Genomic DNA, 72,089 nt, shown 5'->3' on the forward strand with positions numbered 1-72,089 from the left:
ACTCGTCTTTATCTTTAGGTCATGTTCCTAGAACATTTAAACTGGCAGTTATAAAACCTCTCATTAAGAAACCACAATTAGATCTTAATAATCTAGCAAATTATAGACCCATTTCAAATCTTCCATTTATGTCTAAAATATTAGAAAAAGTGGTGTCCGCTCAACTGGGCTCTTTCTTACAAGAAAATGATATCTATGAAAAGTTTCAGTCTGGATTCAGACCGCATCACAGCACTGAAACTGCGCTCGTTAAAATCACAAATGATTTACTTTTAGCTTCTGACCAAGGCTGTTTCTCAATACTAGTTTTACTTGATCTAAGTGCTGCGTTCGATACTATAGATCACACAATACTCTTAGATCGACTACAAAATTATACTGGTGTTCAAGGACAAGCATTAAGCTGGTTCAAATCATACCTATCTGACCGCTACCATTTTGTCTCTTTAAATGGAGAAAAATCGATCATAACTCCAGTAAACTATGGAGTGCCGCAGGGATCTGTGTTAGGCCCTCTGTTATTCTCAATATATATGCTGCCACTTGGAAATATTATAAGGAAACATGGAATTAGTTTCCATTGTTATGCTGATGACACTCAAATATATATTTCATCACGGCCGAATGAAAACGCTAAATTATCCAAATTGACAGAATGTGTTAAAGATATCAAAGATTGGATGACGCACAATTTTCTTTTATTAAATCCAGACAAGACAGAGGTAATACTTATCGGTTCAAAAAACCGCCCACAAAACCTCTCACAATACAATTTTAACATCGTAGGATGTCCTGTTACTTTATCCACTACAGTAAAAGACCTGGGTGTTATACTCGATTGCAACCTGTCTTTTGAAAATCATATTTCATATGTTACAAGAACAGCCTTTTTCCACCTTAGAAACATTGCTAAGCTACGTAATATGCTATCAGTTTCCGATGCAGAAAAGTTAGTTCATGCATTCATGACCTCGAGACTAGATTACTGTAATGCTTTATTAGCTGGTTGTCCTGCATCCTCAATAAACAAGCTACAGTTAGTCCAAAATGCAGCCGCTAGAGTTCTTACTAGATCAAGAAAATATGATCATATAACACCGATTTTATCATCACTGCATTGGTTACCTATAAAGTTCCGTATCAATTACAAGGTATTGCTACTGACTTATAAAGCCCTAAACGGCTTAGCTCCAGTCTATTTAACGGATCTTCTATCGCCCTATAATCCATCGCGCTCTTTAAGATCACTAAATTCGAGGCTTTTGGTCATACCTAGGATATCCAGATCCACCAAAGGAGGGAGAGCATTTTCACATTTAGCTCCGAAACTCTGGAATAGCCTTCCTGATACTGTTCGTTGCTCAGACTCGCTCTCCCAGTTTAAAACTAGATTAAAGACGCATCTCTTCAGCCAGGCATTCATATAACATTTTAAATCTTACTGTTCAAACTACAATCTGGCCTATAGTTCATAAATGCCAGAGGAGAACTGGCCCCTGACTGAGCCTGGGTTCTCCCAAGGTTTTTTTTCTCCATTGGGTCACCTGATGGAGTTTTAGGACACCATTAGGTCACTTGATGGAGTTTTCGGTTCCTTGCCACTGTTGCCTTTGGCTTGCTCAGTTGGGGATATTTTGGGGATATTAATTTAATTTTATCAATCAATAAATTTACACTAGAAACAACCTTGTTGTGTTATTTTGGTTTAATGCTGTGAAGCTGCTTTGATGCAATCTGTATTGTGAAAAGCGCTATATAAATACACTTGACTTGACTTGACTTATAACACAGAATATTTCTCAGCTTTTATTGTCCCCAAACAACCCTCTTCTGTTTTTAAATGTAAGATTGTCATCTAGAGTTTGGCGCCACACACTCATTGACATCAGGCTGAGAAACACACTGAACCACAATGGAACTTTGTGGGATACTGCAAAGTCTGCAACCGCAGCAGAACATGAAAATCAGAAAAACCTGAAGATGATGAGCCTCCTCATTTTTCCTCATGGACCTGTGAAAACGCCCTCTCACTGTCACCTCATCGACAACTACATTCGAAACTATTCCAATGCAATGTTTTGGTGAAAGGGCACAACATTAACCATGAATGCGTTACTGACTTTTATCTAACAATACACAATCTACAGCTAAGTAATAATATCAGTAATAAACATGATTGCAACAAGAGTTTGCATGTCTGTATTACAGTAAATTAATCAAGAATATGGACTTTCACTGCAGAAGAGAAAGCTAACAACTAGCAGCTACCGTTATCCTAACTCAGGGCTGCCAACTCTCACGCATTGAGCGTGAGACTCACGCAATTGACACTTTTCACACGCTCTCACGCCACACATCCATTTTCTCACGCACAGAAAAATTGTGGAGCAAAGAGGTACTTTTAATATTAAACTAATTCTCAGCTCTTATATTCCGTCAATTTTATTACGAAATTCAGACAAAAATACGTTTGGCGCTTGTAAATGTGACGTGACAGATCGCTGAGCGCCTCAGTTCAAGTGCACGTGAACCGATCATCTGTTACTTTTTTTATTTAAAGATGCAGTACAACTTACCTAAAGTATACATAATATCGACCAATTAGTGTTTTTCAACCACGGAAAGAGGTCAATATAACAGCAGGAGAACAATTATGTCACATAACGTTACATTTACCTCAGGAAAGCCATTTAACGACCAAAGCATGTTAATTGAATAGAAAAAAATAGCTAGAGAGGAGATTTTGCTGAGCACTATTACATATTTATTATATTTTTACTTATGTCATTAAATAATTGTTATTATAACAAAAACCGCATTATATTTAATTTAATGTTATTTTTAACCTTTAATAATACCAGCAGATTGGGCCCTCTATGTTTACAGCTTTAGGTGAGATTATTTTTTAAAATAAAATTTAAAATAAACATGTATCCAAATTAGTCAATATTGAATCAAAATCGGAATCAAATCACAAGAATGGAATTGAAATCTTGAAATTTGTGTCAAGCAATAATAAAAACTGTATCCTACCAGTCATTGTAACATGTTGTCACTAAACTTCATACAATTCTATTTAGGTACCAAATGTTTTGACAATCACAATTACACTTATTGTGATGCAATATTTGTTTTTACATCCCTGTTTTGTACATTGTACAAAAAATCTCACTCCAAGCTAAACTCAAAAGTTGGCAGCCCTGTCCTAACTCCTCCGCTACCGTAAGTTGGGCGGGACAATACAAAATGCTTACCTTCATACGCAAACAGATACTGCTCAATGAAGAATTTGTATCGTGTGGTGAGTGAAAATTTGTCTGCAAGTCGATGTACATCATCCAGATGTATTTCTGGCAGGTGTTGAAGGGACTGGGTAAACTTCATAGCGTTACACTATGCTGGCGGCGGAAGTAACCATACACTGCTTTAAGTCATAATGGAAGTTGCGTGACGTCATGTGAAAAGGGCCTATTCTAAATGAATGTAAATGCTGTGTGACTTCTATGTGTTTTAATGGGCGCGCTTGCTGAAAATTCAAGCCGCATCTGAACTGGAGTGGAGGGTGTAATCATGGAAACGGGGTGGCAGCTCAACTGATAAGCTGCAAAACTCAGTCTCTCACTGTTGTTTTAACTACTTTCAGGTAAGTTTAGTCCCTAAAATTACACAACTAGTACATAAAAATGTTTCTGACACTTTCTTTAATGTAAATGATTCGCTTCCGTTGAATATTTATTTTATATGTGGCAAAGCGGGGGACAGTGGCGACTCCAGCGGAGACGCCAATAACGGCAACAATGGTCGACTACGCCACCCCAGAATACTGGGGAATAACAGCCCTTAAGGGCGCACAGGTTCGTTGATCAAGAGGATGGGTAAAGAGATGTGAGTCATATAGAGAAAAAGATGTACACTTTTATTTTCATCAATATTGAAAATATAAATATTTAAAACATCACAGCAAGATTCTTAGAATCAATTTTACAGTAACGTGCACAACCTGTACCAGACACACATAACCACAAACCTATATTTAAGTTGAGCTAGTTGACCAGCAGCGGAGGTACCTGGAGACACGGGCTAGCTGCCTCAATTAGAAGAACCCCAGTAACCCAAACACATGTCCGCACACACACGTGAGGATTGGATGCAAGAAAACACACGGCACTAGGTGTAATCACCACACACCATACGATAACAGCTAGCCTCCCCACTCCAGAAACCCCCAGCTCCTGCAAAAAAAATAAATAAATACAAACCCAACAAACTTATAAAAGACAATAAGTATAACACAGCAAAAGAAAACAAACACAAAATACAAATAACTTATCTTAAGAGAAAACAAATTAAAAGCACACACTTCACTCAGACTCTCAGCAGTTATACATTACAATGCCCAGAGTGAATTATGAACCATAACGAAAAAAAAATAAACATTCATAAAACTAGACTCAAGATACTGGTGCACAATCAAAGGATCAAGCAGGTAGCAGCTGGTGAAGACGAACCAGCCAGCATGCCGCACCAGCCCCGATCAAGGCGCGTACCGACACCGCAACGTGCGCACAGTTACTATAAACTAGACGAAGAGACAAAACAGCAACGTAGTCACAATTAGACGCTTCACGATTCAATATTGACGCTCAATCCCATTGAGTAGGCCGGGAGGACCCTCAGATCTGCAGAGCATAACAACAATATGTAAAAGAGATTACTAAACAACAAAGCTATAATTATACATACCGCGGGATGGTCAATGTAAACAAACCATTCATGGTCGCGCACCATGCGGGAATACAGCCGCTCGATCCGAAACATACCGCTGTAAATAACATGCTATAAATATTTACTAGAAATAGAACAGATAGCAGCTTAACACGGTCAACACTTGTTTATAATAAGGCTGAACATACCTGTGATAAGTAGACAGCGAGCGCACAGCAGACAGGAAGACAAGAACAGTCTAAACCAGGGATAGGCAACTCCGGTCCTGGAGGGCCACTGTCCTGCAGAGTTTAGCTTTAGCCCTGATAAAAACTCACCTGCCTGTATCTATCTAGTAATCCTGAAAAGACTGATTGCCTTGTTCAGGTGTGTTTAATTAGGGTTGGAGCTAAACTCTGCAGGACAGTGGCCCTCCAGGACCGGAGTTGCCTATCCCTGGTCTAAACCTTCGGCGGCAACAGATAACCTGACATCACGGCAATACCAAGACGCATATCCGGTCGCCCAAACCCACTTCTTTTATACTCCATACAAGGGCAGACAATAAGCCACACGCATGCGCACGCTCTCCCAATAGGTGGAGTTACTCCACCCTGCTACATATAGAAATGGTTTAGTGTCTTTGAAAAAGTCCGTTAGCATCTAGGCTAACTAGAGGTAAGTTAGCTGTAAGACTTGAGTTGTAAGTTTGGGCTTTAATCACATTCTATGTGTAGATAATAAACGGAGCAATTCCAAGAGGGTCCTCACACCGTAGATGAGAGATTTTGATAGTTTTGTAAAGGTTTTGCTGGCAATTGGTCAATGGATGAACGGAAGAAAGCTAATTTATTTAACCTACAAGTATGGTTAATTCATAGTTTTCACGTGACGTCACTGTCACGGTTCACGAATTCATTGTTTCCTTCTCGTCTCGTGTCATTGTTGTTATGTATGTGTGTGTGTGTGTGTGTGGGCATGACCGGGGGCCTGTACCATGAAGCCGGATTAGGTGGCTAGCCAGCTATGTTTCAGCTTAGTTTCCGCCAACCCTGGGTTTTAGGTACTATGAAAGTAGCTTGGCTTTAATCGGTGTTCGTTGCCATGGTATCTTACGCGGCACGGCTAACCTGCTCCGGGGCAGTTTATGTTCTGGATTCAAGATCTCAGACTGAAGTTTGACCAATCAGCTGAGAGCAAAGAAACATATAGGTGACGTAACTTATTCCCAGTGTCTGTTACAATGACTTCACCTTTTCTTCCAAATCCGGTGGACATCTCAGCGCAAATTGTTAGACGAGCACTTCGTAGAGAAAGAGTTTTTAGCCAGACAAAATCCCCTTGCCTTAACTGATAGTTACTTGTATGAAAGATACAGATTTTCCGCGGAAGGAATGTCTTATCTTTGCGAACTTCTTGAGCCGCACATAAAGAATTTAACACGTCGAATTCATGCACTTACTGTACCACAAATGGTATTGCGTTGCGTTTTTTTTTGCAAGTGGTACATACTTGCACGGTGGGTGACGCACAGAAGCTAGGGGAAAACATATGTTTGTTGAACCATTCGCAAGGTGGTCCTCGCTCTGCAGGAGCACATGAACAGTTTCATTAATAGTGTTCCCCGGTCATTTATCGACCATGTCCATAAAAGAGGGCTTTTATAAAATTGCCAGTAAGATATATAGGGTGACATCACATGAACACTTTTAAAAAAAAAAAGAAGCAAATTTCACAAATGTACTATACAAAATAATACATGTTAAGAATTATTTTGAATCTTTTTTATTATTCTTCTGTTAATCTTATGATAGGATTCCCAAGTCATTGCAACATGTATGCAGTCTATTGCTCCAATCTCCACTGCTCTAGGGGAACATGAGGCAGATTATGTTAATAGGAAGTCCTATCACAGCCATAATGTTCAGGTAGAGATGATGTGAATATGTGAGATGATTATTTTCTGTGAGATGAATCTTTAAATTAATAGTAACTTTAACAGATATAACAATGATCTACTCAACATTTCATCTGCAGACGACTTGTGGTCATGAACATATGATCAAGTTTGGATGCCAAATGGCCTGGCTCCAGTGCTTGTCTTACAAATTTTCCATGAGTCTGTGTTGTGTCAGCACTTTGAGGAAAGCAAGTTAAATTTGGTACAGTACAAAACACTGTTAATTTGAACTGAGCTAGAAAAACCTACACAATAACCCCATCATGACCCTCAGACAGGGCCACAGCACTGCTTCAATGTGGCCCTCAGTAAAACCAGAGTGAAGATAGAGATGACCTTTGGCTTCCTAAAGGCACATTTCAACTGTGTTCGGCGCTTCAGAGTCACCAGAGCGGGCATCACAGATAGTGGCTGCATGTGCCATTCTGCACAATATAGCCACCAGTAGAAAGGAGCGAGAAACACCACAAAACCAGCTTCTCCCCGATGAAACTGACCCGATCACACTTGACCACCCAGCTGGTGCAGATGTAGATGCAATCACCATACAATATTACACTTAATAAAAGCACATTGAAACTGCAGATATGTCTCAAACTGTTTTATTGGTTTTGTGGGATGGGAGGGAGAAAGAGAGCAAGAGAAAGTTGCATTAATAAATATTCATACTAAAGTGTTACTTGGTTAAATAAGTTATACTAATATATATATATATATATATATATATATATATATATATATATATATATATATATATACACTGAGATCAGTTTTATCCAGCTGTTTGATTTTGTTTGGAGCCTCCTCAGCTCACAGTCAGCTCATTTAGTGTGCAGTCTAGTTCAAGTCTCCTTTAGTGTGCAGTCTAGACTCCTTTTGTACAGGGCCCTGACTGAGTCTGTTTCCACCTGAAACATAATTCCACCACAAACATGATCATTACAAGTTTTCTGGAGGCTCATCAAATCACAAAAAGTTCCTTGACTTCCTACAAACACAGGACTGACTGCAATTTATGTCAAGGGTTTTAAATCCTTCCACATTTCTTCTGAAGCCCATTGAGGTAGAGGCCTCAGTTTCTGGGGCAGGTTGTGAAAAATCCTACAATAAAAGAGATGTGTAAGGGCCAGTCCCTTTTTTATGCCACACATTCAAATGTTTGCCATAATAAAAAGCCCAGTGCATTCACATCAGCAACTGTCTGAGAACACACAGACAGAGTGTCTTCATTTCCTCCACCCTAATAAATAAAATAGGCCAATGTAAAGCATAACTGTTGTAAAGCAGGTTAGTTTGGTGTTCTGTCTGCTGCATACTGACCTCTGTGTGGGAGATTGTGTGTATGTGTGCTGGCTTCAACAGAGACATTGTATTTCCCTCTACTGCAGAACATAGTCAGCTATATTTAAAACTTAAAAGTAGTAATGGATTGCACACGTACCCAGTGTTACTTGCTTAGAGGAGCCAGCACCAGGGTCAGATTGTACAGCACCTGTAATCCATATTCATCCATCCCTTATTGCCTACTCAGAGCCAACTCCTCCGCCACAGTGTATTCTGGTTTTCTGAATTTAATTCTTTATTTCTGTTTGCTGCAAACAAGTGTTTGTGATAAAATGTTCACAAATGTAATAAAAGGTTGTGGTAAATACTCACCACTTTGAATTATATTTTTATATTTTGTCTTTATCTGCTGCCAAGAATATTTGGAGTTGGAGTTGGGGTTGCATCTAAAAATCTAAAAATCAATGAATATGAATCTTTCTTAGTACATACATGCACATTTTTTATATATTATAAAAATAGGCTATAGGCTATATTACACATAGGCTACACATACATATACATCATTTTACATAAATATAGAACGTATTTGTTTAACTTACGCATTAACAATCAGCAATCTTTCTCCAACAGTCTTCTCTTGCTTTGGCAGCAGAGAACGTATTGTTTCAAGCTTGAAATACATATTTAAATTCATCGTAATTCTGAATAATTATCTCTTGCTTCTCCGCGGAAAAATATAACGCTCTCGCTCTACTACCCGCGATTGGCTGTTCAGTGTCGACGTCACTCTTTTATGTGCACGCGCGCGTGGAGTAATCATAGCTTGAGGATCAAAGCCTGAGTTGACAGAGAAAGTTGATGAGCTGCATCATGGTACCAATAAAGCCTGATTGCATCGGTTTGGTTTTGTCAATTCAAAACTAATCCTGTAACCCCGAGTTTGTTCAGCTACCTTCATGGTACAGGCCCCGGGCCATTACCTCTGATCAGCGACACAGCTTATTCTCACTAGCGACGCCAGCTGCAGCTCATCAACAGCTCATCAACACACCTTCAAATACTCACCGTTTTCTCCTCTCCGTTGTCAGATCGTTTGTTGATGTCTCCGCGTGCTGTCTCTTGTTTCCTGTTCCTGGTCCTTGCTGCTGTCTGGTGTTCGTGAGTCGGTGTCTCCGTTCGGTGTTGCTGTGTTCCTCATTCTGTGTCTGGATTTTTTCACCCATTCACCAGCGGACTTCATAACCTCACCACCATTCATCTATGTTGTCCGTCGAGGTCCCTGCGCCACTCATCGCCACTGTGTTGCTGATTATATCTTCACTCATTGATTTCTATCAATAAAGAGACTGTTCACTCACAGTTTTGCTTCCTCGCATTTCATCATGACAGTCACTCAATCAAGCAAACATTTAGCCTACAATTTATCTATGACTGAAATCTTGCACATATATGTAGGCCTAGAGGGAAAACTCCAGTGTGTACTTCACATTTTGGACAACCATTGTTTTTTTACATTTACATTTTGGTTCTTGTTTTCTTTCTCACTTTAGATGCTGGAGAAAAAACAGCCAGGCTAAAGCATTCAAAGTGGAAATTTCTGTCGTGGCTCAACAATCCTTGCGAGCCATGGTTAACTCTTTCACTTAAATAATTCATGATTGGCGCCCACTTGCCTATAGCCCAAGCTCACATTTCAATCATTAATTTCAAGATTCGAATGTTGGCCGTTCCTAATCAGTAACTGAATGTACGAGCTGTGATTTTTTTTTTTATAGTACGAGAGCTTTAGAGAATCAAGATTTGTTTGTTAATAACGTTGCGTTTGTGTGCTTAGTGAATGAGACCAAAATGCTGCTTAATCTAGCAAGACTATTTATTTAACAGTCTACAATAATCATGACAATTTTTTTTATTCTTCTTTGACAGACCCAAATTGGACGTGTACTTTTTTTATGTTGTTTCACAAATTAATTGTTTCACTAAGGTGACGAAGTGATAACTGGTATTAGACGCAAACAACTGATTTAATTGCAAGGAGACATTTTAATTGTTTATTAATAAGTGTTTTCTGTCAGTGTCGGAGGCAAAGATGAAGTTGACGATGCTGACTGGTGATCTTCGCAGTTGTGAACGCGCCAGAGAGAAATGCACATTTCATACGGATTACATAAGCAGAGAGCAGTCTGTTTTCTTTCATTTTGAATTGTTCTGTTTAAAAGTAGACATTTCAATATAGATATATTTCTCAGGTCTGTGAGGCAAGTGCTACCTTATAAGCTGAGTTTCGGTTCATTTATGAGAAGAGCTCATGTTCAGGCGCCGGCGCCTCCGTGTCTTGATTATCTCTTGTCTGCTGTATTTACTTATTTATTAAATCCAGGTAATTGGTTGATGAAACATTGATTAAAATTAAGATACAATTCTTACAAAACGAAATTCACTTTAAAGATTTTGGTTTCATTTCGCGTACAACATTGTATTTTTAGTTTTGTTTTTTTGTTCATATATCAATACTTTTAGCATTATTTATTACAGTTGTGTATCTGTATGTTCTTTGTATAGTTGGTTTTGTCAACATGATTGGGAATTAACTTTTGTTATACAATGTATTTTCTTTGTTGATTAAATTTATTTTGCTTTATTGGTTATAATATATAATATAATAAAAGTTATAATATATTTAATATTGCTATATTGGTTTATTTTTTTGTATTAATAAATTAAAAAAAAAATTGTGATCAATATTTTTATTTTAAGTTATCATACCAGAAACATATCAAAGCTCACTGAACTATATACAGACAGATGCCATGAAAACTGTCCATATATAAACAGAAAAATAAAAAATAAAATAAATAAAATTAAATAAAAAATAATAAGATTACAGAGAGAGGGAGATGTAAGATGTCAAAATCTCAGTTTATCTAACAGAATGTCCGCGATTTTTGTCCAGCTCTGAATAGTATTGTCCTTTGCGCCATTGACCCTGGCAGTGGTACCTTCCAGCAATACAATGTCTCTGAAATAAGATAGCCAAATGAAAGTTGTTGGTATGGATGGCTCTATCCATAGCTTTAAAATAGTCTTTTTGGCAGCAGTACTTGCTGTCAGTAAGGTCCTTTTTTGATGAGCATTCAACTGAAGAAGTAGCAATGGGTCTTGGGGTATATCCACATGTAGGATTTCCGAAAGAACAGTACTTACAAAGGTCCAAAAAGGAACCACCGTTGGGCATTCCCAAAACATGTGCAAATAAGAACCTACTGTAGATGTGTTGCATAGATGACAGTATGGATCAGATCTAACCTTAATCCTATATAATACACTGGGAGTAATATAAGCCTTATTAATACATTTATAATGGATCATCTGGTGAGCCAGGTTCTTAGATGCAGTGAAACATCTGGCCCATACCACATCCCAGTCAGGTTTATCTAAACCATCCCTTTCCCAGGAGTGGACAGCTGGAATATATGAGTATTGCAATACAAGAATTGAATTATAGATCTTAGAAACTAAGCCACTAGAGGAAGTTCTAGGGTCCAGCCATTTCCACAATGGATGTGGTAAAATGTTAGTGGTCCAAGGACACAAGAACATATGCTTTCAGGGCTGACCTCAGTCTTAAATATAAAAAAAAGGAAAAACCAGGTAAAGAAAATTCTGAGCTTAATTCCTGAAACGATTTGATGCCTTTTTTACAGAAAATGTCCTTCAAGGTATAAATACCAGCATCAGACCAAGCCTTGAAGACAAATAAATTATTTTTTGTGAGATATGAGTTCTTTTCTTTTTTGAGTAGCCTACACTTTTGTTTTTTGGACACCTTTGCTTGAAGGAAAAGTTGGGTAGTTACATAATGTTGAATTAATAAATCAATCCATAACTTTTAATGTAAGAAGTTAAGTAAAATCAGTTCCTAAGAATTAACTTACCTCTATATTTCTTGTCCACTGACGTTTCAATGTTTTTAACGGGTCGACTACGCTTCACAATGGAATCTCAAAAGACCGATGTAGAACACATGCAGTGTGTGAGGAACACTTCAAGGTAATTTACATCCAAAGCACAACCTGGAAACCTCGTTTTGGTGATTTCGGGTGAATGTGTTATAACCAAGTCGATGTCCAGAAAGTAAGACGTGATATTTACGTTTTAAGAACGTTGCATTAAAAACATAAAAAAAAACGTATTTAAAAAAAACCCCTGACATCTCTCGTATTAAATACAATGACTAAAAACGTTATTACAACCTTTTTACGACGTGAAAAAAATGTTTTTAAAACGTTTTTGTGTTTGCTGGGGTGTTGTGGTGGAAATAACACCAATACTGTGGGACAGCTATATTTTGTATAAAAAGTAATATTGATAGTGGTCTCACATTAAATACTATAATGTATTTTAATTATTTTACTAGTGCTTAATTTAGGTATATTAATATTTACCAGATAAGTCATATTTTTAACTGTATTTTCATTGTTGAAGTTAAAAAGCCTGGGTGTGGGACAAGGAGAAAACAGTGATTTTGACATCTATAAGGAGGTTGAAAAGTATGAAAAAATAATAATAAAAAGGTAGTAAAAAGTTTTTAAGGAGGTTTTATTGTTAGTTTGAAAAAGAAAGAGGAATTTGTCCAAAATTATATGTATTTTTAAAAATATGACCAAAGTACATAAAAGTGCCCATAGTCTAAGAATCACCTATACAGATAATATGGCCGTGTGTCCACCAAAGCGTTTTTTCACGTGGCTGGCGTGTTTTTTCAATTGTTTTCAATGGGAGCGCCGCGTTTTTAAAAAGCCATGAGCGTAGGGAGAAGCATGTTAGTGTTTTCACACTGAAGCGCTCTGCGTTTTTTACAGGGAGAAGCGTGTCAGTGTTTTCACACTGAAGCGCTGAGCGCTCTGCGTTTTTTACAGGTCGCCGAGAGTTGAAGAATGTTCAACTTTGGGTAAAACGCTGCACTCATCACTGTCACTTTTTACCCAACCGACCAATCACAGTGGAGGAGGGGCGGGACTAATACCACACCGACCAACCGTCACATTCTGCTTGTACAACGTCAACAGATGACAACAACAAGCATAATAACGGAACAAAATCATTTAAAACAAGAGCCAGAGAAAATACATTACATTGTATCGACATTTTAATATAGAATCAACACAGAAACAAAATATGTCTGAAATGAGATACTAGTAACACTTTCGCGGATATTCCGTATCATAACAAGCAACGTGTCTCAACTGAAAGAAAACGCGACGCTGCCAAAACGCTCTCAAGCGCTCACAGCTAGGCGTTTTCAGCAGAGCGGCTAGCGTTTTCAGCTGGCTAAAAACGCTTTGGTGGACACACGGCCTATATGTTGTACCTAAACAATCAAACAATGGAATATTGACATACCTAAGCATATATGTTCACATCGCTGTAAAGATTGAAACCTTTGTATATTGTAAGCTTTGTAGAGAAAACTGAGTTCTGATTGCAATTTAAAACCATGCAGGCTCACTGAAAAGGTTGCACATCATTAGACAGGGTGTATTTAAATATGCATTTCTCCAAGGAATCAAATATGAATACCATATTTATTTCTTATTATTTTACTGTGTGTGTGTTTTTTTGCATGTAAACGTATATGCCCGTTTGTGATTATTGCAGCGTGTGAATGGGACTTGTTTTTTTATTTTTTATTTATTGAATTCAAATTTACAGACAAAATAGGTATTGAACAAACAATATTAACTTACAATTTTCAAAGGCAGACATAATTACAAATTATAATAAGTAACAGCAACAAAGTCTCAAATCAAAAATACAATCAAGAAAGACAATAAAAAAATAAGTAAATAAAATAATGATAAAAAATAATAATAATAAAATAAATAATAAATAAATAATAAATAAATGAATAACATTTATGTGAAAGTCAGTCCTTGCAAAGGGGTTGTGAATGGGACTTGTATTTAGGTGTGAGAGACGACGTGAGGTCATAAGTCTGCGCCGCGACCCCCTGTCTGTTGTGATTCGGCTTAAGAAGGTTTGTTATTTTAAGCATTTATAGTGTTTAAATCAATACATATCTTTAAGTCAATTATAGTTTTTAGAGTCGATCTAAAAAAATATTGATCACTGAATGAACAAATGTAGGCATATTGCTTAATCTAACATTAATTAACGTTATTTTTGTATGTAAAGTGTATCCACACATGAGTAACAGAAAAGGTGCTGATTCTTCCAATATGGGGAATCAGTTTATTGTAAACACGAATTCGGTTACTGGAAAAAGTTAAGATGGCAGAAACGGAGTTTTTTAATAGCTTACTCCGAGTCAATTGAATCAAATACTTCGCAAATGATTCAGTGATTCAAAGAGCTCGATGCATCACACACTGACGAGACATGCTGTTCAAAACAGTGTAAAGGCAACAGAAACACAAACGTGTGAAATTATTTATTTTTTTATAAACCAACTGCAAATATATATTTTTTATTAAAGTGGAATCTGTTAAATCTATTTAATATCATTAAATAATTATAAACTCGTAACTAAGTAGTGTATGTATAATTTGTGTTCTTTTAATAATTTTTCCTGCTAGTTGAGTTAGTTTTTTTTAGCTGATCAGGTCATCCAGATCCAGGTAAGTCCATTAACTTTAACTCTGACTGACTCACTGAACTACTGAACTAGAGCTGATTGAGATGCACCCAGAGATTTAGTTTGGATTTATTTTTCTTTCTGTTAATTATTCTCATCTTAATCATGACTGTGTCCAAACTCGCAGAAAAACTCCTGTTTGAAGTGACTGAGATCCACTTGACACTATTATGAAGATGGCGTTTATTAAAGTAGAGAATGAAGACATGAAGGTTGAAGAAACATTCAGAGTAAAACAAGAAGATACTGAGGAACAAACAGGTTGGTTTCATTCTCAAATCTGAACTCAGTCATTTTATCCTTATTGAAAATTAATATTTTCTTAAGAATGTCATATGAAGTGTCCTAATAAAAGTGCTATTATTTGACATGGAGCGGGTCACCTCATTTGGACAGACATGTTGAGATCACATTGTCCAGATGATAACACTGCCTTTTAAGTGGAAATATAGCAGTCAGTCAAGTTAACATTATATAATAAATGGATTTCTAGTCTAATCAAAAAACATATAACAAAAATGCTGTGGAAATAACCAGTGTTTATCGTCTGCAAGAGGGGTTTCAGCTCTTTGCATTTACCAGTGGTTTTAACACTGTCAATGTATTCCCTCATGCCTCTCTGAATTTCCTTGCTATTGTGAAGCTGGAAAAGGGAGCCAGCTTGGGAGTTCTTGTACCATCCAGCTTTGATGGTTCTTTAACTAAAGGCTATCCATCTAGTGCCAATAATCCTCCCTATATTCAGACACTGGCTGCATCTGAAACCGCATAGTTTGTATTATCTGTTGAACTTCATTTCAATGAGTACTTAACAAGCGCTAAAAACACTATATCGGTACTATATAGCCTGATCATGTTAAGTATCAATGCGATCCGGACATCATCCGCCATGTTGACGTTATCATGTGACCTACAACGTTATCACAAGGGCAAAAACTAGTTTGAGCTGCAGGTGCACTAGCCCCTGATTTCATCAGTAACTCGACAACCATACCTATTACAGTTTTCTTCAACATCAGCAAAGTGTTTGCAATGTCTGAACAGTTTGGACAAAGGAGATGTCGGGCAGCTGTTTGAAGATCTCGCCATAGGAGAAGACTATTGATTTCATACTCTAAATATGTATATACAAATTCTTAAAAATTAACATTAGCCCAGAATGACTTGCATTGCTAGCTCACCCCAACACTTATGCACTATAATAATGATACATGCTGACCAATACTTAATTTTCGGTAAGAAAATATGTAATATAATTATCTATTGTAGTAAAACAAGCAAACTGTAATTTAAGTGTATTGTCATATGACATTAGCTATGCATGAATACACACCAGACAAATGCAGCTGATGTGAATACATTAATTTTCTGTCAAGAAATGAATTAATGCATGAATTAATGAAATTATTATATTTTACTGACAACAATAGGAAACATGAACAAAAATGAGCAAACAAATGAATAAAATGAACCATCACAATAAATAAATACAAGTCAACAACACTTGAAACAAAGCTTTATTCAAATGTATTGGTGTAACAAACTATATATATATATATATATATATATATATATATATATATATATACACACTCACCTAAAGGTTTATTAGGAACACCATACTAATACTGTGTTTGACCCCCTTTCGCCTTCAGAACTGCCTTAATTCTACGTGGCATTGATTCAACAAGGTGCTGAATGCATTCTTTAGAAATGTTGGCCCATATTGATAGGATAGCATCTTGCAGTTGATGGAGATTTGTGGGATGCACATCCAGGGCACGAAGCTCCCGTTCCACCACATCCCAAAGATGCTCTATTGGGTTGAGATCTGGTGACTGTGGGGGCCATTTTAGTACAGTGAACTCATTGTCATGTTCAAGAAACCAATTTGAAATGATTCGAGCTTTGTGACATGGTGCATTATCCTGCTGGAAGTAGCCATCAGAGGATGGATACATGGTGGTCATAAAGGGATGGACATGGTCAGAAACAATGCTCAGGTAGGCCGTGGCATTTAAACGATGCCCAATTGGCACTAAGGGGCCTAAAGTGTGCCAAGAAAACATCCCCCACACCATTACACCACCACCACCAGCCTGCACAGTGGTAACAAGGCATGATGGATCCATGTTCTCATTCTGTTTACGCCAAATTCTGACTCTACCATCTGAATGTCTCAACAGAAATCGAGACTCATCAGACCAGGCAACATTTTTCCAGTCTTCAACTGTCCAATTTTGGTGAGCTCGTGCAAATTGTAGCCTCTTTTTCCTATTTGTAGTGGAGATGAGTGGTACCCGTTGGGGTCTTCTGCTATTGTAGCCCATCCGGGTGATTCTCACGAAATCCAGATTTAGAAGGTGTCCAGCATCAGAATTTTTAAAATGCCCTTGAAGCCAATTTTCTTTTTGCACATATAAGATTAAAGTCTGAACTTACTATAACCATTATTTTTAGAAGATTTTTTTTTTTTTAATTCCTATATAATTATTTACATTTTTTAGATGAAGTCCATAAAAAATTATCATTACCACAACATGACATGACCCAACGGGTACCACTCATCTCCACTACAAATAGGAAAATGTGTATTTTTGGCTAATGTTAAAGTAGACTCTTATTACTCATGCTCAAAGCTATGTAAAACTCTGGAGAGATTACTTTTTCATATTTATTATTTTTTGTAATTTCTTTATTTTCTCTCATTACCGAAACATACGTGATGATTTACAGTTTCTTTTATTTAATTGTTTTACTAAAAGATAACATACACATTTGTCATGTAGCAGCCCTTAAATAAGTAGTGTTGTATAATATGTATACTTTAAAAGAAAATATGATTATCTAATTATTACTTAATTTGTAAAAAGATACATGTTGCGGTAATGAAAATGCCGTTTCGGTAATGAGGATCAATGTTTCGGAAATGAGATTTAGCTCACACATTCACTGTTGGCAAAGGGGTTTGATGCCTAACCCTATTTTACATATTTAAAACACAAACAATTTTTAAAAGAATATTTATTTCATAAACAGTTTCATTTTCTCATTTATCTTAATCATCACAGTACCATGCCTTGTGTTAACAAGTGTTGTGTATACAAGTTACAAACTTATGCTCATAAAGAATCATGTCATGTAGCCTACACTGTAGTACTAACAAATATACAACCATTAGTTTAAGTATTATCATTGTAGTATAACATACAATCATGTATTAATGAGAACGTTTTAAATGTAACATACCATAATTTGGTCCTGAGAAACATTTAAATGTAACAGCATCATGTGCTCTTGTAAAAAGATTTTAGTTTAGCTAAAACACTTTGGTCCTGACATTCAACCACACAACCTTTTTCTGAGAATAATTTCATGTGAAGAACTTGAATGGCAGCAACTCGGTTTATGATTGGTCAAACAACTAAAACAAACAACTGGAACGACTGCTTTATACCAATCACGTTTTCCCCCAACTGTAACTCATTCATGAGCGTTTTTTGTGTTTTGCCCATATGTCAGGTAAAATGCAGAAATGTCTAGCAGAGGAGGTGACAGGAAGTGGTTCTGGGATTATGTCCCGTATGTCCTGACGATAGTACCAGACCCTTTCTCCTGGAAATCTGATGCTCGGTACATAGAAGCGGTTCTCCCCAGCACAATTCATGGTGTCGACTTCATATTGCCATTCAGCAATCTGTTTTAAGAAACATTTTTATAGTCTCTACACATTTTGGCTGGACAGCATGTACTATAATGTAACTGGAGAAATATTCACATATTAACAGAAATCTTGAAATTAAATTCACCTGTGTGACTGTACCAGGGAACAAGTCACCATCGTATTCAACCAGGACCCACTGTCCAACCTCGATGGTGGCCTCTGTTCTGTCAGGGTCCTTATCTCTTCCCTCAGAGAACATGTGGCAATTTGCAGAAAAGCATTGGCAATTTTTTCCACAAAAGCATGACACCTCCCATGTGTTTATGACTCCCGGTTTTGTGGATGTCAGCTGTTAGGGTGGAATTCAAAAAGACAAGATGAATTGGAGTATCACACATTGACTCAGTTCAGACATTTCATCGCAGCCTGCTTCAGAGCTAAGGCGGGGCTACAGATTAGGTGTTCCTAAAGAACCCGCGTATCTAACAGTAGTTCCGCATTACATTAATTAATTTGCACGCGAGTTTTATTTATTTTTATACCGTGTATTCTCCGTGTAAATTTATGCACCAAACCGTGACCGTTTTTTTCCCTATTATCACCCTATCTCCTGACCTCTCTCTCTCCTAGAACCTAAATGTGTGCCTAGAAATAATATACAAAAGCTTATTAAACGTGTGTGGTTTTTTAGATAATGTTTATTAATCTGTTTAATTAGTTACTTTGTGACTAAAGTGGGGGGGGGGGGGGGGGGGGTTGTAATAGCTATTTTGTTTACGCAATCTGTTCAAGAAGTGTTAAGGCAAATATCAAGTTATATTGAAATGAGCAAGAGTTATAGTGCATGTCCCTCCTTCATAAGTCTGTTTCTCATTACCGAAACATTGAGTATCTCCACCACAACAGGCCTTCAATTGTTGCGGTGAATGATAATGGTGTTGCGGAGGATGAGTGACCTTACACATTCTTGCTAACTGTGAAGGCTAAATGAGGGTTAGCTAAACTTTCCCTCTCTTTTTATATTTAGACCATAATGGGGTATATAGTAATCAAAAAAGTAAAACGGCAACATTTTTTAAAACTTCACAAACTCATGTTTTGGTAATGAGAACTAAAAAGTCGTGTAGGTACTATGACAAACAAAATTTTTACTTTTATCTGGAGAGAAAAAATAACAACTGCTTACCTGGTAGCCATCTTGAGTGTCACAGTCAATTATGTCCCTTCCAACAAAATTCCTTGAAAATGTTAGTTCCCAGAGGACTTAAACAGTGATTGAAAATTCCAAAAATCAAGAAAGAAAAAGGAACTCCAAGGCACTCTCAATTGCAAAAGTTAAAAAGCCTTTATTATTATGGCTTGGTCACATTAACCCACTAAAAAACTCCAACGCGTTTCGGCTACATGCCTTCTTCTGGGAGTTAAACAGATCTCAAACAAACAAAGTTTCTTATGAACTAACAGTCCACCAATCAGAAGTCTCCATCTGTCAACTGTGGTGCTAAGGTTACAATTGTTAGTACACACAAGAGACAGCAGATGTCATCATTTCCACTTCTTACCAAATCAATTAAGTACACACAAAAACTGACTTCATGAAAGGAACATACCAGTACCCAATACGGTGACCCATACAAGTTAAAATACAAGCATAGTATACAAATTTCAAACCACCATAGGACAACAGAACATCAAAGATATACACTAAGGTCAAGTTCCTCATTCAAGCCTGGATATTTAGTAGCCTGCAGGCGATATATCCAGAAAGCTTCCCGTTGATTCAGCTGCCTTTGCCTATTGCCTTTTCTTAAGGACAAAGGGATGTGGTCAATCCCACAGACCTGTAAGGTGGATTGGTCACTATTGTGATGTTCCATATAGTGTCTTGCCATGGGATAGTTGGTGTTACCTGTGCGAATTGCGTATTTGTGTTCAGCCAGTCTGTCCAATAAACGCCGCTTAGTTCTTCCTACATAAAAGACTTCACACACAGGACATTCCAATCTATAAATGACAAAGGTAGTTTGGCAGTTTATAAAATGGTTAATAGTGAATTCCTTTTGAGAACCAACATCATGGAAATTTTTGGTTTGTCTTACATTAGCACAATGGTTGCAGTGATGGCATTTGTAAGAACCTATGGGCCTAGGGCCTAACCATGTTTGTTTTACTTCTGGTTTAAGATAACTGTGAACCAGTCTATCTTGTAGGGTGGGACATCTTCTAAAACTAATGAGAGGTGGTTCAGGAAAGACCTGACTTAATACCTCATCACTTTCAATAATTCCCCAGTTTTTTTGTATGATTTGCCTTATCTGTTCAGCCTCTGTACTGTATGTAGTGACAAAAACAGACCTCTCTTTTGTTAGTTTCGGTGTATTCCTTTGTAGTAATGATGCCCTATCTACATGTTTGGCTCTGGTGTAAGCTTTTTGGAGAGTAGAGCTTCTATATCCCCTTTCCTTAAATCGTGACATCATCTCTAGTGATTTACTTTCAAAAACATGATCTTGGTCACAGATCCTCTTCACTCTCTGAAACTGCCCATATGGGACATTCTCTTTAAGCCAATTTGGATGGAAACTCTTGGCATGTAAAATTGTGTTTCTGTCTGTCGGTTTTCTATACACTGATGTATGCAAGGTTCCTTGGTTATCTTTTGAAATTGTCAAATCAAGAAAATTAATACACACTTTGCTATATTCTAAATACAACTTGATGTTTGGATTAATGCTATTCAGATAACCATGAAATTCAATCAACTCTGTTTCCGAGCCAGACCAAAAAAGACATATATCATCAATATAGCGCCCCCACCAGATGATAAACTTGTGAAACACATTATTTTCTTGGTTCCAAATAAAGTCCTCCTCCCATTTGCCCAGGTACAAACCTGCATAGGAAGGGCTGTAGCATGCCCCCATAGCACAACCTTTTGTCTGTTTAAAGATCTTATCCTGGAAGACAAAAATGTTATTAGTCAAAGTCCATTCTTTTAGTGACAGCAAAAAATCAGTGGGTGGCATTTCATGTTCAGGACGGCCACTCAAGAAATGTCTCAGTGCTGCAAGGCCCTGTTGATGGTCGATATTTGTATATAATGCTTCCACATCCATAGTTACAAGGAAGGTTTCAGAGCCTATATCTTGTAGCTCTTTGTTCTTGTTTAAAACATCAGTAGTGTCCTGGACATATGCAGGGAGTGAAGGTAAAAAAGGTTTAATGAAATGGTCAATATACTTAGACACTGCTTCTGTAAGGCTTTCGTTCCCTGAAATCACAGGTCTACCTGGGGGGTTCTCAAGACATTTATGTATCTTGGGTAACATGTAAAAAGATGCCATTCTAGGATTCTCATTAAACAAAAATCTGGTGGTTTGAAATTTGTATACTATGCTTGTATTTTAACTTGTATGGGTCACCGTATTGGGTACTGGTATGTTCCTTTCATGAAGTCAGTTTTTGTGTGTACTTAATTGATTTGGTAAGAAGTGGAAATGATGACATCTGCTGTCTCTTGTGTGTACTAACAATTGTAACCTTAGCACCACAGTTGACAGATGGAGACTTCTGATTGGTGGACTGTTAGTTCATAAGAAACTTTGTTTGTTTGAGATCTGTTTAACTCCCAGAAGAAGGCATGTAGCCGAAACGCGTTGGAGTTTTTTAGTGGGTTAATGTGACCAAGCCATAATAATAAAGGCTTTTTAACTTTTGCAATTGAGAGTGCCTTGGAGTTCCTTTTTCTTTCTTGATTTTTGGCATTTAGTTTCCCATCCAAAGAGCACCTCGATTTTAACCAAACTTTGGAGTCCAGGAAGCGCTCCTCTACCATTCCTTTTTTCAGTGATTGAAAATTGTTGCGGAGGATGAGAAAATTGGTCTTGGACACATTTATATTCCTTATTATTGTCACTACATTTACCAATGATCACCAAATACCACATGTTTCTTTACTGTAAATGTTTATAGTATAACATGCACTGAAGCTTTTTATTTTTCTTATTTTTTAATTATAAATATTTCCATCTCAAAGAACCGAAATCCAGTCATGGACACGTTGCGGTAATGAGAAATTTCCCCTTAAATGTGGAAAAAACAACAAAATTGGTATTTATGATGTAATTTGAAATCATGTGCAAAATAGTACATAAAGAGATGTTTATAACTGAATTCTTCTTATTTTGATAGCATTTACTTTTATCATCAAAATGCTTCATGACACCTCATAAGTCTAATTTTGCGAGAATCACCCATCCGCCTCAAGGTTGTGCGTGTTGTGGCTTCACAAATGCTTTGCTGCATACCTCGGTTGTAACGAGTGGTTATTTCAGTCAAAGTTGCTCTTCCATCAGCTTGAATCAGTCGGCCCATTCTCCTCTGACCTCTAGCATCAACAAGGCATTTTCGCCCACAGGACTGCCGCATACTGGATGTTTTTCCCTTTTCACACCATTCTTTGTAAACCCTAGAAATGGTTGTGCGTGAAAATACCAGTAACTGAGCAGATTGTGAAATACTCAGACCGGCCCGTCTGGCACCAACAACCATGCCACGCTCAAAATTGCTTAAATCACCTTTCTTTCCCATTCTGACATTCAGTTTGGAGTTCAGGAGATTGTCTTGACCAGGACCACACCCCTAAATGCATTGAAGCAACTGCCATGTGATTGGTTGATTAGATAATTGCATTAATGAGAAATTGAACAGGTGTTCCTAATAATCCTTTAGGTGAGTGTATATATACAGGGTGCGATTTGCCGGGGGGGATGCGTGGGATTTCCCCCTTTCTGGTCAATGTATCCCTGCCTCTGCTTAATAATTTTTATCCCCAGTGGGGATAAATTTATCCCCCCCTCAAAGTGATCAGTGCTACTACACTAGTGGAGAGACGGATCACAAAACTTATCACGGATCCGTGGTTTGATTAAAGTCAATTTTATTTTAAAATGTGCTACTTTGGCTGGCTCTGATATAGCTGCCGTAGCCTCTCTGTAATCACCACTCTGCAGACTTGCTCAATGTCCCGCCCACGGCGCTATCTGATTGGTTACACCTCACGAGTAATAGCCTGTCAACACTTGCGAGACGCCACCCACTTTTCAACAGGCCCACCCAAAAAAAAAAAAAAAAAAAAAAAAACTTTTAATATATTCTAATTTTGTCAAGAATAATAAAAAATCATCAATCATAATGTGTACTAAAATAGTCTAAATGTTTAGTTTTAAAATCAATTTTAAAAAGCTGGCTATGTCTATTTTGATGTTTCTGTGCAAGTTCTGCAGACAGTGAGGTTCGGGTTTGTTCCGATCAGAGCTCAAGAGTGGAGAGCGCATTTCTGAATATTCCGCTCCGTTCACTCATTCATTCCGTAGGGTCGCTCGCTCAACCCAGAATGGCCTGAGACTGGTTCGAAAATATGTGGAATAAGGGCTGCCTCCGACTAATTTTTTTTTTTCTAGTCAACTAGTAGTTGTTCATTTAAGCCATTCGAGGACAAATCACCTCTTTATATTAATTTAATTGGTACTATACTGTTATCCGGACCACATGTGTTGACCTACCCCAACCCCGCCCCTAAACCTACCCGTCACTGGGGTTACGATCAACCAAGAGCGGTTGTGGTCACGTGTGGTCAGGTGTGGTCCGTATAGTACCATTTAATTACTTAAATATGCTATATAACCAAATATTAAATATGCTATATACAGGATAATGAGCGTTATGACAGCACGCATAAAGCTTTCCACAAAGAACCGGTTAAAGTAATGATTATGAATGTGTCTAAATTAGCAAGGAGACATTTAATTGTTTATTAATAAACTGGTGTTTTCTGTGTCGCTGCAAAGATGAAGTTGACGATGCGGACTCGCCATGAACGCCAGAGAGAAATGCACATTTCATATAGATTACATAATCAGAGAGTAGCCTATTTATTTTGGTTTGAATATTTTCGTTTAAAAGTAGACATTTCAAGCTTTCTTTAATATATAGCTTATATTTCTCAAATCTGTGAGGCACAAGCTGAGTTTCGGCGCCCTCCAGTTCACGTGCAATGCAAGTGATCGTGTCGGCGCCTTATTACATTGTCTGCTATATATTTGCTTCTTATTTATTAAATACGGGCAATTGGTTGATAAAACATTGATCAAAATTAAGATACAATTTATACAAAACGAAAATCTTTTAAAAAGAGTTTTCTACAAAACAAAACTTAATGAAGTGGTCAAAATCATGTTTTACCAAAAACAGCGCCGTTGCTAGGAGGGCGCCAGCGCCTCTGCCTCGCGAGTGGATGATAGCCCTGAAGATGCCTAGCAATGATATACCTTTAGTTAAGTTATACCTTAAGAGTCTTCGTAGCGCGTTAAGAGACAACGTCAATGGAAAATGCAGCCCAGGTATGATGCGTATGATGCGTAATGGAGATTCCAAAGCGCTCTTCTTTGGTCAGAACCATGGAGAGCGATCGCGGATAGGTCCGTCCTATGCACCGAAACTTTTAACTATGCAACAAAATATTTAAAGAGCATCAAGCTATTAAAATCTAGATTATGTATACGCACAGATAATATAATAGTAGGCTATATTAGTCAGTATTTTTTTATTAGGTTAAACAGTGATTGGATAACGTTTTTAATTTAACGTTTTTAATTTAAGGCTCACCCACAATTGGTCTGGCCCATCCAAAACTGTAATCCTGGCACCGTGCCTGGGCTAAAGCAAAGGTTTTTTGATTGCTCACTCACTCTTGAGCGTCTGGCGCGAGTGATTTCAATGTTAAGTCAATGTAAAGACGCGTTTACACGCGTCTAGAGGTCTTGCAGCGCGAATGTTTAGCGTGGAGTGGTATACGCGAATGAGGCGAATTGACTAACACAGATTTATAATGCATCTGTCTTTTCTATCATTTCACTGTAGCTCAGCATCGCGATTTAAAGTTAACGTTATTACTTTAACAGCAGCAGTAAAACTATTTCTACTGTGATGGTTTAACTTTGCAATCAATCCGTGGTTCAGCAGAGGCTGATATATGACAATAGATGACATTGCGGCTTTTCAGAATGTCACCAAGTACAAATATTTATGTAACATTTCAGCGCGAAAACTCTAGCTAGCTAGCTGGGAACAATGAAAAGGGTCCAGAGCAGCATATCATCATATTTTACAGGACCATCACAAAAAAAAAAAAAAAACTAAAACTGCAAATGAGAATGTTACTACAGGTAGGATGGACGGCAACTCCCAGCTTCAGCAGAATTCACAGTCCCAGGTTGACTCAAATGAACAAGGACCACAGTGTTGGGAAAGATAAGCTATTAGAGTAAAAATATTGCGTTAGGCTACTTAATAAGAAATTTTTTTTTACAATTCCTGCAAATGCAGTGATGAAGTTCATGTTCTCATGATTTATATTTTTTTATTTTTAATCTTTCATCCCTTTCTGTTGTCTCCCTCTCTCCTTTCCTCTTTCTCATTTGCTTCCCGGGACCATCTCTCTTCTCTTTCTCTTTCTTCTCTTTCTTGTCTTTCAAGAACAGATGAACAATTTTTGCTGCAACACTACTTTTTACTTCCAATCATGACAGAGTAAGCAAAGCTACATCTGAAGCAAAACAGCTTTCAGAACAGCTTCTGTGAAACCATGGTGCGTGAGGTTTTCCATACTTGATCAATTTCCTTTGCATTTGTAGCTCCAATTTCCAAGTAAATCTAAAAATAATGTTAGTGTCTCTTCATTTCCATCTAAAGGCCAATTTATACTTCTGCGTCGAGTGTTAGCCTAAACACAACACAGAGATTAACAGGGACGTGCTTTATTTAGCTTCTCGTCAAAGTTTCCATAAGACTCCATAAGCCGGTGTTTCACATGGGGTTCCAGCCAAGACAGAAAGAAATAAAACGCGCAACTTTTTTTCCCGCCTGGATTCCCATTTTAAACGGGGGTGCACATAACTAGTGTGCAGGTGCGCATCATTTATTTTTATCACGTATGCGCACCTGCACACCAGTTATGTGCACCCCTGCTTGTAATGGCTCTATGTACTCATTTACTTTGTTTTTTGAGTGTGTGTTAATTGTAATAACATATTTATATAAAATATGGAGATGCATGTTTTTTTAAAATGTTATTTATCTATATGTTTGTGGAGGGAAGTGCTTTTGGAAAACAGGGACACGTTTACTTACAAGAGTAAGATTTTCCTCCATCTCTGGTCAGATAGCAATCATGATGATGAGTGTGTTCATTAATTATTAGGGGTGCAACGGATTGCAGTTTATGATTGCAGGACCAGGCCGCCTGGCCATGTTATTCGCGGATTAACAGCTAAATTTAACCATCATAGATTGAAAGTTAATTTGGTCTTGTCAATTTACACATTCAAACGATTTTAAACACGAAAGAGGAGGCGAAAATCAGGGCTGTTATTTCTCTGGTTTTAGGATTTCTCAAGAAGGATAAGAATGATGCATTTGGAGGTCTCATTCAGGAGTTTGAAAGCAGATATTAATCTCTCATGCCATGTGACCACTTTTTAATTTTTGATCCTTCAACTTGGCCTCAGGAAATGCAAAGCTTGTGCAGTTTTGGCAACACTTGCTAACATATTTCAGAAATATGAAGCCTGCTTGTGTGTTGACAGAGACTCCACTCCACAAGAAAATGGATGTGTTTGAAGCAAGCAGGAAAACGTCTGGCCACTTCATCTGCAGGGCTTAAAGTATTCCGGCACCGTGCCGGATCTCCGGCGTGCGGCCGTGAGGAAGAAAAAAAATTAAAAAATTGGAACTTGCATGCGGTTTAATATTTTCGAGTCAATTGATTTCACCTACCAATCATATGAAAGGAACGCAGCTCTACTAACGTTACAAGCCTATCAGAAGCAGAGCAGGGCGGGGCCTGGCAACACAGTGTGATTGAGATTTATACATCACGTTAGCGTTGTCGGTGAAAGGAGCGCTAGTTCATGAAGCTTGGGGATGATGTTCTACCCACGGGCGTAATTTCCTATGGGGACACTTTCCAAAATCCCGTTGTCCCCCCCACCCCCACTCAAATTCGTTTGTTATGATGTTTAACCGCACGCCGTCATTGCCACGGAGGAGCAGGACCGAGCCTGTGTAAAATAGCTCACTGAATGTTCTAATGAGCAAGTAGCGGTTGCGGCACAGACAGCGATGAAACGCCAGAAACAATAACAGGTGACTTTAATGTCATCATGGATGAAAAGAAAGAAAGGAGATGTGAGTTGGTTGATTCAGTAAATTAGCTCAGATCAGGATAATCATATTTTCTGTCTAACGTTACACCTGTTGATAACTGAGCTAACGTTAACATACACTGCTGCTTGGTAACTTCAGACTTGGCTAAATATTTAATTTTAATATTTAATTAAATATTCTGTGTAGCTTACAAAAAAAACATTCTGTGTAGGCCTACCATGAAAACGAGTAAAGTTAACCAAAGAACAATGGGAACAGAGAAAATTACTAACTGCTCAACGCTTAAGGATTAATCTATTTTTCATTTATAATTTATGCAGTGCGGACTGTTTTATGAACGTATTCAGTGCTCGAAGTGGGGCGGTATTCACCGGTACGCAGTACCGGCACTTCTACATTTTACTCTTAAGCGTACCTGCACTTTTTTCTTGCGTTCTACTACTTCTCGCATGTAACCGGTACTCTACCACTGACAGAAAAAGCGTCAGTGTCACGCCCGTTTCACATATACTCCATTTGCAGTGCGTATGCGGTGCGTATTTTTTTCCACACCCATGTTAACAGGTTAGAGCTTTCACACTGCACGGTCCGGTGATCCGTTCCAGGTGCGGTGCGTATACAGTAGTGCAGCGTTCGTTTCCGCACTGAGTCTATTTCTGCTGTGCTACACGCGCTGAATTAAAGTGACAGCACATGGTTCGTGGTCAAAATTAACACAGAATGACATGAAAATATAATAATCTCACCATAAATGCATTTAATTAAATAAAATGTAATAATCTCACCATAATTGTATTTTTGGACTTGCAGACTTGGAGGAGTTCCGTTTTTCACGCACGCACGCACGCACGCACGCACGCACGCACGCACACACGACTTGTTTAAATACATTTATGTTGATAATAAATAACAATAAATTGTTGTTGTACCAGCAATATCTCCAAGTTTTGTTTTTCGCTGTAGAAATCTCAAATGTCATGATTTGTCAATGCAAGAGAGTACCGGCACCTTTTTTTCCCCACTTCAAGCACTGAACGTATTCAATTTCTATATAATTCACATCGGTTAGACAGGTAAGGTACAGGTAAATATGACATTTATTATGGGTTTAAGTGAGGATTGTTTTAAGTTCACTTAAATTAAAAGTTGTTATTTTTTTAAGCCTAATAAATGTTTAAAATTTTGGAAAAATAAATTTTCATCAAGACATAAGTAGCTATATCAGTGATACTGGTCTTCATTCATAAAAATATGCCATTAACATGCTTGAAAATAAATGGTGCCAATGGCGCTTTTTTTTGGCACTTTAACCCCTGCATCTGTGAATGACTTGGTTAACTTAGTGAAGACAAGCAATCCAGATATCTACACCAACATTCAGAAAGTCCTTGTGTTGTCACTGAGTAGTGCTGCATGTGAGAGGGAATTTTCATCTTTCAATATAATAAAAAGCAAGTACAGATCCTGCCTGTCAGACTCCTGCCTCTCATCTCTGATGCACATTCATTTTTCTTCGATGACAACAGAGACTTTTGACCCAAAGTATTGTAGTGTGACCACAGTATGAGCTCTCTGGCCCTCCAGCTTTACTTGTGTCGGCCCGTCTCCACACAGAGACTGTGTGGTACTATGCGGTACCTTCTCAGGAGCTTTCTCTGGCCATAATCTCGTATGGTGCCAATTTAAAATCAGACTTTATTCCGTAGAAGTACTTTAATTTTTAAATTGTGTGACTTTGATCTGCAAATCATGGATGTAATCTTCCTGGGTTATTTGTCCTATTTCTTTAACTTTTGAGTGTCTGCACTGAAGTGCTGAATTGAGTTGATGTTTTTCCACTAAGTATTGCATGGGGTCAGTCTCTGAGTGTCATATTTAAGAGCTTGCCAAAGCATTAATAACACTATACAATGAAAAATAAATAAAGTAATAATAATAAAATAATAAAAGGATGAAAAAAATCTAGAATAAAATATATCATGGAATGCAGTTGAAATGAAACATAACAATATTTATAAAAGTGTCTCTCTAGGCATATAGTGAGTGTGTTGGTAGTTCTGGCCCGCTAGAGGCTCTTTTGTCGTGACAGGACCTCACACATGCCGTCGGTGTTTACTGGGCTTTCTCTCAGCAGGTATGGAAGTTTGTCCATATTTGGTTTCTGATGGAAGTCTTTCTTGTGGGCTGTGAAATGGGGATAGAATGTGTCCCTAATTTGTGTATAATTATGGCAGGATGTCAAAAAGTGCAGCTCAGTTTCCACTTCTTTCTCTGTGCAGTGAGGGAACAGCCGCTCTTCTTTTGGTAGCCAGGTCTGTGTGTGTCTGCCTGCCTCTATGGTGAGACTGAGCCTGTACATGCTCAGGACTTTTCTAAGCTTTGGGTCGGTCACTGTACTTAGGTATTCTGCCAATTTATATTCACTGTTTAGGGCCAAATAGCATTCCAATTTACTTTGTTCAGCTGATGTGTCTGTCCAATGTTTTAGGTACTTTTCTTTTTGTGTTTTTATTTTTTGGTTTGGTCTAGCTAAGTTTATATTTTCAGTCAGACATGTTTTGATTTGTGAAGTCGGCTCTAAGACCAATTTGTCGAGGGTGTTTCTTTCTGGCTTCAGCTCTTGGTAGTTCAGGGCTTTGTAATGGAGGGTTTGTTTATCACTATTTTCTTAGGTGGGCATGGAATGTAATAGCCCTTTTTTGAATTGTGATTATAAGTGGGTATAATCCTAATTTATTTATTTATTTATTTATTTATTTATTTATTTAAGTTTATTTGAATAGGGACAAGTATGTTACATAAGCTCATGTTACATACTACAACATTTTAGCCGAAGCTAATTCTCAATGTTAGTCTCTAATTCTGCTCAGCAGGCATGATTTGGGGTTTTGCGCTGTACTCATAGCAAGATTTTGGTGGTTTGATTTGGGGTGTTTGTCCCATTTTATGAACTCGTGGTTTGTGAGTGGAAGACTCCCGTAGAGCGCCATGGGTTCTATTACTGATTTGATTAATTTAGCCAGATTCTGATTGGGAGGTCTTAAAGGGGTGGCATAATGTACTGCGTTCTAACATGTACTGCGTTAGATTAAACTGAGAAGGGTCATAGCACTTGGATATTTTTGTCCTACTGTTAGTTTAACTGCTTCTATTGTAAGTCGCTTTGGATAAAAGCATCTGCTAAATGAATAAATAAATGTAAATGTAATCTGCTAAATTATTGTTTTGTGAATCATTCACGAAATTGAGACGTTTGACAGTGACACCCGGCCAAAGCAACAAAAGAAAATTTTCAAAACAGATCCATACATTGAACAAATCAGAAAAAAGACTGACTTGGCTACAAAAAAATAACAGACTAACTAAATAGTATTGCTTTCAATAAAAAAACAAATGAAAATCTAAAAGAACACTAAATGTCATGAAGGTAAGAGGATCAGACAGCAAATGCGGAGAAATAATCACTTTAATAGAATCAGAGCTTGCCAGAGAGTTCAGTAACAGATAAAGTTCTCAAAGGGAAACTTAGAACTACTAGCAGTAGTAAAAGGTCCAAATAAGGTCTCGGATTGTAGATAACATAAACAGCAGTCAGCCCAGGCGAAAAGAGATGCTCAGAAGGAAGCTCCGTATGACAGGGAAATGGAGCGGGCTGGCGTTTCCCGAGGGAGAGTAGAGGCAAGCAGCGATTCTCCGGCTCAGTAGAGTTCTCTCAAAGTAAATCAGCTCCCGACACGACAGGGCTAAAACACAACAAAGACACGAGGGTAAATGGAGATTAGTACACATGAGAAAATGCAATACTCAGGCAAAGACAGGTAGAGAAAGGGGAAAAGAAGTAGGCACGCTAATCAGAGGAAAAGAGGATACAGGTGAAGAGGGGAGTGAGCGATGGCTAATAGTAAAGGAGAAACAGCTGAGAGGGAATAAGGATTGAATGAGAAGGTGTGTGCGTAAATGAGGAAATAGCGGTGTGTGTGCGTGAGAAAGAAACAGGATCATGACAGTGCCCCCCTCCTCAACGAGCGCCTCCTGGCGCTCCCGAGGGGGAGGGCTGACGGGACCGAAAGAAATCATCAATGAGTGACTGATCAAGGAGGTCTCGAGAGGGTACCCAACTCCTCTCCTCAGGACCATAACCCTCCCAGTCTACAAGGAACTGTTGACCTCAACCCCGGCGGCGGACGTCCAACAATCTACGGACCGTGTAGACAGAGGAACCCTCGATTTGGACAGGAGGAGAGAAAGAACGCGGAGGGGAACGAATGACCGGCTTGATGCACGATACGTGAAAAATGGGATGAATACGGCGGAGATGGTTAGGAAGCTTAAGCTGGACTGCGACAGGACTGATAATCTTAGACACACGAAAAGGTCCAATAAAACGAGGGGCAAGCTTGCGTGAAATTGACTGAAGAGGAAGATTAGAGGTCGACAACCATACCTTTTGCCCACAGATGTACCTGGGGCTTTTGACACGAAGACGATTAGCGGCTCTACGAGTCCGTCTTCGGGAGCGGCAAAGGGCGGCTCTTACTCTCGTCCAGGTCCGCTTGCAGCGCTAAATAAACTTCTGGTCAGACGGCACGTTAGAATCAGAACTCTGAGACGAAAAAAGGGGAGGTTGGTATCCTAGACTGGCTTGAAAACATGCTCAGTAACGATCTGGGCGGTCTCTTTGGCAGAGGGGAGCTTAAATGAGCAGCTTTAGAAAACCGGTCTATTATAGTCAATAACGGTGTTGCTAGATGACGCCGGGAGACCAGTGATAAAATCAAGCGCAACATGAGACCAGGGTCGTGAAGGGATAGGTAAAGGTCTTAAGAGCCCGGCCGGGGGAGTATTGCTGGTCTTGGTCTGGGCGCACTCAGAACAAGAGGCGACAAACCGACGTGTATCCCGTTCGCAAGTGGGCCACCAAAAACGCTGACGAACGGAAGCTAAGGTGCCCCTAACGCCGGGATGGGCAGCAAGTTTAGAAGAGTGAGCCCACTGTAACACCGCTCGACGTGCGGAAACAGGTACAAAGAGTAGATTACTAGGACACGATCACGGGGGAACAGCTCGAGAAAGAGCGCGTTTAACAAGTCTCTCAATACCCCAGACGGCTGCGCCAATAACGCGTTTCTCAGGGATAATAGGAGTGTGTGAATCAACAGCCTCCGAGGGATCAAAGAGGCGAGACAACGCATCAGGCTTAACATTCTTGGTACCCGGACGAAAAGAGATCGTAAAGTCAAAACGAGTAAAAAATAATGCCCAACGCGCCTGACGAGCATTTAATCTTTTAGCCGACCGGATATATTCGAGATTCCTGTGGTCAGTCCACACGATAAACGGAACGGAAGCACCCTCTAACCACTGACGGCATTCCTCAAGGGCGAGGTGAACAGCGAGTAGTTCGCGGTTTCCCACATCATAATTGCGCTCCGAGGGAGACAACTTGTGTGAGAAAAACGCGCAGGGATGGATCTTATCGGCGATCGTTGCGAAAGGATTGCTCCAACGCCAACTTCAGACGCGTCAACCTCAACGATAAATTGTCTGGAGGTGTCGGGAAATAATAAAATGGGGGCTGAAGTGAACAAGATCTTAAGACGGTCAAAAGCGTTCTGGGCGGACTCTGACCATCGAAACCGGATTTTGGAAGACGTTAACGCAGTTAAGGGAGCGACGATCTGGCTGAAGTTACAAATAAAGCGACGGTAAAAATTAGCAAAACAAAGAAAACGCTGAAGAGCGGTACGAGAATCTGGGACTGGCCAATCGGTGACTGCTCTCACCTTGTCAGGATCCATACTAACCCCATCTGCCGAAATGATCGAACCCAAAAAGGAAACCGATTGTGCGTGGAATTTGCATTTCTCGGCTTTAACGAACAGCTTATTCTCGAGAAGGCGCTGAAGAACACGGCGGACGTGCTGGACGTGCACTTGGAGAGAGGGAGAAAAAATGAGTGTCGTCGAGGTAAACGAATACGAAAACATTGAGCATGTCCCGAAGGACATCGTTGACCAGTGCTTGAAAGACTGCTGGGGCGTTGACCAATCCGAACGGAAGAATGCGATATTCGAAGTGCCCAAGGGGAGTATTAAACGCAGTCTTCCATTCGTCCCCCTGTTTAATGCGGATTAAATGATAGGCGTTACGGAAGTCGAGCTTTGTAAAGATCTTTGCTCCCTGCAGGACTTCAAAGGCTGATGACATAAGCGGCAGGGGATAACGATTATTGATGGTTATGTCATTCAGACCTCGATAATCGATGCAAGGACGCAAAGACCCGTCTTTCTTCTTAACGAAGAAAAATCCCGCACCGGCAGGAGACGTAGAAGACACAATAGTGCCAGCGTCTAAGCACTCAGATAAATACTTCTCGAGCGCTTCGCGTTCAGGCGCCGACAGGGAATACAACCGTCCGCGAGGAGGCGTGGTACCGGGGAGGAGGTCAATGCTACAATCATATGGACGGTGAGGAGGGAGTGAGGCCGCCCGTGACCGACTAAAGACCATCCGGAGATCATGATATTCTCTCGGGACCCCAGACAAGTCACCTGGTTCTTCCTGTAAAACAGAGGAAACAGGAGGAAGAGCAGAGGTTAAACATTCAACATGACACTACACATTCCAAGACAAAACAGAACCTTTAACCCAATTTATCTGAGGGTTGTGTTTAACAAGCCAGGGGTGACCTAAGACTAAAGGAAAATAAGGTGAACGAAAAATTAAAAAGGAGATGGTCTCACGGTGGTTACCGGAGACCGTGAGTGTCAAAAGAGAAGTCTCACGTCTAACCCTCGGTAGAGGACTTCCATCAAGAGCAAAAAGGGGTGTGGCTTCATCTAACTCCTTCAGGGGAATACCTTGCTCTTGAGCCCACCTTTCATCTATGAAGTTTCCCTCCGCGCCTGAGTCAATGAGAGCCCTACAGGAGACTGAAGATCCAGGCCAGCGAAGGTGAACCTCAAAGGCGGTACAGGAGTTAGGTGGAGAGTCCGGGGAAGTCGCGCTCGCCAGTAGCTCTCCTCTCGTTCCAATGAACTGCAGTAGCCAAGGCGACATCTAGTGTATATATCTATACCCGCCCGCGCCCTCAGATCATTTGGACGCGGCTATGTTCAAGAGGTAGCCTAACAACGATATAAATACTGTTCGTTTTCTCATACAAACCGCTCGTTTCGTGTCTTAGGCCATCAACCCTATACCTGCATTATATGACTGACAGACAAGAACGGTTTGACCTAAAAATATCAAAATTGAAACTACTGCGGTAAAAAAGACACCTACATCTTGGATGCCCTTGAGGTAAGCTAAAACATACCAAAATTTAATTTCAAAGTGAACTATCCCTTTAAGGCCACTGGAACCAGGACCGTAACTGAAACACACTGCATGTTATCTCTCAATACAGGAGCAGAAGCACTGGTTCTGATTTTGTTTATTATAAAAATAATTCAGCTGGAGCAGGGATGTTTAGAAGGAAATCCCTGTCCCCCCGGCAAATCGCACCTTGCTTACAACCATGTTTTTAAAAACTCTGTATAGGGAACCATATATATATATATATATATATATATATATATATATATATATATATATATATATATATATATATAAATAAATATAAATATAAATATAAATAAATATATATATATATATATATATATATATATATATATATCTTTATTTATATTTATTTATATTTATTTATTTATTTTTAACAGAACTGCTTTTGAAATTATGATTGGAATTTATACAAATGTAAATTTGTCATTCTGTTGGATAATATTTGTTCCTTAGTGTAAAATGGAAATGCATGGTCATTTTATTTTATAAATATAAGCAAAAAAAACTATATGGTGTAACAGAGTTTTAGAACTAGACAAATCTCTCCATTAATAATAATGAAAAAATTACAGAAGCCCATGTTTGTTCGGGATTTGAACCCGTGTCATCTAAATTATTGAAACCTAAGCTATACCACTCGACTACGAACTTACTAGAAAACCCAGAAGTTAGAGTGTTCGCTCACATGAGAGAGAAGCGCTCTTCATTCGTCTCATTCCTCAAAGAATAGTAAAAATAATCAGCGTCATCGCACCCAAATTTTGGTTTTGTGGTGTATTTTTTGTTTCACGATGCTCCCCCGAGGAATAGGCTTAAATATAGGTTATATTGTTGTCATATCTATTTTTAACTTTTGATTCTATTTTTCTGTTCTAAAAGTTTGTTCTATTCTGTTTAAAATGTACTTTTACATATTGAATTTTTGCTTTCGTTAAATTTAACCAATTCTGTTGTAGCCTAATAGGCATATAAAAAAAAAAAAGCTTTTTTTTTTTTTTTACACATATGTAATCAGCATTAACCAAATTTTCTTTATTTATTTATTAATAATAATTAAAAAATTAATCATGCAGTTTCAACTCCACCAAATCTTAGGTTGTTTCATTATTGTACAGCAAATGTCAATAGCTCTTTTTTTATTTTCCATGTTTGTTGTAGGCTTATTTGGAAATTACCATAGTTGTAGTATTTCATCCTTACTGTTAATTGACATTAGCTCCACTTATGTTTCAAAATGCGGCAATTGCTGCTGTTTTGCAAAATATCCCTTTGCACCACCTGGCGGTCATTTCGCGAAAGACTTTGAAATGCGACTGGTTTATTTTTGCTGCGGTGACTTTTCTACGTTAGCTTGCGCGGCGGTAATAGGCATTCTGGTTGACTACCTACTGTAGTAACACCGTGTTCTAACCAGACATGACACGACGCTGCGACACACGATAAAATACATCTTTTCCATATTAATCAGAGTTGTTGTCCTAACCAGCCGCGACGGCGATACGCGATGATTCTATTTTAGAAACTGTCAAGACCACTGGGCTCAATGTAGAGTTGACATAGGGGAGACCACACTGAACTTAGTATTTAATTAGAATGCTGGTTTATTAACGAATGATTTACAAAAGTCAGTAAATGGGAAGCCCAAAAGGAGAATGTTCAAGGAGCGCCGACCGAAGCCAGCCTCTCATCGTCAGACCGGAATAGCAGAAAGAGAGAGTGAGCTACCTGGAAAGCAGTGATTTTAAAGACTCTCATCAATCCACCAATTAGCATGGCACGGCCCACCGCAACAGCTCCACCTAAAAGTGACACAAAACAACAGCAATAGGCAATGCAGGCTTAATTACCCACACATGGCCAAGCCAGGGAGAGATACACCCAGCACTGCATAGCCGGGCATGACATCACTCCCCCCCAAAAAAACAGAGGCCCAGGTTAGTGGGACTCTGGATTCATAATTAAACACTCCCAATCTCCAAAATAACAAATAAATGCAAAGCAAATATTAAACTAAACTCAACCACACTGGAATACCCATACACACATTCAATCGTGCACATTCACTCATTTATCCATGTGAACACAACTGTTACAACCCATAACCAACACTGACCACTCTCACCCCAGATCTCCACTGTATCTTACCACCCAGCAAAATCCTGGCACCTTGGATAGCTAATTAAGGGAGGACAGAGACAAGACAAAGACAGGGTAGAAAAAGGACAACATCACATCGACTCATCCGGGGCCCGAGAAAGCGCATCTGCTAACACATTGTCAGCGCCACGAATGTGTCTAATAGACAGCGCCCACCACATGAGACGCTGATTAGCATTTTGTAAAGAGTGTAGGAATGTGAGCGGATTGTGGTCTGAATAAACCACAACGGGATGTAAACCACCCCCCACATATACCTCGAAATGCTGGAGCACCCAGATCAACGCTAGAGCCTCCTTTTCGATCGTCGAATAATTAAGCTGGTGACGATTAAATTTGCGTGAAAAATAACCTACTGGTCGCTCAATTTCTTGCTCATCTTTTTGTATGAGCACTGCGCCAGCCCCCACCTGACTTGCATCCACTTGAAGTTGAAAAGGATCATCTAACTTGGGTGCAGCCAGGACAGGCGCAGAACTCAACAAAAGCTTTGCATTTTCAAATGCACGCTTACAATCATCGGACCACACAAACTTAACCGATTGTTTTAACAAATTAGTAAGTGGGGCCACAACGGTTGAAAAACTACAACACAAATTTCGGTAAAACCCAATCATCCCCAGAAAACGCATCACTTCCTTTTTGGTAGTCGGCGAAGGAAACTGGTCAATGGCCACTACTTTAGTCCTAATTGGCCGCACTTGCCCCTGCCCCACCACCTTGCCTAAAAAACCACAGTGGCCTGGGCAAACTCGCATTTCGCAAGATTCACCGTGAGCGTTGCTGCCACCAACCTCTCAAACAGCGAACGTATGCGCGCCAGATGTATTTCCCAAGTGTCTGCGTAACACACCACGTCGTCTATATAAACTGCACACCCGTCCAACCCCGCAATGCCACGATTCATGAGACGTTGGAATGTGCAGGGGGTGTTTCGCAGTCCAAAACTCATACGGGTGTAAGAATACAACCCCGAAGGTGTAATAAATGCAGCAATTTCCTGCGCCCTAGGCGTAAGCGGTACCTGATAATACCCCTTTAATAAATCAAATTTACTTACATATCGAGCACTACCAACCTGATCCACACAATCTTCGATACGTGGTAAAGGAAAGGAGTCAGCCTTTGTCACCGCATTCACCTTTCTATAGTCTGTACAAAACCTAAATGTGTTGTAAGGTTTTTTAACAAGTAAGCATGGTGATGCCCAGCTCGAATATGATGGTTTTGCTAGGCCATTATCAAGCAAATATTGCACACTGGCATCCAAGCTTTTTCGTTTGTCCGGAGCAACACGGTAAAATCTCTGTCGAATGGGTTTTGCATCCCCCACGTCAATGTCATGTTCGATAAGATTGGTGCAGGTTGGTGTGTCGGAAAACAAAGACGAAAACTCAAAAAGTAAAGATTTTAACTGATCACGTTGTTCCCCATCCAAATGCCCTAAGAGGCTGTCCAAGCTAACCAACGTGTCCGAATTGTTTAGCCTAGCCTGCAGGACCGCATCATCTGGATCTCGCACCCCATCTACAGCTGCCACCTCAGAAGCGTCAGGTGCGCCCTCCCCAATAGCCAGTCCAACAGGTCTATAAGCAGTCTTATCAACCACCACCTCCAATGGTGAGGAATAATATGGTTTGAGTAAGTTAACATGAATCCGTTGTGTTTTCCTCCTCCGCTCAGGGGTGGACACCACATAGTTGTTCTCCGATATTCTCCGCACAACAGTATATGGACCAGTATATTTAGCCTCTAATGCAGAACCTGGAATTGGCAGCAACGCAACCACCCGATCACCAGGGCTAAACATTCTTACCTCTGCTTTAAGATCGTACCGTCGCTTCATTTTAGTTTGCGCTTCACATAGATTTTCATTAGCCATCTTCCCAGCCAAGAACAACCTTCGGCGAAAGCCATGCACATAATCAGCCAAATTCCCGGGTATTTCCACACCACCATCTAAATCACCCCTCAACACCGATAGAAAGGTACGCACTTTGTGCCCAAAAACTAAATCATTAGGGCTAAACCCCGTGCTCTCCTGTACTACCGCACGGGCCGCCAGTAGTAGCCACGGTAAGCCCTCTTCCCAATCTCTCTTAAGTTCTACACAATAAGCGCGCAACAACGATTTCAATGTGGCATGAAAAGGTTCCAAAACCCCCTGGCTCTGGGCGTGATATGCGCTACTTAAATTATGTTTTACCTGCAGTTCTTTTAACGCCGCGGCAAATGTCTTGCAGGTAAAATTTGACCCACGATCGCTTTGGATTACTTTTGGTAGGCCAAAAATGGATATAAACTGAGACAAAGCCTTCACAATTGATCTCGTGGTTATAGTCCTTAAAGCATACGCCGCAGGGTAACGTGTCGCTTGGCACATCACTGTGAAAAGATAAACACTGCCAGACTTTGACTGTGGCAAAGGGCCCACACAATCAATAACTAGATGTTCAAATGGAATGCCTACGGACTGAATGGGTTGTAGCGGCGCAGGTTTAATTGAAACATTTGGTTTACCTGCAATTTGACAAGCATGGCAACCTTTTACGAAACTCGCTATATCCCTTTTTATCCGTGGCCAATAGAAATGTTGCAATACATGATTATAGGTTTTCCTCACCCCAAAATGACCAGATGCTTCTCCGTGCGCTGCTTTTAACACCAACTCCCAGTATTTCACAGGCATCACCACCTGCAACACCTGATCTGCCACATCATTGTCCACCCGAGGTGACCACCTGCGCAGCAACAAACTATTTTGGATCAAATAACCATGATCAACATTATCATCGCCCGAGGCCAAAGCAAAATACTTCTCAAGATTACGATCATTCTTTTGCGCCTCAATTACCTCACTAGGAGATAACGGTGCTGGTAAATCTGGTACAAACACTTTAACTGCACTAGCCTTAGATACATCAGATGGTTTCACTGTCTGAGCCATTGCTCGCGTCACCGCGCAGGCAGTGAACACCTCCGGAAAATCTTTAAGACATTTGTCCGGCTCAACTGATGGCGTGCCACTGTTTTAACCACAGGGGATGGACATGACCTCTCTGGCCACACACAACCCCCTCCCAAATTATTTCCAATAATCAGGTCAATATTTTCTACCGGTAGAGTCGGACGTACAGCTAAAGTCACCTCTCCATTCACAAACCCCGACTGCAACTGAATTCTATGCAATGGCACTGGAAACGGTTGGAGCCCAATTCCTCGAATCAACACAAAACTCCCAATATCAGACAAAGAGGAGAAAGGCAGGACCGATTGGCAAATGAAACTCTCCGAAGCCCCAGTGTCACGCAATATTTTAACTGGTACCCTATGAGCATCTCCCACCAGTGAAACAAACCCTTCGGTGATAAAAGGAGCGTAATCAGACACTGTGATTTTAGGTTCATCACACAACATGTTAGAATGTTCAGGATCAGTTTGAGTTCCATTCAACTTAACATTCCTCAACTGCGCAGCGGGAATCGACAAGGCACAGGCAACATCCTTGACATTGCTTACTTTACTCTTATTACGGGCACTCAAAACGGGACATTCCTTCTTCCAATGACCTAATTCAAAACAATAATGGCACTTACTGTCGGCATCACTTTCCCATGTTCTATTACGAGGCGCAGGATAAGACCTCCTAGGAAAACCCGCATTAACGCGGACAGGGCGATTTTCCTTGCGATTATCATAACGCGGAGAAAAATCCTGCATATGATTTCTATGCGTCAACACATATCCATCAGCGAGGACAGCAGCCTCGGCAGCTGTCTTCACTTTATGTTCATTTAAATATGTACCAATCTGTTCGGGCAAAATGTTCTTAAACTGTTCCAAAATAACTAAATCGCACAAGTCATTAAACGAATCAATCCCCTCCGCTGTGCGCCAGCGATTAAAAAAACTACTAAGCTCTCTGGCCACATCAGCGTGAGTTTGTTTTTTCGACTTTCTCCATTTGCGAAAGCGTTGTCTATAAGCCTCAGGAATCAGTTCGTAACTTTTTAACACAGCCTCTTTTACTGATTGGTAACTCTTTCTTTCTACAAAAGACAGTGCCACAAATGCCTCTTGTGCACGCCCAACTAATACCGTTTGTAAAAGCAAAGTCTTATCCTCATCACTCCAATTCTGGTTGGCAGCAACATTTTCAAACAAAGATAAAAATATGTCCGGATCTCATTCGTTGAACTTTGGAAGAAATTTTATCATATTTGCTACACCCGATTTCTGAGTGGAATTTCCACCGGCTCTACCTTCAGCCACCAGCTTAAGCCTGGTGCGTTCAAGTTCACGAGCCCGCTCCTGTTCATACTCCAAATGCTTCAGTTTTTCCCTTTCAAACAAACAATCTTTTTCTCTTTCAATAGACTCCATTCTCTTGCGTTCTAAATCTTGCTCTATTTCCAATTTCTTTTGCTCAAATTCCCATCTCTTTTGATCCAATTGCATCTGCAATAGTATTTTTTGTTGTTTTTTGTAATTCGTTACTTTTGACCGAGGGACTTGAAACAGGCGGGTTGTCAGGCAACACTTGATTTTCTTTCAAACGATCACAAATACAATCTATCAATTTATCTTTCTTTACTGTTTTTGGCAGTGTCAGTTCAATCCCATAAAAATCTGCAACATTCACCAATTGCTCTTTTGTTAGCTCTACCAACAAACTCTCCGAAGGAGCAGCAAAAAAATCCTCCAACACACTCATTGTACAGACTATTCAATAATATGTACAACACACTCATTGTACAGACTATTCAATAATATGTACACTATCAACCAAAGTAACTAAGCATAGGTTTTCCAATTACTCTTAAACAACCACAAACAAACAATTTTGCAAAGTGGAAAAGCAGTTCAAGCAGCAGAGCAAACCAATCACGGAGCTCTCCCCCTAAACATTTACCCCCCCACTATACAAACCTATCTTCACACTGAGTCCAAGAATCAGGATAATTTACTCACCAATACCGACAGAGACGTACTGCCCCGACCGAAGCCAATTCAGCCGGTTCTCTACGGCGGTGCCCTGGTCCAGACTCCAGTGACAACACAACCTAAATCCCAGCGCTGAAGCGCTCTAACACGGGGATAACGATAGCTCCAAATGATTAGTCACCCCACTACGTAAACAGCAATCACACACCACAAACAAAGTGGCTGCACTAAATGCTCCAATCTACTAAATAATGCTACCCGATTTACCTAAAATTCAAATTCAAAACCAACAAGATCAGCGCAGATCTCCCCAAAAACAAAACATCCGGTCAAAAAACCGGTATGCTTAAAACTACGCCCACTGGTTTCACAAAATCACACCAATGACGTAGCTACACAACGCACTACGCTACCATAGCCGACAGTGGGAATCAAAGTAGACTATACGTACCAATATTCGGGATCAAAACTTATCGGACGAGCCCCCATATGTCAAGACCACTGGGCTCAATGTAGAGTTGACATAGGGGAGACCACACTGAACTTAGTATTTAATTAGAATGCTGGTTTATTAACGAATGATTTACAAAAGTCAGTAAATGGGAAGCCCAAAAGGAGAATGTTCAAGGAGCGCCGACCGAAGCCAGCCTCTCATCGTCAGACCGGAATAGCAGAAAGAGAGAGTGAGCCAACTGGAAAGCAGTGATTTTAAAGACTCTCATCAATCCACCAATTAGCATGGCACGGCCCACCGCAACAGCTCCACCTAAAAGTGACACAAAACAACAGCAATAGGCAATGCAGGCTTAATTACCCACACATGGCCAAGCCAGGGAGAGACACACCCAGCACTGCATAGCCGGGCATGACAGAAACGGTCTCCATTTCTGCTACATCACGGCTGGAACAACAACAGAAAGTATGATAATCTCAGGTACTGTTTATGTGTTTTATTTAATGTTAAATAAACATTATTCAAACTGTGTGAGTTTGAATATAATTTTGTGTGTATTTTATAGCCGGAAAGCCACAATTCACCTCAGATCTTCAAAATAAATACTAGTGAATGTTCAAACTGTCAACTCATTGTTAACAAGTGTATTCTATGACAACGATTATTTCAGTAAGTGATTTGAACCAATTACTTTATGTGAGAATCATTGGAACAAAACATATTTAAAGATTGATACTTAACTCTTTAAATAATAACCACCTCCAATTCAATTTTTTGTTCAAACCTGACCTTATAACTCAAAAAATTGGAACTGTTTCGCGGGCATTTTAATGGGATACATGTGCATGCTTTTGCGAGCACAGCCTCTTGATATGGGGGTAGATTGAGGATAGTGCAACTCATAGATCTTGCTCCACTGACAGGCACTGCCTTTTTTTGTTTTTCATGTATGCCAGGGATGAGAACGCTAGCTCCATCTTTGCCCTATCCTGTCAATATACGTGAAATATAAAATTAAGCGCGCACCAGTACAAAGGGCGGAGCTGAGCAGAGCAGGCGATTTAAACTTTAAATATGAATGAAATATCAGTGTTTTTTCGCTTATTTATTTTCATTTGGACATGCTCATATGTTGGTGTTTTGATATATTTTTTAAATATATGCTGTAAAAAGTTATTATACGGTACGATAGTTATTGTAGGCTGTTTAAATTGGAAAAAAAGCTGAGATTCTGTGACACCCCTAGCCAGTTGTCACGCGGCACCCACTTTGGGAACTAATGGACTAGACAGACACACACACACACACACACACACACACACACACACACACACACACACACACACACACACACACACACACACACACACACATAATGTTATGTCAGGGGAATGTCTTTAAACACAGTAGGAATCAAAGAAATATCATACCTTCGGTTCTCTTCTTTTTAAAGAATAAAAGTTGTGCTTGAACTGTTCTCTTGGCCATTTTGAAAGGCGTGAAGATGCTGTAAAAGACTTCGGTCAAACATGTCTGTTTACATAGAAAAACAATGAAAAAACCCTGCAGTAGAATGGGGGAAAATGAACTAGACACTTGTAACTGCCGTGTCCCATGTAAAACGGCCTTGACACTAGCCGTGAGTGTGCACTATTTCGCACTGTGACATTTATATATGTACCGGAACAGTGGATTGCGGCTTTAAATTTGGATTTATTTTTCCAAACTGTCTGTAGTTGTTAGAAAAAAACTCTAACGCCTCAATTGACACCTTCTTTTCACCTGTCAATGTCCGCTCTGTTGAATTAAAAAAAAGCTGCCTGAGCCACGCTTTCGGCTCTGACACAGAGAGCAGACGAGATGACAGCGTGAACGGCAAAATGTAAACATAATGAGCAATATATCACGTCACCAAAAAATATGGAGGTCATATGCATATATGTGACCCTGCCTGTGAAAACCCAAATAAAGTCATTTTTTTTGTGATTCACTGTTTTCTACATAAAATCATCCTGCATAATGTAAAGAACATTCTGTTAAAATATAACCTTGATATCTTTAATATTGATTAAGGCTATGTCAAAGATTTGCTGAATTTCGGGCTCCATAATGATCCATAATTATCCTGCATATGTGCCATAAAACACATTATAGCTGAGATTCTCCCATTTTCAGTGATATATAACACATTTAAGGGAAAATTCTTAAAGTTTTGTAAAACAGGCCTATATATTATGATGCGCATGTCCAAAAAGCTAAAAGCATAAAAACATTGAAACGAATGGGGGTACCACAAGTGCTTGATTGTAGCAACAATTACCAAGTCAATTCAGTGGAATGATTTGTATAACTTTATTAGTAAAATAAAATAATACATCAATTAATTAACATATAACATTTCGGTATAAAATCTCATTCTCTTACTGGGCCACTGTGTTACATAAAAACTTTTCAAGGGATAGTTCACCGAAAAATTACAATTCTGTCATCATTTACTCACCCTCATGTTGTTTTAAACCTGAATGAGTTTCTTTCTTCTGCTGAACACAAAATGTATATATCTTTTAAATGTTGGTAACCAGACAGTTGACGGCACCCATTGACTTCCATAGTAGGAAAAATATACTATGGAAGTCAATGGGTGCCGCCAACTGTCTGGTTACCAACATTTAAAAAAAAAAAAAAAAATTTGTGTTAAACAGAAGAAAGAAACTTATACATGTTTGGAATAACATGAGGGCGAGTATGAGTAAATCATTTTTGGGTGAACTATCCCTTTAACAGGTCAGTCTAAAACTTTGTATAAAATCATTAATTTCAGTATTTATCATGTTATAAATGGCTATGAATACTTTGACACTCTTTTACTCATAATTAGATTCTGTGACTTTAGCCGGAGTTTCACAGGCGGGGTCACATATTGTGCGATAAGTTGATATAATGATAATCGTGACAAGCCTATCATCAATCCAACAGAGCCAACCAAACCTGTAACGTCACAGGTTGTAGTAATGCAAGATGGCAAGCTTCCTTGCTACAAAAGCTATAACAAAACATTTTTTTTTTCTTTTAAATGGCTACATTTATTGGGCCCTATTTTAACTGCTTGTGTGCGAGGTAAAAGTGCGCAAGCAGACCATCTACGGGACAAGCCAGATTCCACCATATCTTTATGTACACAATAATAACCTTTTACATTGTAATCCTTTTCATTTTAATATTTGGCATGTTTGTGTGCTGCTGTGCATCCCTGCGTGTTTAATAAGCAGAATGTACGCTCGTTGTGGACCCGACATTACTAATACGCTCTTTAAATAACAAATAAAAATACTGCGCCATTGACTTAAGACCAGGTTTCAGTTGGTCAGTGGCGCAGTCTATTTCTGTTGCCTTAAAATAGCAACGCGCCAACAATGCGCCAGAACACACCTCGTTTTCAGACCAGCAACCCATGGGCGCACAAATGGGCGCAAATGCATTTGCTATTTAAACAACGTGGCGCAGGACGTGAAAATTATAACTGCGTCGGACTGAACCTAGCAAAAAACACTTGAATCGCGCTTGGCGCTGCGTTGCGCTGGGTGTAAGATAGGGCTCATTGTGTTTGTAATATAACTTTTTATTAGAGTGGAAATCCATTTACTAAATAATGTTAACTTGACCGACTGCTTCATTTCCACTTTAAATGCACCTGTGAAGCTGACATTTGTTATTGCCATGTCACTTTAAGATATTATAATACGGGAATTAGGAAAAATAATACAGTTATAGCCTAAACAAAACAATTATTTTGTATAACATTAAAGGGATACTCCACCAGAAAAAGGAAAAAGCATCTTTACAGGAAATTATATTATAACAGAAAATCATACTTTATCTTTAAAGTCCCTATTGAACAGTTTCACCAAAACATTTTTTTTTTTAATTCATGCCCCAATACATTTGTAGACAGAGATGCAGTATCTTTTGTTTCAGTTGAATGTGGCAAATGCTCTGGCTAGTAACAGTTTATTCTCGATGCAGTCGAACGTAAGACAAAGATGATGCCAGCAGTGTTCAGTCTTTGTCTTGCTGTATAGCTGGTAGTCTGTCATTAATCACTTTCTGAGAAGTCCATCCTAAGACTGGCTTGTAAGTAGATGTAGGTGAAGTCTATTTAGCCGTGTGGCTGGAAGTAGCAGCAGTTTAGAGGTGGGCAAACTTTTTAGACCAGAGGGCCACATCAAGTTTTGCTAACCAACTGAAGGGCTGCATACTAAATCCATGATGAAATAACTTTTATTTACACTGGAGGTATGCATGGAAAATATATTATCTGACAGACATATTTGTCACATTAAACAACAATTCTTATTTAATATCTATTATTGAGTCAAATTTACAACAGATATAATCTCATGTGCACTGCTATTACTATGTACATATCAATCATCATAAAACTATGTCTGACTAATACTGAGGGGAGAACCTTAGTCTTTGTCTTGCCAAGACATGGTTATTAAAGTGTTAATGTGAACAATGAGCCTGGTCTCCTTGCAAGGGTGTCAAAGTCTGGAGTGATCATTCTTTGGGCATGCTTTTTAATGTTCGGGATTTTTTTTTTTTTTATCCAGTGAGGCATAAAACTGGTTAACTGGTGCTTTCTGAAACTTCTCCTTCAAAGTACTGTCACACTGGATGTCAATGAGTTCCAGTTGTGTGTCTGGTGGTGCTTTCTCACTGTCAAAAGATAGGGGGCATGAGACAAGTTCAAGCTCAGTCTCAATTTTTGCAAAGTCTACGAAGCGACGGGAAAATTCTGCATGCAGGTCGATCAAAGTGCTGCTGTACCTGTCAATGTGAGACTGTGTTATTGGTGTGCTCAGTCCGACCAGTGTAGGAAAATGAGCAAAATCTCGGCTGGATATCTGTCTGGAGACAATACAAGTTTGGCCTTGAACGCTTTCACGTTGCTGTACAGTCCTTGCATAAAAATGTCCTTTCCCTGAAGTCCCAAATTGAGATCGTTCAGATGCCTCAGTGTGTCCACACCGAATGCGAGGTCGGCCAGCCAGTCCGTGTCTTGTAATTCTGTCTTCTAAGTCGTCAGTTTTACTAACTGTATTGAGCAGCGTTGCTATCTCACCTTTTAGTTCCCAGACATTGTGAAACACATTGCCGAGACTTAGCCAGCACACATTTGGATGGTACATGGTGCAAGAGGTCATGGTGCTCTGCCTCCATTTCTTTAAGCAGCTGAATAAACTGCTGATGGTTAAGTGCTCTTGCCCGTATAAAGTTGACAAGTTTCACAACCACTTTGACAACATTTTCTAGCTTCAACACATTTTTACACAAGACTTCCTGGTGCATTATGCAGTGAAGAAATATCAGTTCTTCTGAGTTTGGGCTTTCGTCTTTTACTTTGTCTTGTAACCTTTTTAGCAGTCCAATGTTTTTACCGATTAGATTTGGCGATCCATCTGTTGTGACGCTTGTCAGCTTTCTCCACGGCAGGTTATTATTTTCCAAGCAGGCGGACACACTGTCATACAAATCCACACCCCTGGTCGTTCCCATCATTGATTCCATCCCGAGGAGTTCCTCTGTTATTTAAAAAAATTTGTTTATTCCTCGGACAAAAATCAACAGTTGAGCAGTGTCTGTGATGTCAGTACTTTCATCGAGTGCGATAGAAAAAAGACTGAAGACGTCTGGTTTTTTCTTTAGTTCGGAGAGCAGCTCCTCAGCAATCACTTCCACGCGCCTGGTAATTGTTCTCCACAATAAGCTAATTTTCTCAAACTGACTTTTAGAACCAGGACAAAGTATGTCAGCAGTCTCAACCATACAGGTCTTTCACAAATTCCCCATCCGAAAAAGGCTTGTTGTGCTTTGCAATTTTATGAGCCAGTACATAACTAGCTTACGTTACATATTCTTGAATAGAGAACTGTTTCGTAAATGTACTTTGCTAGGCTTTTAAGTTTGTGGCAAGATTTAAAGCCTTGCTTGCCTTTTCTGCAGATGACAGGTTGACAGCATAATTCGAATGTTTGCTTGAAAAATGACGACTGAGGTTGTAGTCTTTAAAAACTGCAATACTTTCTCGCCATATTAGACATACCGCCTTCTGTCCGATACTGTCCATTCTTCGTTGAACACGCAACATTCAGAGTCCACTTTTCTTTTTTTCGCCACACTCATTTTCACTCAATTTTGACGGTCGGTACGGTCCCATATATGGGATTTTTATTTCTGTGCCCCTGAGTACGGTCCCACATATGGGATATATAATGTTCAGTGGCGTCAAATAACTGCCAGATTCAAACTGTGCTTTTGCGCTCAGTGCTGTCATATATCTGACAAACTATTTGTAGTGTTTTCAAACACATTTTTTTCAAACATGTTTAATTTAGGTTTCAGACATTTAAATACACATAAGCACTAGTAAAAAAATACATTTGGAGTTTGTAAAATACACACTGATGACTATGTCTAGTTTACTCTATTCTTCTTCTAGTTTACTTCTAAGTTCACCGGCCACTTTCTTACATGTATTTCGGGGGGAATATCGACAGGACTCTATGAACTGCGGCACAAACAAACATGGCGGCGCCCATCTCACGTTATAGATCAAGATTATTTATAAAGGTTTTTAAAAGACAAAGCACACTCACTTATATGTATTTGAGAATCGGAATACATTGTTGACATGGTAAGCAAGTTTGTGAATATTTTGAATAAAAAAGGAAAAACAATATAAAAGCAATCTATGATACAGTGTTATTGTGGCTGTGGTGTATCATGTGACAAGCATGATGCGTTTGTAGCCAGTGGCGTCAGGTACTGAGGGAACTGTATGAAACTATTATATAACGTTCGACTACGCCACCCGGTATATACCGGGAACTATCAGCCCCAAATCAGGGAGCGCACAGGTTCGTTACCAAAAGAAATGGGTAAGCAGAGAGATAGGCCAGGGAATATCAATGATGAGGCAGTTTTATTCAAATACAAAATTTAAAACCATCAATACATTAATCTATCAAGGGCTCAATATTCACATGTCAAAAAGAAAAGGAAAACAAACACCACTTTACAAAACTTCAAAATAAAGAAATAAATACAAAAATACAAATACACAAGAAAGCTTAATTAGGAGGGAGATGGCCTGCTGTGACCCTCAATTCACACAACACACTTAATATCCACACACACCCGCTCTGGTGAAGTCAGGTCACTCAAACACAGCACTCAATGTAAACCCCGTTAAACAGCAGCTATAAACCCCTCCTCAATACACTTTCTTCGTCACGTTGTTTACGAGAAAAAAAAGAAAGGACACCGTCAGTTCACAAACATTAAATAAATAAAAATACACAAACAAAACATAAACTAATTAAACTTAAACAAAGAAAAATAAATTACATACAAAATACGCAAAAATGAGCACAAGACAAAAATAAAGAAATCTAAATTAAAATTCGAAACAAACCAAAAGACACATCAAAATAAAACAAACATGCCACGATCGGCCGCACACACACTCAAAGAGCAGAACAAGTCAGCGAGGAAACAGCCGCGCTTCCACGTTAATTCGCACACTGCGGCGAGGAATCGTCCCAGCTCGCTGTTATGCAAGTTCAAGTTCGCTCCAACGAAAAGACGACAAAACTAAGCCCAGGCAAGACAGCAGTGCGTTACATCAACAGACGCGCATCTCTTCCCGCAATATAGAGGTGAAACCCTTGCTCTCGTCACTCAAATCTGTCGAACATGAAACAGAAAAATTACTAATAAAACAATAAAAGGGACAAACCACGCGAATGGCTCTCATACATACCGGAAACGTTCTCAGCGCAGCACTATGCGTGTTCGCTGGCCTCAACATACCGCCGGTTGCTCGTCAATGAACTACACAGACTCAAAATAGTAAATACACATTCCATTGATGAAAATCCTCAAAACAGACGTAGGTTACCAACCTCAAAGCCCGGGACAGACGGTGCACGGCCGCACAGAGCCGAGACAGCACTTCATACTCTCCATTCATAAATGGCGGCCTCCGTAAAGGGGCGGTACGGGTGTCGACGACGCATCCCAAATGACAAAAAACCTCCCCATTTTATACCATGACACCAGACTGTTGATAGGTTCAATGGTTTCACATGACACTGGCCAATAATCAACACAGATACACTTCACCCTGCTACATTCCACCCCCACATTATGAATCGTCGCCCCGACGATTAGTCCCCAGCCCCAAGAGACTCACCTCTGCCGTGGGTCCCAGCAAACACTAAGGGAGAACCTTATTATGAGTCTTCTTGCCATGACGGCTATACAACGAAAAACACAAATGAGATACTTGTTACAAGTACTCTGCCATGACGGCCACACGACGAGGAACAAGTGATACACAAGTTCTCAGCTACGACAGCTACACAAGAAACACGAATGAGATACTTGTTACAAGTACTCTGCCATGGCGGCTATACGACGAGGAACAAGTGATACACAAGTTCTCAGCTATGACAGCTACACAAGAAACACGAATGAGATACTTGTTACAAGTACTCTGCCATGGCGGCTATACGACGAGGAACAAGTGATACACAAGTTCTCAGCTATGACAGCTACACAACGGGAAACACGAGACACTGGTTACAGTGCTCTGCCATGACGGCTATACGACGAGGAACAAGTGATACACAAGTTCTCAGCTATGACAGCTACACAACGGGAAACACGAGACACTGGTTAGTGCTCTGCCATGACGGCCACACAACGGGAAACACGAGACACTGGTTACAGTGCTCTGCCATGACGGCTATACGATGAGGAACAAGTGATACACAAGTTCTCAGCTATGACAGCTACACAACGGGAAACACGAGACACTGGTTAGTGCTCTGCCATGACGGCCACACAACGGGAAACACGAGACACTGGTTACAGTGCTCTGCCATGACGGCTATACGATGAGGAACAAGTGATACACAAGTTCTCAGCTATGACAGCTACACAACGCGAAACACGAGACACTGGTTACAGTGCTCTGCCATGACGGCCACACAACGGGAAACACGAGACACTGATTACAGTGCTCTGCCATGACGGCTACATATGACTGAGAACAGCCAAATAATTCCCGCAATGCAAATATAACTAGTGCAATCCCCCCGTTCAACACTAGGGCAAAGCCTAATCTCTTCCCATGCTTCCATTGCTACACACTTACCACATGCAGAGGGAGTCACCAACAGAGGGGACTTACAAACACACTGCTGCCTTGCCTTTAGAAAAAAAAGAAAAGAGAAAACAAGGAAAAAAAAGAGAAAAAAAGAAAAACAAAAAGAAATTAAACTTCAAACATACAATGTACCAACAGTAAAAAAATATATAAAATATTGCCTCAAGTAGCCTACTCCCAGACCCACTTCTCAAAATAAGCTCACCCAAAATATGGAAACCCTGCCGACACTACGCCAAATGTAGCCAGTGGCGTCAGGTACTGAGGGAACTGTATGAAACTATTATATAACGTTCGACTACGCCACCCGGTATATACCGGGAACTATCAGCCCCAAATCAGGGAGCGCACAGGTTCGTTACCAAAAGAAATGGGTAAGCAGAGAGATAGGCCAGGGAATATCAATGATGAGGCAGTTTTATTCAAATACAAAATTTAAAACCATCAATACATTAATCTATCAAGGGCTCAATATTCACATGTCAAAAAGAAAAGGAAAACAAACACCACTTTACAAAACTTCAAAATAAAGAAATAAATACAAAAATACAAATACACAAGAAAGCTTAATTAGGAGGGAGATGGCCTGCTGTGACCCTCAATTCACACAACACACTTAATATCCACACACACCCGCTCTGGTGAAGTCAGGTCACTCAAACACAGCACTCAATGTAAACCCCGTTAAACAGCAGCTATAAACCCCTCCTCAATACACTTTCTTCGTCACGTTGTTTACGAGAAAAAAAAGAAAGGACACCGTCAGTTCACAAACATTAAATAAATAAAAATACACAAACAAAACATAAACTAATTAAACTTAAACAAAGAAAAATAAATTACATACAAAATACGCAAAAATGAGCACAAGACAAAAATAAAGAAATCTAAATTAAAATTCGAAACAAACCAAAAGACACATCAAAATAAAACAAACATGCCACGATCGGCCGCACACACACTCAAAGAGCAGAACAAGTCAGCGAGGAAACAGCCGCGCTTCCACGTTAATTCGCACACTGCGGCGAGGAATCGTCCCAGCTCGCTGTTATGCAAGTTCAAGTTCGCTCCAACGAAAAGACGACAAAACTAAGCCCAGGCAAGACAGCAGTGCGTTACATCAACAGACGCGCATCTCTTCCCGCAATATAGAGGTGAAACCCTTGCTCTCGTCACTCAAATCTGTCGAACATGAAACAGAAAAATTACTAATAAAACAATAAAAGGGACAAACCACGCGAATGGCTCTCATACATACCGGAAACGTTCTCAGCGCAGCACTATGCGTGTTCGCTGGCCTCAACATACCGCCGGTTGCTCGTCAATGAACTACACAGACTCAAAATAGTAAATACACATTCCATTGATGAAAATCCTCAAAACAGACGTAGGTTACCAACCTCAAAGCCCGGGACAGACGGTGCACGGCCGCACAGAGCCGAGACAGCACTTCATACTCTCCATTCATAAATGGCGGCCTCCGTAAAGGGGCGGTACGGGTGTCGACGACGCATCCCAAATGACAAAAAACCTCCCCATTTTATACCATGACACCAGACTGTTGATAGGTTCAATGGTTTCACATGACACTGGCCAATAATCAACACAGATACACTTCACCCTGCTACACGTTGCCATGGAAAGATTAAGGGGGAGTTCTAAAATAACGGTCGACTTGAAAAAACTCACTCTGGGGGGTCAGTTAGAATATTTTAAACTTGCGTGTGAAAGGGTTAACGTCCGAGTTACCAAGTGCATTCTAATTCTACAGTAGTAGGGCCGCCTAACTGTACAGCGTGCTATACTGCCATCATTGGCGTTCGCTTGTATTGTATCAAATTAGTAATTATGAACCAAAACCGTTACTAAAGTGAAATATTTTTTAAAACTCCCTTGCGAGCCAGATGAAAGTGTTCGGCAGGCTGTAGTTTGCCCCCCTTTGTTCTAGGTCCATCATGTGCAAATGTATCTGGTGTTATGAAACCAGATACATCAGAGGCAGCAGAAGTTAACTGTTTTTTACTAACAAAACAGTTGTACAAATGTTATCAATACAGTCCTCCATTCAGGGTAAAGGATAACAATGGTAATGGTGACTGCATTGACCTGGGGTCTCATTTATAAAACTGTGCGTAGGAACCTTACTAAAAGTGTACGTGTACAAAAATGGCGTACGCAAAAAAATATTCAGACTTATAAAACCGTTCGTACGCCAGAACCTGCGCAGAATTCACTTTATAAATCCCAGTCAGCGGAAGATTGTGCGCACATGCGTTTCCACCCCGAAATAACCATATATGGAGCTTACAACGCCTAGTTTTACTATGCAGATCCTCATCTGCATATCATTTGCATATGATTATTCATCCACGTGATAACGTTTAACGGTACAAGACACATTACATTAATAAAAATCAAGTAGTTGCCTATCCTTGCCTTGCTTTTGAATACATAAATCAAATAGTGTAAAATACATTTCAGAGAAAGTTTTTCTCAATCTTTTCCACTGGCCGAATTGTATTTTTAATTGATTTATATTTTTAATGGAAACAGATGGGCCTTAGGCATTATTTGCACGAAACAATTTTCTCAGACAATCTGGTATTATCATGATAAGCAATTATCTCTGTGGTTAAAACATTAAAACACAGCACGCCACAGGAAAAATGTTCAAAAACATTGCATCTACAACAAATATTTATATTGATTGAATATAAAAAATGTTGTAACTTCTCAGTTTGTTTTTATAAATCACAACTTATGCGTCAGAAGTGGCGTACGCCTCTTTCAGGGCCTGTTTTGTGCATACGCAACGGTTATAAATGAGGCCCCTGATCAGTATAAAACTTAAATATTCAACCAAGCTTTGGAACAAGTAAACATAAAGAACTCCATGAACCACCAAGCTTTGTGGTTTTCACATTGCATTTTCCAACAGATACTTTAATTTTTACTAAAATGTATGTATTACCTTTTGCTTTGTGTGATTAAATTTGTACACATATTGCTTAATAGGAGGACCAGTAACCTTGATGTCATGTTAAATAACTGAAGTTTGCGTTGGTACATCCTGAAAAAAGTAAGGATAAGCTATGAATTAAATCAATAACATCCTGTTTCTGTTTGTCCTCTTAATGACCTACATAGGGTGATGGATCTTTCAGACAGTCTCACACACACAAGTATTGAACAACACAATTCAATCCTCATCTTCTTGAGTATTATCAGTAAATTATGATATCTCATTCAGAATCATTGCAGATGCATTTTACACAGATTTCATTCCTACCATCTTTTGAGTTATAAACAGAGATTTACTGTGGTAGTAAAAAAGAAACTCTTTCAGTCAACCATTCAATAACAATTGCATTAATTATGTGTGATCTAAGCATAATAGTCACATATATAGGTTGTAGACATGATATAGAAGTATGCAGTTGAACAATGTTTGATTATAAGTCTGTCTAGCATCATTTTGGGATGCTTTTCTGATTCACTTTGATATGTAAAGTCTCAGTCTCTGTGGGTTTTAAGAGATTTCAGCCCTGAGTTTGAGAGGCCATTCAAAGGTCTTTAAAGCTGCAGTCGGCAAGTCTGGCAGATTGGGTCGACTTAGCCAAAATTTTGAATGTTTACAACTCTCATGCCCCTCCCCCACTACCAGCGAGCACCCTCCCATCGAGGTCATGCTTGTCAGTGCGCGTGTGTACCTGATTTTCTGTGAACGCGTCCGCGCCATCTCTTCAGCATCGATCAACACCATGGACTCGGAGGTAGGCTGCCCTGGCTAATCTATCCATAGATAGCAATAACCGAGGAATTGGAAGCTTGTTAGTAGATTTTCTCTCCGCCATCACGCTTCGTACAATCTCAGGCGAACTTCAGGCGTGTCGTGTGAATGTGATATTGTAACGTGCGCGTGGGATCTGTGGCGTGTGCACGACCTGTGATTGACAGTCAGATCTCACACCCCCCTGCGCTGATTGGACCCGATGATCCGGGAGCGGTGGATTTTTGCAAAACATATAAAACGCTCCAGGTGGAGTTAGAAGCTCGTTTTTTTTCTAAAACCACCTTATTTATGTTGTTCTGTCGGATTATAGTGTCGATTTCACTGAATATGATTTTTTTTAAAAATTGCCGACGGCAGCTTTAAGAAGAGGAAGGTCTGTCTTATCTCTCAGTACCTGACCTTGGCAGAAGCATCCAATTGCTCAAAGTCCGGCTTGACAGACAGGAGCGTGTGCCCAATATCATTTAAGGGACTGCCCCTTACCAGAGTGTATAAACCTGCATGCACTACCTTTCCTAAGTTGACATTCGCTTCTTTTGACCTCTGGATCACTTTTACTCACAATTCATTGGTTTATGGACTTCACGATTGTCTACACAATGACATCTTTGGATCAGCTTCCATCAGACGTGTTTGTCTTATTAACCCTCTGGGGTCTGAGGTATTTTCTGGGCCCTGCAGGTGTTCTGACATACTCTGACATTTGTGCTTATTTCTGTTACTTGTGACATTTTCATGGCTAAAGTCTGATTACACTGTATTCAGCAGCATGTATGTAAAAGTTTGTAGTTTTGAAATAATGACATTTATGCGTGGTTTGTGAAAAAAACAAAAACAATTGTCACTGAAATAAGGTCATGAAACCCATACTAATTCTTTCTTCACAAGACTTTTGAAAATTGTATCACGTAACCTAGAATATTTGCTCCAAAACTATGTGAAAACCATCCTGCCTACTCCATTCAGATAAAACAATATATTGATTTAAAATTTGTAAGACATGTTTTGTGTAAGCTTTATGCGAGGAGGGCGTGAATCATCATGAATATCGATGTGTTTCACACCTGAGAAAGACAAAGACCCTCCCATAATGGCCCTATCAGGTGTTATCAGGCCCTATCATTATGAGGAACCTTGCACAAAGAATGAGGAGAGACTTAAAAAAGAATGTTTTTTTTGATTGTTTTGATTTATTTACAACACAACATAATCCAAAGATACACAACAAATGACAAAAAAAAGCACATTATTGAACACACCGATCTAAAGACAATGGGCCCTGTCTTGCACCCAGCGCAATTGACTTTGTAGAACGACGCATGTATCATTCCTATTTTGCACCCGGCGCACAGCAGACTTTTCCCTCCACAGATGCACGTCGGTAAATAAACGGGTATAAACTTGCGCTCCCGGGGGCGGTTCAGCGGAAAAAGGAGGCGTGTTCCGGCGCAAACGTTCCCTGGTGCTATTTTGCAGTTCCAGAAAACAATTCCGCCACTGACCAGGAAAAACCTAGTCTAAAGTCAGTGGTGCGTTTTTCAGATGCTATTTTAAGGGCGCATGCTTGGCCATAATGTACCGTGTGTACAACGCGCATACACTTTGCTTCTCTACTCTACACAGACGCAGCAGTTGGCATTTTTGCAAACCATACATAATTACAAGAAAAAATATTCCACACGAGGGAAATCATTGTGATGTCCATGAAGATGTGAAAAAATTAGCATAAATCTAGCTTACACATTTACCCAAATTATTATACGCCTGTTTAACTAATTTGAGTGGGTTTCTCCCATCCCCATACAATGTCACTTCTCTGTCTTTTACGGCCCTGACGAGAACGTCGGTCTCCTCAGCTGTGAACCGCTCCTGGCGTGCGCCTGGCAAATCCGCCGTTATAATAGCAATCCACCATGGAACAAGCACGCCTGGTTTTAAAGGGAATGTGAGATGACGCTCTGATTGGTTTATTTCATTTACGCCCAAACCACAGCTATGAGTAATGTAGCTACTTCAGACCAGCCCATTTTAGATTTGCTTCGGGCGCAAGAGTCATTTATCCACCGGTATAATAGCAACAGCGCGAGATCCGCCCACAAAGTTAATTGCGTTTCGCATTTGATACTTGCGTTTCAGATCGTTAAAATAGGGCCCAGACACTTGAACAGTCACACACCTTTGTGCCATTCCTGAAACATAGTAACAACTCCTTTTTCACAAACTTAGTGCATATAGGATCTAGCAAGCATATTGTTGGTTTTGATGCTTTAATGCTTTTAGGTTAGTTTTGATGTGTCTTGCTTTGTGGAACTAAACTGGTGTTCATTTTTTGTGTGTGTCTTTTTTCACTTTAGACCTGATGCTGCTGAAAGGGGAAAGTGAAGTATTAGATGAAATGCAAGAGAAATATCAATATGAGAAACATCATGGATTCATAACATCCAGAGAGACTAAAAATACTTCCTCACGAAACAGAGCTCAGAAGACCAAAACTAACAGTTACCTCACCTGCCATCAGTGTGGAAACAGTTTCACTCATAAACAAAGCCTTGAAATCCACATGAGAGTTCACACTGGAGAGAAGCCTTTCACCTGCCAACATTGTGGAAAAAGTTTCACTCAAAAACAAAACCTTACAGTCCACATGAGAGTTCACACTGGGGAGAAACCTTACACATGCCATCAGTGTGGACAGAGTTTCACACATAAAAAAAACCTTAATACCCACATGAGACATCACACTGGAGAGACTGCTTTCACTTGCAAACTATGTGGCAAGGACTTCACACGAAAAGAAATTCTTAATTCCCACATGAGAATTCACACTGGAGAGAAGCCATTCATTTGTGCTCAGTGTGGACAGAGTTTCACACATAGAAAAAACCTTAATACCCACTTGAAAATTCACACTGGAGAAAGTCCTTACACCTGCCAACAGTGTGGAAAGAGTTTCACTCAAAAAGGAAGCCTTAAAAGCCACTTGAGGATTCACACTGGAGAGAAGCCTTTCACATGCCCTCAATGTGGAAAGAGTTTTACACATAAAGGAACCCTTAATGCACACATGAGAAGTCATACTGGAGAGAAGCATTTCACATGCCCTCGATGTAGAAAGAGTTTTACACATAAAGGAACCCTATATAACCACATGAGAATTCACTCTGGAGAGAAGCCTTTCACATGCCCTCAATGTGGAAAGAGTTTTACTCATAAAGGAACCCTAAATAGCCACATAAGACTTCACACAGGAGAGAACTGCTTACACTGTTTTTGAGAAACACCCCTGCACATTCACTATGGAGGGGATTAAATTGTGATCAGTGTAAAATAAATTGTTTTTGCCTTCACACTTACAGACACAGGAAAAGGCATGGGTATGTGAGACCCTGGCCAAAGGAGAACTTGCACCCCAATTTAGCTTTGATTCTCCCAAGGATGATTTCTCTATTTCTGTCACAGATGAAGTTTGGGTTCCTTACTACTGCAAATATGTTCAAAGAAGGCTGTGAAAATAAATATGTATTGTTTATTCTTTTGATCTTTCATTAAAAAAAAAAAGTTCTAACCTTTAAACAAGTAGGACCAATGAAAGAGTATGCATCATGCCTGACACCTACATGAACACTTTACAGTTGGTTTTATGACTAAGTCATTCTCTTCAAATGCTATTGAAGTTAGAAACGTGTATACCAATGTCGTATGTAACTTTAGAGATGGTCCCTAAATGTGCGAATATCGAACATTCAATGTCATTGTCAAGCCAACTATGCCAGTATATCACTGGGAAACACTAAGCGTGAGACTTTGCGGGTTACGTTCATATTCTGAGTCTGCTTGCCTGTAGCCTAAATAGTATACCCTATATCCCAATAAGGTGCAAGTTTGGTCTATTATATCATTGTATTTAGTCCATTAAGCTGCGTTAAGCGTCCCAACAGCAGGGAAATCCTGGAGTATGACGTATTGAGGGAACCTACAGTACTGCAGCACAGCGTTGCGATATGAAGTTAAAGGAACACTCCACCGTTTTTTTAAATAGGGCTTATTCACCTTCCTTCCCACATTTAGATAGGTGGGCAAATGCATTTTTGTCTCAGTGCATGCATTGTTTTAGTTTGACAGGGTCGGCGCTAGCTTAGCTTAGCATAATGAATGGAATCCTTTGTTGCCAGCTAGCATGTCCTGAGTAAAAGTGATATAGAAAATAAAAAACCCCCACCTAATTACTTCTTGTGGCCTGCGTATTCACAACGAGTACAAATAGCGATGCAGATTAACACTAGGCGGTTTCCTATGCAGATATTGACTTGGGACTATATTAGGGCGAAGCACAGGCAAAGCACTGCTACTTGGGCGCAGAGATATCACACCCAAGTAGCAGTGCTTCGCCTGTGCTTCCCCCTAATATAGTCCTTAATATATAAGTCAATATCTGCATAGGAAATCGCCTAGTGTTAATCTGCATCACTATTTGTACTCGTTGTGAATACGCAGGCCACAAGAAGTAATTAGGTGTTTTTTTTTTGTTTTGTTTTTTACTTTTACTCAGGACATGCTAGCTGGCAACAAAGGATTCCATTCATTAGGCTAAGCTAAGCTAGCGCCGACCCTGTCAAACTAAAACAATGCATGCACTGAGACAAAAATGCATTTGCCCACCTATCTAAATGTAGGAAAGAAGGTGAATAAGCCCTATTTCAAAAAACGGTGGAGTGTTCCTTTAAGGAAACGAAACAACTGAGAGAAATATGTCTACCTCATATGTAACGTTTGATCTGTACATCAGCATCGGGGAATAACATAATCTCGTTCACGGTAGAGAAAGCTACTTACATGTACAAAGTAACCGTGAAGACATAAATGTAAACACAGCTTTTGTATCTTTATCAGCTTTTCCATATATATGATATTGCAAATTAGACATTGCCATATATATAGAAAATTAGCTCTAAAGAAATACTAATAATTAATCATAACTTGTTATAATTGATTATGAATATTTGGATCAGTTAATAGAATTAACTTAATGTAGTAAAATTAATATTACAATCAACCCACCTGTTCGTCCCATGAGCACTCAGCCTTAATTGTTTATTAATTCTAAGAAATATTCATGTCTGGGGGAGGGAAATGTCTTTCTTAATGTACAGTATTACTAAGAACCTGTAGTCAAAATCTAAATCGTAACATAAAGTTTGTTGCAAGCACAGAATCAGAAACAAATATGTATTGTGCACAAGTTTTATTAACTAAATCACAAACATAACTAATCTAAGTGTAACTGGTCTGTTGTCTGCGTTGTGTTTTGGTTGATATGAGGAGGACAAGACAGCATTCGCAGTTTCACCGATCTTTTATTCCTGATGTACAAACAAATGTAATCAGCCTCTTAGTGAGATTCGCCCTCTTTAACTCTCTCAGTGCGTTACCAATGCAAAGAGCGATAAATCACATAACAATAAAATGCATATAACAGAACATACCTGATGTACAAACAAATGTAATCAGCCTCTTAGTGAGATTCGCCCTCTTTAACTCTATAAAACAAATGTGATGTACACTCGTCACATGTGCTCTCATTTCACATTTAGGCTCGGATGCAAAAATATAGCTCAATCGGAGTGAAATGACAAAAATAACCACTCAGATAGGTAAAATAATATTATATACATAAATTAGAGTGAAAATATAGACATAAAAGCAATGATTAAAATAAAGATTAATTTAGATTAACAGGAGCCCAAAATAACCTCACCTCTCAGTGCGTTACCAATGCAAAGAGGAAGAGGAGGGGATAGAACAGGAAGATATACTGACTCATGACGTCATCACAATTAATTAAAGGGAAAGGTACTCATTTCACTTAGACAGTCATATCAGGTACATGTAAATGAACAATTTTGTGAGAATTCTAATAAACTATACATACATTTAACAGTACACATTCTGTACCTGTTACACTCACCCCTCAGAATTTACACAAAATTTCCAGAGTATAACAAAAAAACACTGGTCACTAGAATTACATGGTCCACACTTAAACAGTGAAGACACAGCGTAAAAAGCTACCCAAATGAAAGGGATACAAATATGAAGAAAGTTGGCCAAACTTCTACACGTTTTGTAGGCATTACCAAAGTGCCCATTACACTTTGAAAAGAATCTCAAACCAGGTACTCAAACAGAACCAATAGGCATTAGAAAATACAAGACTTGACTCCAAGTAGAGACAGCGGTGAGAAGAAGAAAGAAGAGAAAAAAAAAACTCTAAACATGAATAACAGGAGAAACAGACTCCATACCAAGTAAGGTTTCGAGCTGAACCATTGACTCAATCAGCCTACGAACAGGCCTAATTACTCTACCAAGCCTGGTAGTGTAACGATCATCTGTATCTAAATCAGCTACAGGATCTTGCCTAAAGGGTTCACTGGCAGAGACAGGAATTTGGGGAGAGTGGATAGCACCAGCCACAGCCACAGTATCATCATCAGTCACTGACACATCAACTTGTGCATTTGGCTCCTCTTGATTCGACAACTGAGAATGCACCCATGAAGAAGTGCGGGCATCACCACAAGTAGCAACAATGGAGATGTTCGACATAGAATCTGCATGTGAGAGTTCCTCAGCCTCATTCTGCCCATCATCTGCGTTCCCAGCAGACTCAATTTCAGCATTGTAGAAGGACTCAACACTGCGTGTTTGCTCGGTTAGACCACCACTGCGTGCCACAGACATCCGTGAAGGTACACTACAGGCAAGTACGTCAGCAACCTCACGATCAGTACTAGCCATTTCTGGTTCAAGCAGAGGAAGGAAGTTCACTTGAAGAAGAAGATTCCGATGCACTATTCTCTCATTACCAGCTCTGTCACGGATCTTATAGACATGTATGGAAGGTTTTGAGGCAACAACAGTGTACATGACTGGCTCCCATTTGTCAGCGAGTTTTCGTTTTCCTCTACAGCCTTTGTTAGCCACAAGCACTTGATCACCAACGGCTAGAGGTAGGCCTTTAGATCTCTTGTTGTACTGGCTGGACTGGTGTTTTTGTTCCACAACAGTGTTTTTCTGTGCTAACGTCATGGCAGACTGGAGATCGCTGGCAAGAGATTTGACATACTTGTCATAGTCACAGATTGCCTTGTCTTGCAGGACACTACGGAACATGAGGTCGACTGGCAGCCTTGGTACCCTTCCGAACATTAGGTAAAAAGGGGCAAAACCTGTTGTTTCATGTGCTGTGCAGTTGTACACAAATGTCATGGTCTGTATCAACTGTGGCCACTTCTGCTTAGGCCTAGGTGGAAGAGACCTCAGCATATTACCTAATGTCCTGTTAAAACGTTCAGTACCGCCATTCCCCATTGGGTGGTACGGAGTGGTTCTCGACTTGTCTACTCCAGCCAGTTCAAGTAGCTCAGCAATCAACTCACTCTCAAAGGTAGCTCCCTGATCAGAATGGATGCGTTGGGGAAATCCATAGACGCAGAAGAAGCTGTCCCAGAGTTTCTTCGCAACTCTTTTTGCTGTCTGGTCTTGACACGGGAATGCATGCGCCAGCTTTGTGAAGTGATCTGTGACCACTAAAACGTCCACAGATTTGTTGTTCCGATCTTCAGCAGACCAGAAGTCGATGCAAACTAGCTCCAGTGGGGCTGTGGTCTTAATACTCTCCAAAGTGGCTCTCGCTGCAGGCTCTGGAGTTTTGCTGAGGACACACCTGGGACACTTTTTCACATAATCCCGCACATCACGCTCCATGTCAAGCCAGAAAAACCTCTGACGGGTCAAAGACAGAGTGCGGGGCTGCCCTTGATGACCAGCCAGGTCGTGTACACCCGAAAGTGCCTCAGACTTCAAGGAGTCAGGTAAAACGAGTTGGAACTTTTTGTGCTTGGTGAGCGGGTCTTTAATAGCTCTGTACAGGATTCCATTAAGCAAACAAAGTTTGTCCCACTGCTTCAGAATTCTCAGCACACACTGGTTATCATTGGCACGTTCACGTCTTGATGGTCTGCGTTTCCTGCCGACATAATAAGACACTCTAGCAATGACAGGGTCTTTGTGCTGGTGATCTTGTATGTCTATCAGTGAAAGAGAATGAAACACTTCCTCGTCTCCACTTATTAATGAGTTCAGATGTTCAGTAAATGATGTTGCTCTACATTCAGTCCCTGTTTCCCATTCACCACAGGAGGACAAAATGGAAGACACGTCATCAGCAGACATTGATGTATCCAGCCCAGCATCAAGTGATCCTGTCCCTAATGTTTGCGGTTGGCAAGTAAGACGGAACACCTCCTGCACATTTCCATCCTCTACACAGTGTACTTGTCGCAACAGTTCAGAATAAGGCTCGGACAAAAGCCGCTCACTCACCGGCCTGACAAATGGATTCCTACTGAGCGCATCCGCCACAACATTGAGTTTTCCAGGAACGTATTTGATCTCAAAAGAATATGGAGCAAGTTTCGAGACCCAGCGCTGCTCACATGCATCCAACTTCGGCTTGGTCATAATGTATGTCAGCGGATTATTATCCGTCCACACAGTAAACTCATGGCCCTTAAGCCAGTGACTGAACTTGTCGCACACCGCCCACTTCAGAGCTAAGAATTCCAGTCTGTGTGCAGGATATTTAGTTTGGCTGCGGCTCAAAGCTTTGCTAGCAAACGCTATAGGTCTTGCTTTGTCTTCACCAGGAGGGATCTGAGAGAGCACTGCACCTATGCCATCCAGCGAGGCGTCAGTACAGAGAAGAAAAGGACGCTCAAAATCAGGATGAGCCAGCACCACACTGTCAACAAGGGCCCGTTTTAGCTCTTCAAACGCTACATCACAGTCAGGGGTCCAGTCCTGGGGTGTCAACTCCCGAAAAGTTCCTGCTTTCTTGTGACTACCAGCAGCTTTCACTGAGCGTTTCTGGCCAGCTGTTAAGTTGAATAAGGGTCTGGCAATGCGTGAGCAACTTGGAATGAATGATTGGTAGTACAGGACCATGCCGAGAAACGATCTGATCTTTTTTTGTGAAGGTGTGATTTTGTTTTCCTTCATTAAGTCCTCCTTCTGAAAAGCAGAGATGACTTTAACTTTCTCCTCATCAACTGAAACACCAGTACCATCTATCACATGGCCCAGGAACTTTACGGATTTTCTCAGAAAGTGACACTTTTTAGGTGCTAGCTTCAGGTTGCTGGTTCTCAATCGAGAAAACACGATCTCCAGCCGCTTCAATGCCTCCTCTTCAGAAGGAGCAAAGACCAACAAGTCATCCAGATAACAGAGCAGACTGGAAAAGTTAAGGTCTCCAAAAATGCTGAGCATCATGCGCATGAAGGAAGCTGGGCTATTGCAAAGACCTTGAGGGAGACGATTATACTCATACAAGCCCATTGGTGTTGTGAAGGCAGTGTATCTTCGGTCAGACTCATGGAGTGGTATGTTGTAAAATCCTGAAGTTAAGTCCATGGTGCTGAAAAGGGCATTACCACCCAAGGCTGCGAGACAGTCAGCTTGATGGGGCAGAGGATGGGCGTCCTTGAAGGTTTTAGCATTCAGCCAACGAAAATCAGTGCAGACCCTCAGATTACCGTCTTTTTTCCAGACCATCACCAAGGGTGACGCATATTCACTGACAGACTTGCTGATTATGTTTTTCTCCTCCATCTCTGACAACACTTCTCTCAATTTTTGATAGTGGGCAGGTGGGATGCGGCGATAGGGCAGACGGAATGGGCGCTCATCATAAAGATGGATCCTGTGCACAAAATCCTTTGTTTCTCCACAATCCAGCTTATCCTTCGAGAAAACATCCTGGTATGCCACAAGAAGATCCGTCAATTTCCTCTTCCAGACCTCAGAAACCTCACATCCATCAATGTCAATATCTTTCAGACCACAGTCTCCCAGCAATCGTGCAAGATCAGAGGATGAAGCAGTTTTAACGGGTAATGACTCAGAAATGTGACAATGGGTTCTACTTAAGCCCTGAATGACTGTGAGATCCTCCACAGCTAGACAAGAGGAAACATCGGCCAGTTTAGTGTTGCGGCGAAGCGTCACTGATGTTGGATTAGGGTTAAGGATCTTCATTGGCACCCATCGATCGCCCCACATCGGTGTTATTACTCGTCCGACAAGAATGTTTTTAGGAGCTGAACGTGCAGTGGTCGGCTCAACAATTACAGCACTTCCTGGGGAAACAGGCACATTAGCTGGCAATTTGCCCCAAACAAGATACTCGCATTTGGGAAGCAGAGTGACTGCCTGACAGAGTTTCACAGTTCCAAGTTTATCAGGCTGTTGAGGTCCAGACCATCGGGAAATACAACTCAGAAGCTCAAGGAATTGCTCACACTCAGGATTATTGTTATTGCAAGAAAGAAGCTCCCAGTACTTGTCATGCGATTTCATCTTCTGCACAACACATTTGATCACATTACTTCCAATTATGAACTCATCTCTTTGTCCTGGCACCACAAGAGTAGGAACAACAAACTTGAATCCATAGACTTCAATCTCCAAGTCGTATGTACACTTTGGCTGAATCGTTAGGCCGCCACAGCCGACCAGGACCACATTACTTGCAATCACTTGAGGTGGTGGAAGAAGACCATCAACTTGCAGCTTGGACTCACCCTCTTCACTAAGCGTGCAGGCCATACTACCAGAATCCAGTAACCCCTTTAATGTGTAACGTCCACTAACCGTCACAGGAGCATAAAACAACTCACTTGCCCCATCAACTCTTTGAGACCCCACATATAACACGGTTTTGTCTTCTGGCAATAGTTTGCAGCTGTTAACAAAAACATTTTGCACATCTTCTGTGAGGGAGGTTCTATGAAAACTGCCCATGCTACCCCTCTCGTCGCATGGGCTCTTTAGTTTAACTGAGCAGTATCTGAGGGAGCCGCAGGGCATGCAGCCTTAGGACAGTCATTCTTAAAGTGGCCGGGCCTGAGACAGTGACGACATAGCCTTTGACGTCTACAATGCTCATACGTCGTGTGTTCCTTGGATCTACAAACCCTACATGCAGTGCTTAAGTTGGCTTTGAAATCTGGAGTTTTAATTGGGTGAGCCTGACTGGAAGTTAAAGAGGCAGTGCACAATGACAGGACTCTATCCATCATGCCAACGATGTGCTGAAGGCTGGTATCTGGAGAGAACGGAACAGCATATGGATTAAGATGGCTTACAGGAGTAAGTGACTGGGCTGGCATGGAAACAGGCTGCTGAGGAGAACTGGGCATGGAAACTGGCTGCTGAGGAAAACTGGGCATGGAAACTGGCTGCTGAGGAAAACTGGGCATGGAAACTGGCTGCTGAGGAGAACTGGGCATGGAAGTGGGGCCTGCCATAACAGTGCACTGATTGCTTGCTGACAAAGACATTGTGTGCTGCATCCTTGAAGAGACTCTCTTTAGTCCCCTCTGATGACCATCCAAGCGCTCCTGGACCTCAGCGGCGCTCCACTTCTCAGCTGGCTTAAACTGAAAAGACATAGCAAGACTTGGGTCTGGGCAATGTGAAATAAACATCATGACTGCTTCAGCAGCGGGATCCTCGACACTCTTATTACGTCTACGCAAGCACTCATTAGCAACATCTATGGACTTGTTAAGCCGTATCCAGTAATCCATGGGGCTTTCATCTGCTCTAGGGACAGTGTTATAGAAGTCAGCCATAGGCATGTTAGAGTAAGACAACTCACTGAAGTTTCGTTTGAGTATGTCAAACACTGCATTTGGTAGCTCACTGGCACTCAGTTCAGGTCGGCTTCGCAGGGACACCTTAACTATATCTCTCGCTTTGCCAGCCAATCTGCTTAGGATGAGATCAGAGACATCAATTTGCGTTCTGTATTTTGTTCTGTTCAAATAGCTGTACATCATATCTTCCCACTCGTGCACAGTAAATGAATCACTCTTATCTCCCCTGAAGAATGGCGGAGGTGGTGCATCTTGCTGTACTATCACCTTAAGGCTAGATTTATCCATATCCTCATTGGAGTGCTGAGACTGGCACGGTGGATTTGGCTGTACTGGGCTGGGCTGGTGCGCAAGGTTAAGGCTGGCTGAAATACTCTCTCCTATTTTCTGAGCCAGATCTGAAATGATGCCCCCTAATGACTCAGGAGTAACGACACGTTCGATATCAGGGCGTATGATTGGGGTGGAGCTAGCTGCTGGACCTACAGAAACGCCAATCGCTGAATCAGCTGTGCGCACATGGTCAAGTCCCAAATTAGCTAATGCTCTCCCTCTCCCATAACAACGTGTAAAATCAGAAACCCTCTCATTTCTATATATTTCAGGTCCACTGCCTCTGCCCAAAGGAAAAGTGACATTAGATTGTTTCACAGGACTGAAATCGTCTTTGCCAGTATCCTCAAACATGCTTCAATTTGTAAAGTGAAACAGATAAAACATGTAAAAATTACAGCAAATTATGTTACAAACAGTGTAACTTCAAATGATGAAAAGTTCAAGCATATGCAAGGAAATATATGAAATCAAACGACTCAAAATAAAACACTTCAATATCAAAATCCTGATGAAAATAAAATTTCCCTTCTCAAAATCAATTATATAATTTCCCTTGTTCAAAATGCATCAAGTGTCATTGATTATATACTATACAGATAAAGGATACGATGCTTGCAGGACAATGAAGCGTCCCGCGATGCTTATCACAGTCTCTGTCGTTCAGAATGCACCAACGAAAGTGCTCCGGAGAGAGAGAGAAAAAGTCTATTAGAAAGTCAATAACTCTTTACCGTCACTTTAAGATGCAACAGTCCGGACCGCGATATCACACGCAGTTCACAGGCGCGCGCGCCCTCCTTGTGCGCGAGCACGGCGCCGCCGCGAGCAATGGCGATGGGGAAGATCGGCGAGGAAGAAGAGCGGCGAAGCGTGCGAGCCGTCCCGCAACCACGGCGATCGGCGAAGCGCTGATCTGATGACCCGAAATGATCACGGCACCAAGTGTAACTGGTCTGTTGTCTGCGTTGTGTTTTGGTTGATATGAGGAGGACAAGACAGCATTCGCAGTTTCACCGATCTTTTATTCCTGATGTACAAACAAATGTAATCAGCCTCTTAGTGAGATTCGCCCTCTTTAACTCTCTCAGTGCGTTACCAATGCAAAGAGCGATAAATCACATAACAATAAAATGCATATAACAGAACATACCTGATGTACAAACAAATGTAATCAGCCTCTTAGTGAGATTCGCCCTCTTTAACTCTATAAAACAAATGTGATGTACACTCGTCACATGTGCTCTCATTTCACATTTAGGCTCGGATGCAAAAATATAGCTCAATCGGAGTGAAATGACAAAAATAACCACTCAGATAGGTAAAATAATATTATATACATAAATTAGAGTGAAAATATAGACATAAAAGCAATGATTAAAATAAAGATTAATTTAGATTAACAGGAGCCCAAAATAACCTCACCTCTCAGTGCGTTACCAATGCAAAGAGGAAGAGGAGGGGATAGAACAGGAAGATATACTGACTCATGACGTCATCACAATTAATTAAAGGGAAAGGTACTCATTTCACTTAGACAGTCATATCAGGTACATGTAAATGAACAATTTTGTGAGAATTCTAATAAACTATACATACATTTAACAGTACACATTCTGTACCTGTTACATAAACACACATGCATACATGCATAGGTAAAATGGTGAGTGACAGAATGAAACCGGAAGGAGGAAATGGAACTATGGAAAAGATCCATTTAACTATGAAAAGAACCATCAGCTTATCATTTTCAGAGCACCTCATTAACCCTTCAAGGTCTAAGGGGTTTTAAGTCCGCCAGGCACTATGTTAATATTTCGGCTTCTGGAAGGGTCAATTTTCATAGCAGAGTGAAGAGAGTCATATTTCTGGATTCTATAGACTCTCAGCTATAAGGTGCATGCATTGACAATACACTTCTTGAGACACTTGTATGGGTTCTGATGTGATATATCACCAAGAAATACAAAAAACGGAAGTTACAATTTTTGTTTTGTATTATATAAAAATAGTAAACCATAATGAATAAGGGATTTTACATCAAATATTGATTCTTCAAAGGGTTAAGAACACCTGTAAAAAATTGGGTGAAAAAATATAAAGAAACAAAATAAATATTTACATTTCTGTGACTGTAGTTACCATATGTTTTTTGGGGAAAAACAGAATATTAGGTTAGGTTAGGTTAGGTTAGGTTAGGTATACTTTATTGTCCCAATGGGACATTTTTTTGGGGCTCACGAATACAGCCACTGCATCGCCAAACATATAAAACAAACACATTACATAATAACAGAGAAGAAAGATACACATTTACAATCAAGTAATTGGCCTCACGCTACTGTATACACTGGAAAGTAATTGACATCACGCCACTCTGTACACTGGAAAGTAATTGGCATCACACCACTCTATACACTGGAAAGTAATTGGCATCACGCCACTCTGTACACTGGAAAGTAATTGACATCACGCCACTCTGTACACTGGAAAGTAACTGGCATCACACCACTCTATACACTGGAAAGTAATTGGCATCACGCCACTCTGTACACTGGAAAGTAATTGGCATCACGCCACTCTGTACACTGGAAAGTAATTGGCATCACGCCACTCTGTACACTTGAAAGTAATTGGCATCACGCCACTCTGTACACTGGAAAGTAACTGGCATCACACCACTCTATACACTGGAAAGTAATTGACATCACGCCACTCTGTACACTGGAAAGTAACTGGCATCACACCACTCTATACACTGGAAAGTAATTGGCATCACGCCACTCTGTACACTGGAAAGTAATTGGCATCACGCCACTCTGTACATTGGAAAGTAATTGGCATCACGCCACTCTGTACACTGGAAAGTAATTGGCATCACGCCACTCTGTACACTTGAAAGTAATTGGCATCACGCCACTCTGTACACTGGAAAGTAATTGGCATCACGCCACTCTGTACACTTGAAAGTAATTGGCATCACGCCACTCTGTACACTGGAAAGTAATTGGCATCACGCCACTCTGTACACTTGAAAGTAATTGGCATCACGCCACTCTATACACTGGAAAGTAATTGGCATCACGCCACTCTATACACTGGAAAGTAATTGGCATAACGCCACTCTGTACATAATTGCACTGTGCACTGTATTTGCACATCATTATTCTTACATGTTGTGCCACATGTGAAAGCAGTTACGCTCTGGCTGTAGGCAGAGTGGCACATCACACTCATTACATTTCCATGAAGTGTCCTTTCTTGGGACCCCATCTGCCTTACATTTCTCACACCTCAGCCTTGCAATTGGTTTTGAGATTGGCACAGGTGTATGTCCAATTCTCCTCTGTGACACCACACAGCTCAGCCACAAGCTGCTCCACGTAGGCCCTGTGGGTGATGAGCTGGGTGGCTGGTGTGTTCCTCAGCTTTTGTATTTCTTTGAACATTATAAAGCCATTGGTCACAGCAATGTCAATAAAATGAAAGAACATTGTTCTGTACCATCTTCTGGTTGTGTGATGAACTGAGTAGTACTGTATCAGCTGGTCTGATAAGTCCACTCCCCCCATGTACATGTTGTAATCCACAATAGGTTTTGGTACTGGTATGTTTGTTGTCTCCCAGGATCCATCCCTATTTTTCTGCTTCCTCTTGACAGTGTCCCCATCATAAGCAACATGGACACTGCTGCACATTGCCACCTCCCTGTTGTCCATCCACTTGGTGAAGACAAGGTTATCTTCTCTTATCCACCTGAGAGATCCTCTGGGGGATTTCTTGGTCAGTTTATTTATTTTTGTTTTTGGAGCCTCCTTCCTCCCTTCATGAATGGTACCACAGTCTCCAAATTTGAGGGACAGCAGGTGCCTGAAGAGTTTTGGGCTGGTGTAAAAGTTGTCACAGTAGAGGTGATAACCACTGCCTAGGAAAGATGGCCTCATCAATTTCACCACAGAGTAAAATGAAAGCCCTAGCCCAGAGGCCAACCTGCTTTTACCTGTGTAGATGTTGAAGTCACAGGTATAGCCATTGCTGGAGTCTGCCAGCACAAACAGCTTTATCCCCCACTTGGTGGGTTTGGCTTTCATGTACTGGGTCATCCCAGTTCTTGCCTTGGTGGCCACCATCCTCTCATCAATGGAAATCTGCTTCCTGGGATGGTAGGCAGACTGACAGGCGGCCTTTATCTCAGTCATCAGTGGCTTCAAACGAAAGAGTGTGTCATACTCATCTGGCTGAGTCTGCTTCTTTTTGTCATTTACCACATCTTCCTCTGGGTCACTCATACGGATATTCCAAGATATGGTACGGAACCTATCCCGTGTCATGACTGTGTTTGGAAAATTCACAGAAAACATATTTTTTCTCTTCCAATAGTCATTTACTGCTGGCAGCTTTAGAACTCCCATGTACAAAACTAATCCAATGAATTGGAACATCTCTGCAGGGTTGATGGTGGTCCACTTGTACTTTTTCCCAGCAGCAATGTTTCTCTCTGCCAGCTTGTTTGTGTTGGCACACAATGTCCTGATTGAATCAGCACTAAAAAAGTGCTTGAAAAGGCTGAGGGGGCTTTGCTCTACAGACGTGTCCAATTGCACTCCAGGTTCC

The 72,089-nt window shown here is 40.2% G+C and overlaps 1 protein-coding gene across 3 annotated transcripts; it reads left to right on the plus strand.

The window, feature by feature from the left end:
- Positions 1–13,948: 13,948 nt before the first annotated feature.
- On the plus strand, positions 13,949–58,992 carry LOC311081798 (uncharacterized protein). 3 transcript variants are annotated; one of them, XM_084112478.1, is made up of 3 exons: positions 13,949–13,988; positions 14,734–14,867; positions 57,777–58,992. In XM_084112478.1, exons 2-3 carry the CDS (start codon positions 14,777–14,779, stop codon positions 58,694–58,696), a joined length of 1,011 nt encoding a protein of 336 aa, XP_083968604.1. In that variant the 5' UTR covers positions 13,949–13,988; positions 14,734–14,776; the 3' UTR covers positions 58,697–58,992. The 3 variants fall into 3 exon arrangements, with proteins under 3 accessions (XP_083968604.1, XP_083968603.1, XP_083968602.1); XM_084112477.1 differs by lacking the exon at positions 13,949–13,988 and adding an exon at positions 14,571–14,589 and having other exon boundaries at positions 57,777–58,967; XM_084112476.1 differs by lacking the exon at positions 13,949–13,988 and having other exon boundaries at positions 14,604–14,867; positions 57,777–58,967.
- The last annotated feature ends 13,097 nt before the right edge of the window (positions 58,993–72,089 follow it).

Source organism: Abramis brama (genome assembly GCF_963993115.1).
Source record: "Abramis brama genome assembly, chromosome: 4".
Taxonomy (NCBI): domain Eukaryota; kingdom Metazoa; phylum Chordata; class Actinopteri; order Cypriniformes; family Leuciscidae; genus Abramis; species Abramis brama.

Coding starts and splice junctions, on each gene's coding strand:
- LOC311081798 (XM_084112478.1), top strand. CDS start 14,777: ATGAAGATGGCGTTTATTAAAGTAGAGAATGAAGACATGAAGGTTGAA. Junction 14,868..57,776: donor AGATACTGAGGAACAAACAG/GTTGGTTTCATT, acceptor TTTTCACTTTAG/ACCTGATGCTGCTGAAAGGG.